At 42.1% G+C, this 72,089-nt stretch overlaps 3 protein-coding genes and 1 pseudogene across 3 annotated transcripts; 1 reads left to right on the top strand and 3 right to left on the bottom strand.

Annotated features, from left to right (window-relative positions):
• LOC120049118 overlaps positions 1 to 19,618 on the bottom strand; it is a 44,025-nt pseudogene extending 24,407 nt beyond the window's left edge.
• A 7,738-nt stretch (positions 19,619 to 27,356) lies between these two features.
• Positions 27,357 to 58,364, top strand: LOC120049117 (protein lin-7 homolog A-like). The gene is made up of 6 exons (XM_038995359.1): positions 27,357 to 27,393; positions 37,422 to 37,540; positions 43,630 to 43,701; positions 46,453 to 46,662; positions 51,915 to 52,130; positions 56,464 to 58,364. The coding sequence occupies exons 1-5, from the start codon at positions 27,357 to 27,359 to the stop codon at positions 52,128 to 52,130; spliced, it is 654 nt and encodes a 217-aa protein (XP_038851287.1). The 3' UTR covers positions 56,464 to 58,364.
• Positions 58,365 to 62,564: 4,200 nt separating this feature from the next.
• LOC120049377 (myogenic factor 5-like) lies at positions 62,565 to 64,866 on the bottom strand. The gene is made up of 3 exons (XM_038995644.1): positions 64,417 to 64,866; positions 63,108 to 63,183; positions 62,565 to 62,758 (listed from the first exon to the last, which is right to left on the bottom strand). Exons 1-3 carry the CDS (start codon positions 64,864 to 64,866, stop codon positions 62,565 to 62,567), a joined length of 720 nt encoding a protein of 239 aa, XP_038851572.1.
• A 5,511-nt stretch (positions 64,867 to 70,377) lies between these two features.
• Positions 70,378 to 71,626, bottom strand: LOC120049376 (myogenic factor 6-like). The gene is made up of 3 exons (XM_038995642.1): positions 71,114 to 71,626; positions 70,822 to 70,915; positions 70,378 to 70,724 (listed from the first exon to the last, which is right to left on the bottom strand). The coding sequence occupies exons 1-3, from the start codon at positions 71,624 to 71,626 to the stop codon at positions 70,615 to 70,617; spliced, it is 717 nt and encodes a 238-aa protein (XP_038851570.1). The 3' UTR covers positions 70,378 to 70,614.
• Between the last annotated feature and the right edge of the window lie 463 nt (positions 71,627 to 72,089).

Genomic DNA, 72,089 nt, shown 5'->3' with positions numbered 1-72,089 from the left:
AATTAAAATGGAATTTACCTTAACTCTGGGGCAAAGCACCATCGATTTCAGGCAAACGATGCACTCCTACAGGTTTCCATATACACTGACTATACAAAACATTAAGAACACCTGCTCTTTCCATGACAGACTGACCAGGTGAATCCAGGTGAAAGCTATGATCCCATATTGATGTCACTTGTTAAATATACTTCAATCAGTGTAGATGAAGGGGAGGAGACAGGTTAAAGAAGGATTTTCAAGCCTTGAGACAATTGAGACATGGATTGTGTATGTGTGCCATTCAGAGGGTGAATGGGCAAGACAAAAGATTTAAGTGCCTTTGAACGGGGTATGGTAGTAGGTGCCAGGTGCACCGGTTTGTGTCAAGAACTGCAACGCTGCTGTTTCTTTCCAGGCTCATCAGTTTCCCGTGTGTATCTAAAATGGTCCATCACTCAAAGGACATCCAGACAACTTGACACAACTGTGGGAAGCATTGGAGTCAACATGGGCCAGCATACCTGTGGAACGCTTTTGACACCTTGTAGAGTCCATGTTCCGAATAATTTAGGCTGTTCTGAGGGCTAAAGGGGGTGCAAATAGGGCTGTTATGGTGACCGTATTAACGCCACACCGGAGTTCACGAATCATGACAGCAGTCAAATTCCATGTGACCGTTTAGTCACGGTAATTAGGCTTTTCCAAGCTCTGATGCTGCTGATGGTCATTAGTATCCCACCAAACTAGCTAACTGCAGCACTCTATTGTCAGCAGTCTATTGTCCCTCTAATCACTCTGACATCAATGCAAATGTGATCGAAAATCATGAGAGCCCATGAGCTCATGTTGCCAATATTTCTATAGGCTATGCAATTGCGTGAGAAAACTGTTTCTTTTAATTTCACCTTTATTTAACCAGGTAGGTCAGTTGAGAACAAGTTCTCATTTACAACTGCGACCTGGCCAAGATAAAGCAAAGCAGTGCGACAAAAACAACAACACAGAGTTACACATGGGATAAACAAACATACAGTCAATAACACAATAGAAAAATCTATATAGAGTGGAGTGATGGCTTCTATTAAAAAGAGGAGGATCCCATCAACTTTCTATAGGCTAGGCCTACTATATTTATTTCTCAACTTTCCTAAAATGAAGCGCTCTTTACAACAGGAGTATAGTCTACCTGACTGGCATGAAAATGAACCACAGGAAAGCGTCCTCCATTTGCTATTTAAGTGCATAGATGACATGTATTTTTTCCCGCTGCCCCTGCTTCGAGACAGTTGCATGATAATGGTCCATTCTAAATCAAAACAAATTTCACACATATGTTATTTAGTATATGTAAAGTGTGAATTAATTATATATTATCACTTGTGAATGATTCCCAGCGTAAGGCAAGAAACAGCACATGTTTTTTTGCGACTTTTTCAAATTATAGTTCCACACCTCATGTACCCTTGCCCATAGGCCTATATGTTTTGATAAGGACTGTATCACAATTAAAGTGGCCAAATAACTTCTTAAAGTGAAGCATGTTAATCTGCTTCACAACAGGTGCAGGGCTTAACTGGCATACATACACAGCACGTGAGTTTCAAGTTTGCGGAATAACATTTTCACTATAAAAATGCACCCTTATAATAAAAGCATTACATGCATAAACACATTTGTGGTCACTTTTGAGAATGTTTCATTAGCGGGAAAATACTATTCGCGCTTATAGCATTACTGCGCTCATAATGTGAAGAAATAGCCTAATAGTTTATCAACATTTTAAGCTGTTGTATCAAGCTCATTGCTTAAAACTGTTTTTTTGATGCTAGTGGTTGTATTAATTTGGCATCTATCGCATCTGTCCCAGTCTATGTTTGGAATATTTATTTCTCGCACAGAATAGAATAGGTCAACTTTTGTACTATGGGGGATAGTAGATTGACATAGTCTAGTGCTTTTGCTGTTCGTTAGGTCTACTCATCTTGTTGGCTGCCGAAAAGTAAATGTGGACAGTTCTTCCAATATCTTCAATATGCGCCTCGTTATTGGATAAGGACGCGCGCTGTTGCGTCCCGATGTGTCTGTCTTCACTTGTAGCAGATGAGAAAGACCTGATCACATTATGGAGAGCCATGTGAGCGAGAGGTGCTTCAGTACGCAGCTGGGAGAAGGGAATTATAATTATTATATTCAGTCCAAGGGCACAATGGCTACTAGCCTCAAAGGGCATGGATTTCTTTTAGGGGGCATTACGGCCACACAAAGGGGATGCAGCCGGGAAATTCGAGGCATTATCAAGTGCTTGTCAAATTGTGAATGAGAGAATGATGAAGTGTGTACAGCCTGCACAAAAAACAAAGCAGAAATCATGCCTTCCATGCAACTTTTTTTAAATCATCATTAGTCGCATCACGCAGCCTTAGAATGTATTAAAAATCAGAACCTATACCACAACATTTGTATCACAACTAAAGTTACATAAATACATAAATAACATATAGGAGTACCTGCTTCTTTGTTAACCGCTCAACACAGAATAGCCGCATGTGCAGACTCCCTCAAATCGTTTGGAGAAAATATCCTTTCTATTTTATTCAGCTTTGTTCAATTGTATTCTTCATACTATAAAATAATGCCATGGAATTCTAAGCAAATCTTGTCTGCTAAATGAACTATTGTAGCTCACAGCCATATGGCATAGCCAGATCAGTATCTAACATAAGGACAACTCAGAATATGCTATTCTGTTCTTCTGAAATAGACTACATTTTCTTCATATCATGTTTCTTTAGACGTGTCTAAAATAAATAATGGATTTACCTTGAAGGTGTCGGCTATATTAAATTGATTTTTTATACTTTTTAAAATGTAGATGTTCCAAAGGTCTGCATCAGTGGCTTGTATGCTATGCGTGGAAGCCAGGAGATGCTAAATGCGTTTATGTCACAGCCTGATCTGTTTCACCTGTCTTTGTGATTGTCTCCACCCCCCTCCAGGTGTGTGTCACCCTTCTTCCCCATTATCCCCAGTGTACTTTTACCTGTGATCTCTGTTTGTCTGTTGCCAGTTCATTTTGTTTGGTCAAGCCTACCAGCGTTTTTTCCCCGTACTCCTGTCTGTCTCTAGTTCCTGTTTTCTAGCTTTCCCGGTTTTTGATCATTCTGCCTGTCGTTCTGTACCTTGTTATACCACCCTGGATTACTGTCGAAACTGTCTGCGTATTGGTCTTCTCCCGAGCCTTGATAATTTATGTTAATTAATGGTCAATTACCGTGAGACCAGCAGTTATTTGCTTGACAATCACCGGTTGACAAAATTTCATGACCGCCACAGCTTAGATGCAACTCAATGTTAGGAAGGTGTTCCTAATGTTTGGTATACTCAGTGTATATATAGGCTTTTGAGAAAACCAAAGCAACATAATGGTCATCTGAAAAGACGAAGGAAGGCTCATACTGTATGTTGTATCAACTGGAGCTGTTGCACTGTGGCACATTGGCTCATGATAACTAACAGTGGATGACTCAGTAAAACAGCAAAAGCCCCGTTTTGCGTGGTAACACCTGTGGGTTACTGCTGCTGAGTTAACAACACCCACTTCCAGGGAGGTCTGGGAGAGAAAGAGCCATCTCCCCAAACATGCTAATCTGGGCTGAGATCCAAGACAGTGTTAGGTGGATTCTCTCTCACTCTCACCCGTACATTCTCAAGGTCCATGTCTATTTTTTTATTCCATATTTAACACAGATGTCTGCTCTTCCACGGTCGATTCTCTGTCAGGCACGCAGAATAATAAATAAAAAAACGTACAAGGAATCCAATGCCTATCTCGTGCCGCCTTGTCTACCACATTTATCACTGTTTTGTGAGACTGGGGGTAAGGGAGAGAGGGACATTCGTATGATGGCTCGCTGCCTGGAACATGGGCTGGAATCACCCACCAAGTGGCTAATAGGGTCTTAGTGACTCTAAAGTCATTAGAATGTGACGGGGAAACAGGGTAAAACAATGCAGTATAGCCCTGCACTCAAGACCCCAATTACACGTCTGACATAGGTCAATTGGGAGGTATTATATACAAAATTAATCACACACTTTCACCAACAAGAAGAACTTCCCCTCCTTATCCATTGTAAAGCTACTAGACCACAGCACATAGTCGATGAATGATGAACTGTGAATTGCTCTGAAAGGACTAGTATTAATGAGGTTAGATTGAGAAGCTGATTAAGTTAATTGGGTGGCTGTGGGAGCGTAGTGAAAGCCTTAGGGCACTCTAGGACCATTGCAGAGCAGCCCCAAATCCTTGTGGGCTAATTCCTCTTCTTAGCACGGCACTTAGTGAAAGAAATGGCCTTTCCTCTAGTGCTCCGTATACAGTATAAGTGCGAAGGATGAATTAAATTGGGAGCATAGTCTATGCACTTAATGCCTGCAGGTGGCTTTCAAGGAAGAGTTATACTGTGGAGATATAGCTATTTGTTACGCCTTCTCAAGGCCGAATTAATGTCAATGGGCTGATAAAATACTACCAAGACTGCAATAACAATTCATTCACATTGACAATTCCCCTAAGATAGACTAAAACTATAATAGATTAACATTCTCAAAAGGTGCTCAGAGAATAGAGTCCTGCATTTATAATTTGTTGCAAGTATTCTTAATTCTGAGCCTTTAAATGAGATATAGGGGAGATGTTGGGTCAGATGTAATACTACAGCCGGTATCAAGAAATCGAACCATCGTCCTAGTGTAACATGTAGTGTCCATTATGATGTTCCAGTAGCAAATGAAAGTATTACCAGTCTGCCACCAGTGGTCCAGTCCAGGCACTCCAAAGCTCCTTTTGGCCCAGTTCAGAGTCTCCACGTCACATAGCTCTCCAGCCAAGATCTGGAGGAGCAGAGAGAACAGTCAGGCTCTATAGGCCAGGACAGTGTAATAGAGTAGTGGCAGATCTATAATGAAGCAATAAGGCCTGAGGGGGTGTGGTATATGGCCAATATACCATGGCTAAGGGCTGTTCTTATGTATGACGCAACACGGTGTGCCTGGATACAGCCCTTAGCCGTGGTATATTGGCCATATACCACAAACCCCCGATGTGCCTTACTGCTAATATAAACTGGTTACCAACATAATTAGAATAGTGAAAATAAATGTTTTTTGATACTCATGGTATACGGTCTACGGCTTCAGCAAATCAGCATTCACAGTTCGAACCACAAAGTTCGTAAAAAACAATTTAACAGCCAAGGAAGGTTACGGCTGTGTTTTCAAGTTATATAAAAGTGAGTTGTGCCAGTAGCAGGGTGAAAAAAGCAATAAGCTGGAGTTTTCCCATTAGACTATAATTGCCTTACGAGTCTCAGACAAACTTGCACAAAAACGTGTACACACAACAGCCCATATTGTTTCTGTTGATCTGAGTAAAAATCCCCCTCTAGCTGTGGTTATATACAGTTGAAGTCGGAAGATTACATACATCTTAGCCAAATACATTTAAACTCAGTTTTTCACAATTTCGTACATTGAATCCTAGTAACAATTCCCTGTTTTAGGTCAGTTAGGATCAACACCTTTTTTTTAAGAATGTGAAATGTCAGAATAATAGTTGAGAGAATGATTTTTTCAGCTTTTATTTCTCAGAAGTTTACATACACTCAATTAGTATTTGGTAGAATTGCCTTTAAAATGTTTAACTTGGGTCAAACGTTTCGGGTAGCCTTCCACAAGCTTCCCACAATAAGTTGGATGAATTTTGGCCCATTCCTCCTGACAGAGCTTTGTAGGCCTCCTTGCTCACGCACGCTATTTCAGTTCTGCCCACAAATGTTCTATAGGAATTGAGGTCAGGGCTTTGTGTCCTTGACTTTGTTGTCCTTAAGACATTTTGCCACAACTTTGGAAGTATGCTTGTCCATTTGGAAGACCCATTTGCGACCAAGCTTTAACTTCCTGACTGATGTCTTGAGATGTTGCTTCAATATATTCACATAATTTCCTGCCTCATGATGCCATCTATTTTGTGAAGTGCACCAGACCCTCCTGCAGCAAAACACCCCCATAACATGATGCTGCCACCCCCGTGCTTCACGGTTGGGATGGTGTTCTTCGGCAAGCAAGCCTCCCCCTTATTCCTCCAAATATAACAATGGTCATTATGGCCAAAAAGCTCTATTTTTGTTTCATCAGACCAGAGGACATTTCTCCAAAAAGTACGATCTTTGTCCCCATGTGCAGTTGCAAACCATAGTCTGGCTTTTTTATGGCGGTTTTGGAGCCGTGGCTTCTTCCTTGCTGAGCGGCCTTTCAGGTGATGTCGATATAGGACTCGTTTTACTGTGGATATAGATACTTTTGTACCTGTTTCCTCCAGCATCATCACTAGGTCCTTTGCTGTTGTTCTGGGATTGATTTGCACTTTTTGCACCAAAGTACGTTCATCTCTAGGAGACAGAACGCGTCTCCTTCCTGAGCGGTATGGTCCCATGGTGTTTATACTTGCTTACTATTGTTTGTACAGATGAACGTGGTACCTTCAGGCGTTTGGAAATTGCTCTCAAGGATGAACCAGACTTGTGGAGGTTTACAATTTTTTTTCTGAGGTCTTGGCTGATTTCTTTTGATTTCCCCATGATGTCAAGCAAAGAGGCACTGAGTTTGAAGGTAGGCCTTGAAATACATCCACTGGTACACCTCCAATTGACTCAAATTATGTCAATTAGCCTATCAGAAGCTTCTAAAGACATGACATCATTTTCTGGAATTTTACAAGCTGTTTAAAGGCACAGTCAACTTAGTGTATGTAAAGTTCTGACCCACTGGAATTGTAATACAGTGAATTACAAGTGAAATAATCTGTCTGTAAACAATTGTTGGAAAAATGACTTGTGTCATGCACAAAGTAGAAGTCCTAACTGACTTGCCAAAACTATAGTTTGTTACCAAGAAATGTGTGGAGTGGTTGAAAAACGAGTTTTAATGACTCCAACCTAAGTGGTATGTAAACTTCCGACTTCAACTGTAGATAAAGCCATGCTAATCTTCACTCAGGGTCCTTGACATGGTCTGATAAAGCAGAGAAGACTTAATTTGCTGCCAAAACGTCTGAGGCCATACAGTTTCCATGGCCTCCTGCCACACATAACAACTCGAGGAATTCTAATTCGAATAGGCCTCAGAGGAGGCTGGTGGGAGGAGCTATAGGAGGACAGGCTCATTGTAATGGCTGGAATGTAATCAGTAGGACGTTATCAAACATATGGAAACCGTTCCATACTGTATATTCTTTTCCGGTCATTACAATGAGCCTGTCCTCCTATAGCTCCTCCCACCATCCTCCTCTGATTGGTCTGTTATCTGGGTCAGGGTGAGGGTCTTGGTGTAATCTGAATGAGAATGGGTAGAAGAAGCAGGGTCACAGAACTCTACAGAACATCCAGAGAATCCCTCTGCTGCTCTTTGCTCCGTATTCTACATAGCACACCATTTAAATGTAAATCTCACCCGTGACACCTTGCCCTGTGTTCCCTGCTCCTACTCTGGAACAATCTGACTACAGATGTTGGGAGGAGGGGAGAGACAGGCAGCCATGGATGGTTGGATCTGTGTGTAATTTATGCAAGTGGGTGGGTGAAGGCCAAGCACATTTCTCCATATCTTCAGAGGCCCAGATTCAGCCTTGGACAGGCAACAATAGTCCCACAGTACTATACCTAACATAGTCGCATTGTACTATACCTAACATAGTCCCACAGTACTATACCTAACATAGTCCCACAGTACTATACCTAACATAGTCCCACAGTACTATACCTAACATAGTCCCACAGTACTATACCTAACATAGTCCCACAGTACTATACCTAACATAGTCCCACAGTACTATACCTAACATAGTCCCACTGTACTATACCTAACATAGTCCCACTCGGGAAGTTTGTGTCTCATTAACAACAATGAGAGAGGAAACATTCACCCCCATAATTGCATTTAGTGTGCATGTGTGTGTGTGTGTGTGTGTGTGTGTGTGTGTGTGTGTGTGTGTGTGTGTGTGTGTGTGTGTGTGTGTGTGTGTGTGTGTGTGTGTGTGTGTGTGTGTGTGTGTGTGTGTGTGTGTGTGTCTGTGTCTGTGTCTGTGTCTGTGTGTCTGTGTATGTGCACCTTGTACGTGTCACCTTGCAATGAGAAGGTATATCAATCGCACATATATTCCTTGAAAGATGGCACATGACATCCCAGATAATGCATGATATAAATCCTGCAAATGTTAAGCAAACAGGCAGAGTGAGTCACAAGCCAAGCTTCCTGGTGCTACAAGCTGGAAAATGTTATTGACAGAAATCATGAACTTTGTCACCCATAAGTAAGTCTGCTCTGCCTGTGAGCGTTGAGTTAGTGCTCCGGGCTATGTTAATAAGGGCTATGAAATGGTGCTTGCTCCATTGTGCTGTGATTGTTTCTCTGAGTGGGTTGAACGGTAGAGCTAGACGCGACTCCTACACCAGAGAGCTCCAAACCCGCTTTTCTATTACTTGTCTGACATCTGTGGTGACGAGTGAAATTGCTCAAGCTCGCTGATAATGCTCCAAGGCCATTACAGTGCAGAGCCATTCCACGGAAGCAACTCATGTGTTGTAATAACAATAGTCATCGTGAAGTACCCAGCGAGAACTAAATACTGGGCTGAAATACTGGGCAATTTTGTGGTTTTGGCATGTCTGCACCTTTCAACACTTGGAAAGTGCTACACAGGCAAATCTGATTTTCTGAAAATCAGCACATAGGAAAGTGCATCTATAATGACTTTGTGGCACTGGAGGAGGCAAGCCCTCTTACCGTGCCCTTCCAGCGCCTTCTTCTTCTTCTTTAAAAGATGTTTGCGAATCGCAACCAACTGACAGGTGCATACACCGCTACCTACTGTACTGGCGTGTGAGGCCGGTCACGACCTATCTATCCTTCCAGCGCCTTTCCGGCACTTTCTCTGTTGGGAGGCTAATGGATAATAAGTCAATCAAGTGTGTGATTGGCTGGACAATCAGCCCCAACAGTTGATTAGGCTGCTGCTGCTCACATTCGAGGGAGAGGACTGGATATACAGTAGCAACAGACAGTTTGGGGCTGAAAGGTTATCTTAAACTGAGAGACTTCATTATTTGAAGTTATACTTTAAGAGTTTTATTTGTAAGCATTTTTGTTGGTAAGTGATGTAATAATGCCTGATTTCTGTTGGTAAGTGATGTAATAATGCCTGATTTCTGTTGGTAAGTGATGTAATAATGCCTGATTTCTGTTGGTAAGTGATGTAATAAAGCCTGATTTCTGTTGGTAAGTGATGTAATAAAGCCTACGTTTGAAGCGTTCACTCTGCCTCACTGACCCCCTCTCCCCAGGCTCTGTCACGGGCGGCAATAGTTGTTATGGGCTCTGTGGTATATTTTAGCACAGGATTTGGTGCAATTAGCTACCCATGTGGCGTAACTGAGCTAGGAGCTGAGAAGAGGCTACTGCAGTGAGCTTATCAGAGAGATCGTGATGAGTATTTCATATGCTATCCACCCACATCATATTACTACCAAAATGTCCATGACCTGCTGATAACGGTGCCATACAATGAGGAGATACCAGCAACAACCCGTTCATAGGAGCAACCATCCACACGTGAACGAAGGCGTTTTAGTGTCTTAATGCTTAATGAAGTGTTCTCAAAACGCTTGCCTTTCAAACTACAAGTTTATAATCAATTCATGAGAAAGAGGGGAAATAGAGTTGACGTTTTAAATGACATGAATTGCTATTGTATTCAACTTTACTGGATTGCGTTCTTTTTACATTCACTGAGAACTTTCAATTTCCTGAGCTGTAAAATAACACGTCTAGTGTCTGCTTCTTGACTGTTAACACTGCTACCGGTTTGGTAGTAGAGGAGGGAGAAGAATACATTTGATGGTTGTCTGTTTTGTCTCCAGGCAAGGAAACAAAGGTCAACCGGATATTCGACTACTGTCTGAGTCTGTCTGGATTCCGGAAACATCTTACATTGCGGTTGTTGTGTTTGTGCATCAATTCTCTCTCAGTGAATTGCTGTAGTCTTTCACTAACCTGCTCCCTCTGGGAGAAAGACAGTCATGGAAAGATGCTGCATGGCACATGACTAAACCAACAACTGAAGCATAGTCCATCATAACAACTAGCAGAAAGAATGTCATGTTATAGTCCAGGGAAAACAATGAATTCGTGTCTCAGGTCTGCCTGGAGCAGTCGAGGCAAAACACTGTTCAGAAACAGCACACAAAATACCTTCAAATTCCCCACATGCAGATTATTCAATGGCAAACTATGACCAAAGATCAAAGCCCCTGCTTTATGACACAGGTATGGAGAAAAATCTAAATAAGTGGAGTTACCACCACTTCCCCTCTATTTTCACATTATACCTGATCGACTGTGATACTGTTTCAAAATATTAAGGAACCAAAACTGTATTTTCCACAGATTTATTATCAATATAAACGATGACATTTCCCATGGGGATAACAATCACTTCAGTCCCTGGAACCAGGCACCATCAAAGATGATATTGCCTGGTGCTCTCTACAGCCCTCAGTGATTCCCTGTGTGTTTAGCAGCGTGGCAACAGCACAGAAAATGTAATAGGAATGAATGACCTGCCGCTGTTTTATCCATCCTGATTAAACCTCAATCAGGTGTAAATGGGAACACAGGTTGTAAGTGATGAGCCTGGCAGGGACACTGCTCCAGCAGATGGACAGAGACTACCAAGAGAGTGGGCAGGCAGCGCCAAAACCTTCAGCCAGTGGGGGGACAACACCGGATATGGCTGAAAGGTACCCAGTCCCTGGACGTTGATAGGACTAAAGGGTAGGCCTACTTCAAGAGGGCAGAAAAGGTACAAAACAGAGCTAGCCAGGACAGTTGTTGAATGGTCCATCTCCACAGTGTTATGTCAATATGTGGGGATTGGGTGGTGAGGGTACCTGGTGAGGGGGTACTGAGTCCCTATGGCGGAATGGGTGTCCTGCTGGCGGATGGCTCGGATGGCAGTGGGTGTGGTGAACATGGAGGACATGCTCTGACAGCACGCGGAAGAGCGCCCCCACATCCGGCGTCCCAACAGGCTTGCCCTGCATAGAGAGAGAGAGAGATCCGTTACAAACCCAAACAGCCTGAGGACATAAGCCTACATGAACACGCCAATTGGGTATTGAAGTGTAGCGGTACATTCAGAGCAAGCTGTTTTTAGAGGCTTGCGGTAGTAATGACTCAGCCAGCCACCTATCAAACAGAAGAACAGTACTAAGGCCATAAAGTTTTGTTACTATTGACGTTCCACAACATTAACACTTCCACTGTGCCGAACAGAATGATTATTCATGGAAAGATCTGTTTGAAATGGAGACAAAATTATATTTGGAGCCCAGACAGATGGGCTGAAACTGATCAATAGAAACAAGATTACTCTATTGAGAAAGTATTGTGCACCAACAAAAGTCGCAGTGAGGAAGAGCCCACGGGAGAGCCGAACCGATATTCATTCTCTAAAGGTTCAGTCGGCGAGGTTGCTCCAAGGAGAGAGGAGAGAGAGAGAGATGAGGCGTGAGAGAGACGAGGCGTGAGAGAGAGAGAGAGGGACAGATTAAAATGAGCTGGGAAATCAACAGCAACAGACTTGAGGGCCTTCATTTCCTCCCAGTGTGAATATCTATGACTGTGAGAGGACATAAGGTCTTGTGTGGAGCAGGGTAGACAGGAGCAGTGCTTTCCACAAGGAAAACGCAGCCACAGACAACAGGCTCTGGATAAAGCCAGGCTGATGAATTCAACACCCAGCTCCAATCCTCCAACAGCCACAGAGACCAAAAGGCTAATGAGGCAGATAGCCTCCATGAGCAGTCCTACCTCCCCACCCCTCTCTCCCAACCCCTGGGGTCATTTGCCCAGGGCCCAAACACAGCAGAATCACCAGCAGCTCTTCATACAAATAACTTCCACAAACCAACCTAACTGGGCCTTTTCGAGCCAGTGAATATTGGTTTAATGAGGCTGGGGTAAATTTGCAATGATGATCATGTGCATGAATATCAAGAGGCCGGTTGTCTGAAACCACATATAATCATGTGTCATTAGGAGTCAATTTTTCTTGCGCTCATTATCTTTAAATAGAGTAATCTGCGAAGCATTTGGAATCACTGAGTGAAAGGGACAAGTCCTTGAGAAAGTTGAGTTTGTGTGTTTTTCTGGAGTTAATTGACCAATAGTGACCCGTTCACAGGTCATTATAATAGGCCTATGTAGGCTACGGTACATACCTCGTATAGAATGGTGGTGTTGCCTAACAGATTGTTAAGGCTGTGTAAGGGAGGCGAGTTCCGCTCCACTGGGCTGAGCTTCTTCGAGAAGAAAGCACAGGGGCGGAGTTTTGGTGGCGTACCCGAGCGCTGTGAGAGCACGGCTTCTATCCCAGCCTTGGACATGTCCACCTCCACTATGAACGCCAAAGAGGGATCCGGATAGGCCAGCACGGGAGCCGAAGTAAACAGAGCTCTTAGCTACCCAAAAGCCCTGTCCACCTCAGCTGACCACTGCAACCTTACCGGACCCCCCTTCAGCAGTGAGGTAATGGGAGCAGCCACCTGGCCAAAACCCTTGATAAATCTCTGGTAGTAATTGGCAAACCCTAAAAATCGCTACACCTCCTTTACCGTGGTGGGAGTCGGCCAATTACGCACGGCTGCAATGCCGTCACTCTCCATCTCAACCCCTGATGTGGAAATGCGATACCCTAGGAAGGAGACGACCTGCTGAAAGAACAAGCATTTCTCGGCCTTGACGTACAGGTCATGCTCCAACAGTCGTCCAAGTACCTTGCGTACCAAGGACACATGCTCGGCGCGTGTAGCGGAGTATATCAGAATGTCATTGATATACACCACTACACCCTGCCCGTGCAGGTCCCTGAAAATCTCATCTACAAAGGATTGGAAAACTGATGGAGCATTCATCAACCCGTACGGCATGACTAAGTACTCATAATGCCCTGAGGCTGTACTAAACGCTGTCTTCCACTCGTCTCCCTCCCGGATACGCACCAGGTTATACGCACTCCTGAGATCCAGTTTTTGTCAAGAAGTGCGCCCCATGCATTGACTCCTCTTATCGCCACGACTGCTCCGGCGGCCAAGGTCCGGAATTCCAGAGCAAATTCCTGGGCGCTCCTCGCCCCCTGCCTCAAATGGAAGAGCCGTTCCCCCGCCGCTCTACCTTTGTTGCGGATGGTCGAAGACGGCCCGGGAAGCGACGGGTGAACTCCTCGAAGTGGTCCAACGCCGCGTCTCCTTCTCCCCACACGGCGTTTGCCCACTCCAGAGCTCTTCCAGAGAGGCATGAGACGAGGGCAGACACTCTCTCCCTTCCCGAGGGAGCTGGGTGCAGAGTGGCCAGGTAGAGGTCCAGTTGTAACAGGAATCCCTGGCACTGTGCTGCCGTCCCATCATACTCCCTGGGAAGGGAGAGACACATCCCACTGGGACTGGTTCCGGACGGGACGGGTAGAGGTAACCCCGGTTGCGCTGGTCGAGGCACTGGGGAGACTTCCTGTCTCTCCCATCAGTCCATAGTCTGGACAACGCGATCCATCATGGCACCAAGATGATGTAACATAGCGGAATGTTCCTGGATGCGCTCCTCGACTCCTCCAACCGGGGTACCTGCTCCTGCTGACTCCATAGTAGGGTGTGTACTTCTGTTAAGGCTGTGTAAGGGAGGCAAAGTCAGGTGCAGGAGAGCAGAGTAGAGTAAACAGGCACACTTTTATTCCGGTCAAAAAATAGGCACAAAATGACATCTAAGTGCCCAAAAACACGGAACAAGAAACAAAAGTATAGCGCGTGAACATACACCATTAACAATAAACAATTACACACAAAGACATGGAGGAGAACGGAGGACTAAAATACATGTAGTGTGATTATGGAATGAAAACCAGGTGTCTATGAAACAAGACAAAACAAATGGCTATATGAGAAATGGAGCGGCGATGGCTAGAAAGCCGGTGACGTCGATCGCCGAACGCCGCCCGAATAAGGAGAGGAGCCGACTTCGGCGGAAGTCGTGACACAGATGAAGGAGTGGCCCACTACCCAGCCCAGGTCAGACGCTGCCCACCATACCTAGTAGAGAGTAGGCAGAGAAAGAAGAGAGAATCCATACTGTACTATGTTTGTGCATGTTTATGGTGTATGTTCTGTAATACAATGATAAAGAACACTGGAGATGTTTCACATGGACTTACTTCACCAGGCTTGAGGCCATAAATGTTTGCCATGGTCCACGTCAACATCACAGCGTACCAAGCAGTATCCCTGACAACGCCCTGAGGGGGACACGTAGAAAGGAGGCGAACGTTGATGCAAGACGAATGCAACAAGCTCTCAACAGGTTTATTTATTTAATTATACATCAAACCCTTGTAAAAATCTTGTTTTTTCAATTCAACTATTTCGTGAGGCCATCTTTGCGATGTATGGTAACATAACCTGTAGGAGTTCAGCTGTTCCCTCCATAGATCTCACTGGTGACTACGAGTCTGATAACAGCAGGCCAGCGGGTGGATATTTCATATTATCTGGGTGCCAACGACAAAGGGAGCTATCAGGAGCTGTGTTTTTCCAATTTAGAGCCACCTCCGGTCAATTTGTCTACCTCCTGCATGGTTCACCTCATATTCAGTATTATCGGTTCTGGTTTAAACATTGTCTCATCTATCTCATTGTCACGCCCTGACCATAGTTATCTTTGTTTTCTTTATTATTTTGGTTAGGTCAGGGTGTGACATGGGGGATGTATGTGTTTTGTCTTGTCTAGGGGTTTTATATGTTTATGGGGTGTTTACTAGTCTAGGTGTTTGTATGTCTATATGTAAGTTGCCTGTGTCTGCGCTTGTTCATACACTGCTCAAAAAAATAAAAGGAACACTTAAACAACACAATGTAACTCCAAGTCAATCACACTTCTGTGAAATCAAACTGTCCACTTAGGAAGCAACACTGATTGACAATAAATTTCACATGCTGTTGTGCAAAGCTGTGGCAAACCTTCTTGCCACAGCTCACATTGATGTGCCATCCTGGTTGAGCTGCACTACCTGAGCCACTTGTGTGGGTTGTAGACTCCGTCTCATGCTACCACTAGAGTGAAAGCACCGCCAGCATTCAAAAGTGACCAAAACATCAGCCAGGAAGCATAGGAACTGAGAAGTGGTCTGTGGTCACCACCTGCAGAACCACTCCTTTATTGGGGGTGTCTTGCTAATTGCCTATAATTTCCACCTTTTGTCTATTCCATTTGCACAACAGCATGTGAAATTTATTGTCAATCAGTGTTGCTTCCTAAGTGGACAGTTGATTTCACAGAAGTGTGATTGACTTGGAGTTACATTGTGTTGTTTAAGTGTTCCCTTTATTTTTTTGAGCAGTGTATATAGCTTCACGTTCGTTTGTTGTTTTGCATAGTTTGTTTAAGTGTTCTTCGTTTTGTTAAATAAATAGAAGAATGTATTCTTATCACGCTGCGCCTTGGTCCTCCTCTCTTCATCCAAACGACGAACGTGTCACTCATGGTGGTAAAGTTTAGAATGACCTTGAATCAAATTTGCAGAGCCTTGGAATGTCTACTGTAGTATGTGATACTCATTACTTGCATTAAACTGTGAAATTGACTGGCTTCCTAATGATAAAAGTCGGCAGACCCCACTGGGCAAAAACTGTTGAATCAACGTTGTTTCCATGTCATTTCAACCAAAAAATGCAATGTGATGACGTTGAATGAAAATGGAAAATGGATTGGATTTGAAAAAAGTAATCAACGTAAGGGAGTTTCTTATGTTTATTCACCCAACTTTTTACCTAAATCCAATGAAATGGTGACATTTTTTGTTGATTTCACATTAGTTGACAACTCAACCAAATGTAAATCAAACCTAGACGTTGAACTGATGTCTGTTCCCAGTGGGACTTTACACCCCTTCCTGTAATGAACGTGTTGTGTCTAGTCAGAGTGCTGTACCTTAGGAGTTCCGGTGGTCCCAGGCGTGTAGAGGACGTATTGAGGATGGCTGGCAGGGAGAGACACACAGTCATGAGGACGTGCAGTGGACATCTCCTCCTCCCAGTCCAGACTGAGGTCAGGGTGCATGGACACCTTCTCCTGTTGCAGACAATCAACCAGGAGAGATGTATTAATTTCCATGACATATTCAAGAGACACACATTCAATCATTTTTACCACGTGGACACGAAAGACAGATTAAAACAGATCCATTAGTTGTGCACAACTCAACACGGCTCATCCGACCACCAATGCCATATTGTTCAAGAAACGTTTTTAATAGTCGTCACAACTTGGGTTTTCAATTGTGCATTTTTCAATAAGTGAGCTTTCATGATACAGAACCAGCGGAATTCAAACTGCCCAAAGGCCAAGGGAAAGGAGAGAAGACCCCCAAAACCTTGAGTTCTTTAAAAATTGTTCTCTCCTCTTCCCAAAGAATAGAATCCAGTAGTAGGACCCTTCTCTGATTAATGAGGGCCTTATGGGTGTGTTTTGAATTCTACTTCTCTGGAACCACTTGCTGCCTTTTCATAGTGATTACTAGAGTGGTTTAACATTCACAAGAGCGGCAATTTACCAACGACTTCAACTACAAAAAAAGGGGGACATCTCATATTCTCCAACAGGGGAGGTATGGTGATTTGCTCAGACAGTTTCCATGACAACATACAACGTATCTCCTTAAAAGTATCCTCCCTGTGTTGCATAATCAAAAATAGCTACTAGGGTAACTGAGCATAAAGGTAACACAGCAGCAATCAGGGTGCAAAACCCCAGACATTGTGATACATTCCAAACATAGATGGTACTAATAAAATAGGTGTGAAAGATTGCCTGAGCAGAATAATTGCAATACTTTGCAAAGCATTTTCAGAATGATTTTCCTGAGCACAGATTTGGCTGTTTTTATGTACGACTTGAGAAGAAACTCATTTCAGTTTGCTGGAGTGCCAACACATTACTGGAAGTGGCTGCTGGCTGTTTTGGGGGAAATTGACTCTCTTTTATTCTACCGGTTCTGCCTGGTTTCACTCTGACCCTGTGCCAGGCTTCCCACCACAGCCTAGGGGCACATCTCAGCGTTGCGTGATTCAGTCCCTCATGCGCACCGTTTCTCTCTCCCACCTTTGTTTCAACAGGCCGTTTAAGAACGACAGATCTGTCGAGCCATCCATAACTTCATACAAGCTCACAGCTGAAATAATCCGATTTATATATACACTGGGACCGTATTCGTGGTCCATTCAGGAAGTAATAGCATTAAGTAACCAATAGAGAGGATAATGTAAAACTATTGCATGTCAGCAGAGTTATTGTCTTTGGGATATGACAGGCATCTCTCTGAGAGAGTTGACGTTAGTGAGTTAGGCCTTACCACAGAATAACATAGAACAATATTCTATCTCTTGGACCTCACCATGCTGGGCCGGTTGTAGATGAGGACCTTGGAGGGACGGTGAAAGCTGAGCTCCAGGGCTTTCTCCACCAGGGGGATGTACTCCACTCTCCTGCCAGGCTCAATGCCAAAGGAGGCCGTCACTATCATCTTGGGCTGGAAGACACAGCATTCACACTGTGTGCCTCTTAAAAGAAACAAGACTTAAGAGATGTGATACAACACAGCTCAACAAATGCATTAGTCTGAAATGGACTTTAGAACATTCTGAAAGGCCATGTTCAGAGGTAATATGAGAGGCAATATGACCGATATTACCTCTCAATTACTATCTGCACACCATGATACCTTCCTCGGGTTACTGATCAAATTTAATAAGGGATCTGAAATTACTGTCTCATTCAACATAGAACGAGTGTCTCTAATTTTTAATTCCTTCCAATACAATATAAAACAGGCTAATCAACTCTACCCAAATGTTTGAGGAGGAATCTTCAGCAATAGTGGAGGTGCTCCTCTCTGAATGTTATATAGGCCTAAAACTTAAAAGGCTTGAAGGTCTGGCTTATATAGCTTAAAAGGATTTCAGTACATGCAATTCAGCATCAGAGTCGCATACTGGCTAATATCCCTGCTGCTTCGATGAAATCCCTCCAACAAAGTGCTTCACTTGGCTTCAGTGAGACCTTTATCTACTGTAATTTTACTATCTCTGTGACTGTGAAAGTGGGCCATCAACTCTTCTATAAACAGTCCTATAAATGTGGCATGTACATTTCACATTTAACCATTCAACCATTAAACAGATCTGACAGTGGAGAAAATACCAAATAGCAAAATATATTTGAGTGCATGGTCCATTTCAAACGAAATTGAGAGAACAAAGGGATGTGTCATCCAGCACATCAAACTAAAGAGACACAATGTGAAGCGATGATGGTCGGCTGACCTTGGCATGGTCGATGCGGACAGACAGCTCCTTGGAGGCGAAATCCCCAAAAATGAGGCTGCGCGGAGCTCCGATCCTGGCACAGGCTAGCATGGTGAACATGGCCTGGGGCACCATGGGCATGTAGATGACCACCAGGTCGCCCTTCCACAACCTGTGTTTCCCCAGGACCCCAGCCAGCCTGGACACCTGGGCAGAGAGGAGGGGAAGGGGTTCAAGCTGCTTAGGAGAGGCAATACTATGTTACAACATATGGGTGAAAATGTATATTTAGAGGGATGTCCTACAGTCTAAATGAATATGTAGAGTGTGAAGAGTTTTGTTAAGATCATTACCCGTTCCTGTAGTTCTCTAAAAGTGGTTGAGATCATTACCTGTTCCTGTAGTTATCTAAAGTGGTTGAGATCATTACCTGTTCCTGTAGTTCTCTAAAAGTGGTGAGATCATTACCTGTTCCTGTAGTTCTCTAAAGTGGTTGAGATCATTACCTGTTCCTGTAGTTCTCTAAAGTGGTTGAGATCATTACCTGTTCCTGTAGTTCTCTAAAAGTGGTTGAGCTCATTACCTGTTCCTGTAGTTCTCTAAAAGTGATTGAGATCATTACCTGTTCCTGTAGTTCTCTAAAAGTGGTTGAGATCATTACCTGTTCCTGTAGTTCTCTAAAGTGGTTGAGATCATTACCTGTTCCTGTAGTTCTCTAAAGTGGTTGAGATCATTACCTGTTCCTGTAGTTCTCTAAAAGTAGTTGAGATCATTACCTGTTCCTGTAGTTCTCTAAAAGTGGTTGAGATCATTACCTGTTCCTGTAGTTCTCTAAAGTGGTTGAGATCATTACCTGTTCCTGTAGTTCTCTAAAAGTGGTTGAGATCATTACCTGTTCCTGTAGTTCTCTAAAGTGGTTGAGATCATGACTTGTTCCTGTAGTTCTCTAAAGTGGTTGAGATCATTACCGTTTCCTGTAGTTCTCTAAAAGTGGTTGAGATCATTACCTGTTCCTGTAGTTCTTTAAAAGTGATGGTCTGCTTAGTTCCAGTCACTGGGCTGTCATAAATGATGGCCGGTTGATCTCCTCGTCCGCTCTCGACATGGCGATCCACCGCATTGTGGCAAACATTCAACTTCCCCCCGGCGAACCTTACAAAGAGAAGACCCCACATTAGAGGCAGCATATTGTCATTAAGAGCCAAAAAATAACTACTTTAATACTTTCACTATAGATCTATCAATGTTATGAAATAACATAAAGATAACAGTAAGCACATTGTAGCTTGGTCTACAATTAGAGAATGTGTATGATAAGATAAGGGCTGAACACAGACAAAAATGACAGTTTTTCCTGCAACGTACAGGATCTATGTACAACCCCAGATCTTCTGATGAAATGGGACTCTCAACTCGTTATGAGCTCTGTTGAGGTACTGAGGTGCTGAGACAAGCAGATGGTGTCTGGATTCCTGTTGTTTTAAATATGCACGCACACAGAAAGATGAGACATCATGCACAGTCGCTCACTAGCCATGCCTTGATTTTAACACTATTACAACACTGAGGTCAATCTAGAGAGCATATGGGATTTTTACCATGCAGAATTAAAGGTTCATCTTGTGAGGTCTGCCATCAAATACTTTGAACAGCTATACATGGTTTAATAATGTGACCTTGGTGCACAAAATGAATTATGACAACCATTACAAAATATGAGACAATTAAGCACACGTGCATGATATTTCACTATTGGATATTCATAGACTACTAACTGTATGTACTGTGTACCTAAATGTATCGTCCACACATCTAATGCTTTCAAGTAGTAGGATAAATTGTATAGCTCCAAAGTAGTAGGTGGCGGTAGTGCACAGATCACGTCATCGAGTCTAAAGGTTGTCTCGCGCCGAACTGGGCATGTGCAGGCCGTCTCAAAGCCACTCCTTCAATATATAGATGTTTTTGACGAAAATGAAAACGTGTCACTTTCACAAGGTCAAATCAAATTTGATTAGTCACATGTGCAGAATACAACAGGTGTAGACCTTACAGTGAAATGCTTACTCATGAGCCCCTAACCGACGGTGCAGTTTAAAAAAATATGGATAAGAATAAGAGATAAAAGTAACAATTAATTGAAGAGGAGCAGTAAAAAATAACAATGAATACATGGGGGTGCCGGTACAGAGTCACTGTGCGGGGGCACCGGTTAGTTGAGGTAGTATGTACATGTAGGTAGAGTTAATTAAAGTGACTATGCATAGATGACAACAGAGAGTGGCAGTGGTGTGGAGGGGGGGGGGGGGGGGGGGGGGGCGAGCAGTTGCCATACTAGGCAGTGATGCAACCAGTCAGGATGGTGGAGCTGTAGAACCTTTTGAGGATCTGAGGACCCATGCCAAATCTTTTCAGTCTCATGAGGGGGAATAGGTTTTGTCGTGCACGCTTCACGACTGTCATGGTGTGCTTGGACCATGTTAGTTTGTTGGTGATGTGGACACCAAGGAACTTCAAGCTCTCAACCTGCTCCACTGCAGCCCCGTCGATGAGAATGGGGGCGTGCTCGGCCCTCTTTTTCCTGTAGTCCAAAATCATCTCCTTTGTCTCGATCACGTGTGTTGAATGTGCTGAATTAGATTGTTTGTTAATAAGAAATTTGTGGAGTGGTTGAAAAACGAGTTTTAATGACTACAACCTAAGTGTATGTAAATTTCCGACTTCAACTTTATGTGAGAATGCTTTTCATTGACTACAGCTCAGCGTTCAACACCATAGTGCCCTCAAAGCTCATCAATAAGCTAAGGACCCTGGGACTAAACACCTCCCTCTACAAATGGATCCTGGACTTCCTGACCGGCCACCCACAGGTGGTAAGGGTAGGTAACAACACATCCGCCACGCTGATCCCCAACACAGTGGCCCCTCAGGGGTGCGTACTCAGCCCCGTCCTGTACTCCCTGTTCACTCATGACTGCACGGCCAGGCATGACTCCAACACCATCATTACATTTGCCGATGACACAACAGTGGTAGGCCTGATCAACGACAACAACGAGGCAGCCTACAAGGAGGTGCCAGGACAACAACCTCTCCCTTGTGATCAGAAAGAAAAATGTGCCGTTTTATAATGGGTTGGGGCCCCGGGGCGCGTGCCCTGAGTTTGACCCTGCATACCTGTTCGTAATCCGGCCCTGGCTATTGTGCAGGAACATCTACAAAGTATAGACCTAATAAGAACATCGGGAGTGGTTGTAAAGTTTTACCCAAGATTTTTATTTGACAGCTTTATCAAAAGTTTCCTCATAGATACTTTAAAGATGCATACTTACATTGTCTTCATAATAAGCAGTTTATAAAATACCTTGAACCATCAAAATAAATTATTTTAGTTCAACTTTAATGTTGTGAAGCCAAGAAGTACATTATTCTATTCTATCGTATGCTGTTCTGATACAAAAGACTTAAGTACATAAACAGGGTGAAGGCATTGGAAATTCATGGAGCATTGGGCACATAAAATATTGTTAATATTAGTCTTATATCCATATAAAATATGAGTTGCTAATGTCGTGTTGCTGAATCCTCAGCTCACCAACAGATCTGAAGAGAATTTGTCTGTGTACAATAGTATAACAAAAAAAAGTTGAATGGTGTTCAGTGAGCAGAGTTTGCTGCATACTGTGTACCCTGCTTCAGGCCCCTTACCAAAATGACCTTGTCTGTTTATTTGAAACACTCGGAAATCCTGAGGTCCTTTAGGGTAAAGTTGATCTTAAATGATCTATTGAGGACTCAGATTAATGGCAAATATTGTAGTTAGCAGCTCCTCAGAAAAGCCCTGAGGGTATTTGTAAAATGGCCATACGAAGTCAAGTCTCGTCTCCTCAAGCGCAAGAGTGAAAACACTTAATGTGCTTTATTATTGATCAAGATTGCTGTCTCACTTCCCATGTCACTTGTAGCCTCTATAAACCTACTAGAGTGAAGAGCAATGCAATGTGGGAAGTCTTGCAAACATGTTGATTGAAGTGCTTGCACAAGACTTGCTTGTGCACACCTTTATCTCGTCACACTGCCGGCGTCGTTCGTTCATTGACTGCTGTCGGCTCAGATGTTTTCCCCCACGGCCCCTGCACTTCATCAATGTCATCAGCCTGTCTCTGGTAATTACCCACAATGCTGCTTACTCCCCAGAAAAATACCTGTCTTGAGTTGACTCTGGTACCTGGAAACAATGATTGAGCAACTCATCAATCTGGCTGGCGTTTGAGTCCAATGTGATTTACAAATGCCCTGACCAATGTTTTCCATGTGGGTTTCTCAGGCATCAGTCAGTGCTAAACACGTAATTCCAAGTAGTGCCATGTAAGAGGATAAATTTGAACGAAACCTTCCATATATATTTGACCATTATAGAAGTGCTCAGAAAGTGACTTTTTGGATCTGAATGTCAAAACATTCAAGAGATAAAGGTGCTCAAAGTTGACACATTTTGCATACTTCACCATATCACGAGACATCCATGTCTTCATCACTGGAAAAGATAACCAACGGTTGAGATTGATATAATTTAAATGCTAACAACAGGGTTGTCAAACTATTTTATAATTTCTCGAAAAAATGTTTTTTTTAGTAAAGATAACGTTTGAACCTTTAATGTCAATTATCCAAAAACGTGTAAACTAAAACAACATATTCACATACAGTATGTTGTAGCTTAGACCCTATTTTACACCATCTAAGGTTTTTGTGTTGTGCCCGACAGCGGTTGAGACACAACATGCTCTTGAATACAGAGTGGGCGTCATGTTGTGGCTGATAAATGTACTAAAATGGGAATAAATATAAATGTTAACATTCAAACATATCAACAATTCCCTCTAGGAAAGTCTGGAGAATATTCCTAAGGATAACCACACAAAATTTGGTGAATGCTGATGCTGTGTGGGAAGAGCCTTGGAGTCTTGGATTTGACCATGGATTTGTACAGGTTTCTGATCAGCCACTGTGATCTGTACCTCGATTGTACCTCTGCTTGCTCGTCATTAATTAATTACTACCATGTCATCAAAAGGGAGATTGTGTTTTCATGTACAGGACAGGAGTCGTTGACTACATTTAAAACCTTGGATCGTCAAAGGCTGTCAATTCTCCCAGTGGTTTAATTTGTCCAACCTGAAGGGCTCTGTAAATCCCAGTACCCAGCAATAAAGCAATACTTCTTCCTATTGTAGAGCACGTGCTGCTAGCAGGATTTGCTTCATTTACATTCTGTGTCTGGCACGGGGCACGGACGTGCAGTGGACACTCAATGATCTCCTGTAAACGGTCTGCACTGGGTTTAACCATAAGGGCTCTTCCATTCACCTCTCTCCCTCTCTGTTAGATATGAGGAGTCAGTGTGAGTTTGTATGGGACCAAAACACACTGTCCACTCACTGACTACACAGGTTGAAGCCTTTGTAAAAGTCTATATAATTCTTATTTTATTGTACTGTGATTGATTTTAAACCCATGTTACAATATGTCAGCATAAAAGTGGATTTATGAGACAATGTTTGTTGTAATTACAGTGATTGTAATTTTATACCCTACTGTGTGACTGGGTTTAATGTAGCAGCGCAGTAGATGTTTAGTTTCATTAATCTAAGTGATTTGTCAGAAGTCATTTTGAAGTAGCTACTTCTGAACCATTTCCTCACAGTTCCAATCACATGACTGACTTGCTGTGACTGCGTTGGATGGTTGCCAGTTTATCTAGAAAAAATGTTGGCTTCTCAGAGATCAGAAATGCAAACTAGTAGGCTACATTTAACATTTTTAAATGTTAGTCATTTAGCAGACGCTCTTGCTCAAGTCTCGCATGTTGGAGCTCGAAGCCTAAGATTTTCTCTGTACGCTGCAATCACACCTTCAACCCTGTACATGACCATTAAACACTCTGAATCTGAATCAAAGCACATCAATCGTTTTTTCACCTAGTCGGCTCTGGGATTCGAACCAATGACCTTTGGTTACTGGCCCAACGATCTTAACCGCTAGTACTAGGTCAAATGTCTGATTTATACTCATTTGACACCTGGACGTGTTACCTGCCTTTTCTGCCGAGACAAGGCTGGTTGAATGAAAGTTATTGAATGCATAAGGTAAATGTCTCGTGTGTCTGTCATAGTACCACTATACAGGATATGTAGATGTCATTTCCCTCCCTCTCCATAGGGAATAGGATATGTTTTCCAGAAGAGCTGACATGCAGTGCCAGCATAACACCCACATGTTGACACTGATTTCCTCACTGCTCTCTTTGATCAGCTGTCAACAGCTGCCTGTTGGATGGATTTGAACAGTCTGGACCACTGCGATGGCAAAGCAGAATGTCAAATCAAATCACATTTTATTTGTCACATGCTCCGAATACAACAGGTGTAGGTAGACCTTACTGTTAAATGCTTACTTACAAGCCCTTAACCAACAATGCAGTTTTAAGAAAAATAAGTTAAGAAAAGATTTCCTAAATAAACTAAAGTAAAAAAAGTTACAATAAAATAACAACAACGAGGCTATATACTACCGTGTACCGCTGTGCCATTTTTCAAGGTTGCATTTCAGCAACCCATTCCATACTGTATCCTTCATCTTAAAGTGCTTTTCGACTTGCACTTGTAATCAACTCCACACAGACCATATGTGCTGGCGCATCACAACCGCACAGCAGCTCCACCCAGCTGCATGCAGATGCAAATTGTATACGGATGGTAAGTGGTGGGATGGAGGGAGGGCTTAAGGCCAGTGAGAAAGAGGACACAGGAAGATTATGTGCTCACATCCATATGGGCTGCTGCGCTAGCGTGTGGAAAACATTTCTGCTTTTAAAAAGAGGAGGGGATTAGACTGCAGTGCTCTTAAGGCCCTGCAACTGAGAGTGAATTGATTACTAAATTGATGATACTTTCTACTTCAGGAGATAGAGTTTGTGTTTGAGAGAGAGAGAGAGAGAGAGAGAGGGAGAGGGAGAGGGAGAGAGAGAGAGAGAGAGAGAGAGGGAGAGAGGGTGGGAGAGATAGAGAGAGGGAGAAAGTGAAAGAGAGAGAGAGATAGAGAGAGAGAGGGAGCGAGAAAGAGAGCACTTAAGGAAGTCAGGAACAAACAAATGCCATTGCTTATGTGTAGACTGCACCATCCAAGAGGTAAAAGGCTCAGGGTTGCAGAGATGATCTGATCAAGCCCCATTTCCAAGGATTGATAAATTGCTATTGGGGTTGTTGAGGTTGAAATCAACAGGTAACAACATCAGTGACAACACAATACACTGAAGCTGGTTGCCAGGATGCCATCCTCCTCCTGCTATAATCTGCAACAGGGAGACGGGGAGAATTGATCCAGTAGATGGATGCATGTATCTCCTGACTCCTGTCCAGACAATAATTTCTTATCTTGTAGTTATTAAAAGCAACAGAGTTATCAATTTGATAAGAGGACACCTTCTAATCTTGTTGCTGTATTCACAAGTATCTGTGACATGTCGCAAACACACAAGCACCAGGGTAACATTGGCCAGCTTGTCAAATAAAACCAGTAGCCTGTATACTACAGTAGCTTTTTTTGTGTGAACTAGCCTACATTGTTTTTGGTCGGCTCTGGCTACGTTTGTGATGGCAAGCGGTACCGGAGCGTCAAGTCTAGGTCCAGAAGACTCCTTAACAGCTTCTACCCCAAGTCATAAGACTGCTGAACAATTCATCAAATGGCTACCCGGACTATTGGCATTGATCCCCCCCCCCTTTTTTTATGCTGCTGCTACTCGCTGTTTATTATCTAAAAATAGTCACTTTACCCCTATGTACATATTACCTCAACTAACCTGTACCCCCGCACATTGACTCGGTACCTCACGGTAGGCTACAGAGTCATATTCTCTTCCATTGTTACACTTTCCCACATTAGAATGGAAATCTACCTGAAAGTGAGGTCATTGATTTTCTAATGTATAAGTAGACTTCGCTGAGAGGAGCCTATACGTAATTAAAAAAGAAATGGAATCATTTGAAACTTAAACACTGTTGTCTAGTTTATAACTGATTGTGCACCCGAAAAGTCAGCCAGCTAAATACATCTTGAAAAATGTCCCTCATTTGCTTTATATCTATAATAGCATTTACAAATGAAAATGTTCAGGCTTATGAAATGTAGCCTGCAGTGTGATATGTCATCTTGTTTAAATCCTGCTTCCTCCATTCTAAAGGATGTACCCATGGGCATGGGAATGAGCACAACCTCTATGGGGAGGGCGGAATTCAATTCTCCTTGGTTTTTGGCCACACTGCTACAGGTCATGCAGTAGATTTGCCACAGCTTTAAGCTGTAGCAGCAACAGGCATTAGTAAAGGCAACAGAGATACAGAGAGAGCCCAGCCCAGAGCCAGTTCCTGTCTATTCATGGGTCTCTTTTCTACAGTACTATAAACATGGGGATTAATCTATAAACCCTTCATCAGCTGCGGTTCCATGCCATCATTGAAATCTGTTTATCACTTTGTGGTTACTGTAGACTACTATATCAGCTTTAGGCTGCAGGACAACAAAAATCCCCTGCCATGAGCACACAGGTTGCCTATGAAATTGTCAGGGAAGAACTCAATATCAAAATGTTCATATCAGCTAGTCAATTGGGCTATAGGTCAATCCAGTTCCATCCACTCTCAATTATTTGCATAAAGATATTAATCCCGCGGTTGTTCGGTTTGACAGGACCATTGGGTCAGTCCGGTGGAGCAGCGGCGCGGGAGGTAATCCCCTCTCCCTTCCAGCCACTCCCACCGACGGGCTCTGTGCTCTCACTAGCCGGTTAAGCTTGAGTTGCTTCTGATGCTGCAGCTACCGTAGTCGCTATATCTCCCCATAACAGCAGCCATGGCGACAGAGGTCCAAACGCTCACTCTGGATCGAGGTAAGACGCACAACCGTCGGATTCGCTTTCTTGTTGAATTATTTCTGGATTCCGAAACTTGAGCGAACGATGCATTGGCGGACCACATTTAAGTTGAAACTACTATAGGCTATTATTTCAGTTTTACATTCGTCAGCTTATATTTCTCTCTCGCTGGATACCGTTATTTGCTGGGAATAAAATGTCTGGACCGTTTGGTGCGCACTCTGCAAAATTGGATAAAACGGCTTAATTAAATAATGCTGTTCAGCAATATTATAACAAATGTGTTATTAACGCACAGTATTACATCCCACTGCATATGAATAGAGTGTATTTATCTCTGTTATGTAACATCCAATAGAATATTATCTCGCTGTATTCTTCACTTCGTGATTGGGAGAAATAATTTATTGGGGGCAGGAATCCAATCACGCTTAAATCCTTACTTCTCTAGACATCAGACAACTTTTGGATGGGTAGGCTTAAGAATATATAACAAACAGCTTTTTTAATTGGTTTATATTTTTCTTGAAACTAATGGTCATTTGGACAGTGAACAAGAAAGGGGTACAGGTCTTCACCTCATAGCATACCCGTTGTCGACAGTGAAAAATTAATTCACCTGCGGCATTATTCTAAAAGGAAGGTTGAGTCCACAATGTAGTCTACCTATAGCCTACGTCATATTTTGAGTAGTAATAGGTCGACTTGCACGCGGACTTCAGGTGATATTGCTTTCCTACAGTAGCCTGCCTGTCCAATGATAACAGATGGATAGCTTCTAATAGCTTCTCCTGACTATTCTTTAATTTTGATATTCGAAACGGGGACATTGGGGAAATCAGATTAAATGTGTAGCCTACGTTTTAGTCTGTAAATGTGTAGCCTATAGAGTGCTTAGAACGAATCCGGTGGTGAAATACATTAGTGTGGCTGCATGGCACAAACGAAAGGGGTGGTGTTAAAAATAGAGAAAGATGATACATCTGGGAAAAGTAATGGGCATGGGCCCACTTTGAATGATTGCCACAACAGTTAGTGACCGTAGGAAAAACTGTACACGCCTTGGAATAAACAACTCACGGGAATGTAGAAGGCAAGAGGATATAAACATCTGTCTAAATTGGAAAATTACAAATGGTGACCTCTCTACGTTGTATTGACCACAGCATTGCGCATGAGTAATCGAGCCTGGATGTTATCATGAAGGATGGAATGGATGTAAACCCGAACGAGGATCATCAGCGAGTGACCTGTCTTTATACCCAAGGAATAACGGATAATATAACGGTTTTAAACATTGGCTCATTTGAATGATTTACAGTCAATTCAATGCTCAGTGGCAATTGGATTCATTATTGCGTGACTGCAGCAACTGATAGGGGTCCTATGTTAGTCAAACGTCTTCACACACTGTATACGAGCTTGAATGGGGAGTGGGTGCAAGGGCAAAAACATGATACAGGGCAAAATGATAAACAAGAAGCTGCGTTATATGACACGTTGGGGAAGAGTTTTTTTCTCCCCAGTTAAACTGAAATATATATGCCAGTATAGGCTACTCAACCCTTTCCATTGGGTTTGCATAGGTAGACTAGTGAGTCAGAGCCCCTATCATTTCAGAGAGAACATTCAGGTGGCTGCTGTATCCACATGTTCTGCACAGTAACATTAAGTGGTCACTGCCCCGCAGCAGTGATCATGTAAGGGATCATAATGATAGCTTTACAAGAGCTGTCATTGTCTTTGCACAGAGTCCTTTGTCGCTGCTGCCACTAGCGAAGAAACACTGTCATTGATATTGAAAAGAAGCCTGTTTTTTTGTTGAAAGCAGGATGTGTTAGGAGTTTGTCACACACACGAAGAGGCGGGAAACTCACATTGTGCTTTGAGGTCATGACTGCACTTCCTGCTATTGTCTCAGGAAATGACTCAAACGCCACTGTCCTGTGGAGAAACAGCCTGTGTTGGAACCTCCCTGCTCATGGCACCAAAGTTCTCCTTCGACGATTGACTCTCATTCAAACACTAACCGGCTCCAGGCATGCCAAGACTATTGAAATTGATAGAGATACTGTGAGAGTTCTCATCAACTGTGTGCCATGAAGTCCTAATAATATCAGTCAGGTTGAGGCTGTACAGTAATCACAGTGAAATGTGTTCTTTCTGCCAGATATTTGCTGATGGAGAGGCATTTGAGGCCTTTGTGAGCAGAATTCCTATCTATTTGCTGATTGAGCGGTGTAGGAAGACACAGATGCTCAAACAGGTTTCTGTGCTGTCTGAAATTACAGTGGATTTACTAAGAGGCCAAAATCGAGGGAGAGCAGAAGCTTGAAATCTGGAAGTCAATAGTTTTTTGATGCTCTCCATGCATGGTTTATTGCCGTAATAAATATAGAACAACCACACATTTCCTTGCAAGTTATCACTGATCCTTTGTTTGAGTCTATTCACAGGGGAGAAAGGGCAACAAACTATAGCCTACTCAGGGCCCTAAGCATGTTGTCTCACCATACTGCAGACAGGCTTTGCTTTGCTTGCAGAGGTCACTGGATTTGTTCATTGTTGCGCAGCAACCTCCCCACTGTACCTTGCTTTGGGTGATAACAGAGAGGAGGGATTACAGGTGAGGTGAACAGCCAGCTCAGCAATTTCATCAACGGAGAGCTGTTTAGAATGGCACAGCTCTGGGTAAGCTCTCATTAGAACCACAGTGAAAGGAAATGTCATTTGTTTGGGATGGACATCTGCCAGGTAATCAGTCAGAGGAAGGGAGACAAAAACAAAGTCCAGTGTTATCTGCCTCTGCCTTAGGCTAATGAGCCCTGATGGGGACCGTCTAAGGAGTGATTCATTTCCCCTCTATAGTCAGGAATGTCACGGCAGGGCCATTTAGTGTTAATTCACTCGGCTTATGGGGGGGGATTGATAAAGTGAGGTGCGTCCATTTAAAAAGCTCTCCTGTTGAGGAGCTGGCCTTGTGTCTGGCAAGCCCCTGCTGGCCTGTTCCTCTACTCATCCAGAGAATGAGCACAGTAGAGGTTTTTGTGTGGTAATTTCAGCGTGGTTGCCAACGGCACAAAGGATACGCGGGTCAAACTGGGAAGTGGCAGATGGCATGGCCTCTCCGGGGCAATTTATTCTGGCATGTGTAAATCAGTCATTCTGGTAGTGCCAGTGTTAGGGCACTGCTCTGGGAAACATTACATGTGGGAGGGAGGAATAGCTCAGACTAGTCTTGAATCAATCAGATATGAAAAGTTTCTCTATTAGGACCTTAGACGTCCCAGTAGAGATGGAGAAGATGCACCTGCGTTACAGCCTCTGTTTTCATCAGCACCATGTCTTAACGAGCCAGCTGAGTTAATTGGACATGTTTATTTACACCGCACAGCATTTTTATTGAAACAACATGCAGATATTGGAAAATATATTCTATTCAGCTATGCCCTCTATTATCAACAGGGCAATTATGTGAGGATATTGGAGCACTGCCCAGTTAAGCAAACAGCTCAAAATCATGTGTAGACTCTTACTCAAGTGTAGAAAGCAGTGAAGCACTCATTGTTTAATAACTGCGGCGACGAAAGGCTTGGACCCCAGGAAGAGTGAAATTAGCCGTGCCTAAACAGGACAGCACAGACCTGGTGTGTTTCAGCACAGCAGCATTGCTAGCTGCTTGTTGTGGTCTTCACATTTATTTATGACACATCCAGAGTGATGGCCGCATTAGTAAATCCAGTCATCAAAGTAGAGCAGAAAGTGAACTCAGTGTACTTGAAAGGCTGACTCATTCTGGAACTGGTGACTGTTTTAGACACCGTGCTGTTTATAGTTTGAACATTGTATTTGATCAACATAATTCCATCATTTCTGTGGTCGTCTGTCATTGATATAATTTCAGGAAATCTCAAGGTAACACACAGCACAGTATTATTATTATAGACTTATCACTAAACGTCTTTACATTGTCAGTCACAGCAACAGATTTATCACTAAACGTCTTTACATTGTCAGTCACAGCAACAGATTTATCACTAAACGTCTTGACATTGTCAGTCACAGAAACAGATTTATCACAAAACGTCTTTACATTGTCAGTCACAGAAACAGATTTATCACTAAACGTCTTGACATTGTCAGTCACAGCAACAGATTTATCACTAAACGTCTTTACATTGTCAGTCACAGCAACAGATTTATCACTAAACGTCTTTAAATTGTCAGTCACAGAAACAGATTTACCACTAAACGTATTTACATTGTCAGTCACAGAAACAGATTTATCACTAAACACATTTACCACAAAATGTCTTTACATTGTCAGTCACAGAAACAGACTATAGTAGACTAATAGCTTATTAGATACGCACTATTAATTAATTGATTCCTCTTGGAAATGGCTCTTTAGTGGACACTGCTTTCAATAACACTTCAACAGCATTTTCAGAATATTTCTCTCCCAAAGTTGGGCACCCTCTAAAACACCTTCATCGTTGCATTAGAACATGAATCAGAATGAGCATAAATCTTTTATTTGTTGGCTGCCTCAAGAATTCTTTCCCACAAAGAATTCAGATATTATTTTTATTGGCCTTTGTTCTATTGCTTTTATTTCTGTCTTTATTACTGTTAGGGACACATACATAGGCCCATTAGGAATGTATTCATACGTACACTGGAGGACGTACAGTATCATTTTGGTTGAAGTTGGCCACAGGATTCCAGTAAACAGTAAGTTTGCTTCCCTCTCTGTTGTAATTGGAGACGGATGATAAACCTTTCAAATAGAGAAATGTGTCATTACCCAGTCAGGAGTGATTGTTGAAATAGAAAATGGTAGATGAGAGCCCTATGTGACCGCCCCAAAGAACACGTCTCGTTACGTTCAGCTCATCCAATCAGGCAATGGTAATGTGTTCTCACTGCTGTGTGGCAAAGAGAAGTTAAACTAGGTCAGATGTTTGGCTCGTAGCATCAATGTTCCTGACTACTCAATGCATAGCAATGTACTGGTGTTTCATACTTTATTTACTTATAGAATACTGAGGCAAGAGACATGCCTCCCCAACTTCACAGATTGAATTCATGTGAATTAGGAGTTGTATGTTTAACTTTGAACAACCATTGTTTTGTATCCCATCTCTTGCTCCCATCCTTAATTACACCTCCAATAAGAGCAGCAGTATCACCTTGACACCTTTGTCTTCCCTTGAAAATATGTGTCAAATGAAACAGGATCTTTTTTTTATATTGCAAACGGTGCTCATGCCTTGCAGAGGTTCTAATGGCAACATCGATTTGCAGTTGTGTCAGCGTTAAAGCTGAACATACAGTAACTGCTCTTTAAATATTTTCATTTTGCGGCGGAGGGAGGAAGGGTGAGTCCCACAGATGTTGCGGACATCTGGACCCCCTGAGTCCATTTCTAGAGTTGGTGAAGCGCTTAGGGGGCTGAAGTCTCATTGGAGTGTGGAGAAGAGGAACGACGAGGAGAATGCTAATGGTTTAGTGGTTGAGTGAATCCATCTCAGTGAAGTGAGAACAGTGGAGTGAGGACAGTGGAGTGAGGACAGTGGAGTGAGAACAGTGGAGTGAAAACAGTGGAGTGAGGACAGTGGAGTGAGGACAGTGGAGTGAGGAAATCCAAAGAGAGGAGCTCTGTAGAGGACTACAGGACTGGTATCCTGGGGATTCACTGAGACACGGTCTTTTAATGAAGTTGAATAGAGAGAGAGAGAGGGCCAGATCCATGCATACTCTCAAGTTCCTCTCTCAGATGGGTTGGAGTGTTAGTTAGTAAGGCAGGCCAGGATCGTGTTGGCTGACTGTGTGTTACCCTCCAGATGTACTGTAGTTATTCATGGAGTGGCTCCGGCTTGGTAACGGGCCACACCATGTGGGCGGTGAGGGTATTCTTAGTGGTGTGTAGAGCTACTCTTTCAAAGCGGTTTGCCTTTGTATTAGTATTGTAGGCTGAGGGACTTGCTTTTGGTGGTGTAGCTCAATATTACAATGTTTTTACTGGTCTGTGTGTGTCTACATAGCCAACTATAATAAGGACTTAAGTTCTCAGCTGGTCTCCTAGGTGATGTGGCTGAATGCACGTGGGCGGTGAGGGTATTCTTAGTGGTGTGTAGAGCTACTCTTTCAAAGCGGTTTGCCTTTGTATTAGTATTGTAGGCTGAGGGACTTGCTGTTGGTGGTGTAGCTCAATATTACCATGTTTTTACTGGTCTGTGTGTGTCTACATAGCCAACTATAATAAGGACGTAAGTTCTCAGCTGGTCTCCTAGGTGATGTGGCTGAATGCACCACGCAGGGATTTGATGTGATGCGTCATTGTAACGTGTCTTATTTGGGAGTCGTTGCAGACTAAGCTATTTGGATGTGACATAACTCTGTGCCTGGATTCCCATAGTCATTGAAACTGCAAATCACCCTGGGCTGCCAAGCAAATCTTATACCCTGTGGGTTTATACCCCTTAGATCACACACAAAGGAAACCATTTGATGTCTCACTCCTCAGTCCTCACACCGTAGACAAAATACAGGATTCCAGCAGAAATGCCTGACGTAGACAGCTCCTCACAGGAATGGATGGTGTTCTATTACTGCTGCATGTTCTACAACAATTATCACACAACACTATCCACGGTCTGTCCAAGACATTCTGTCCACAAATAGCCATCTACTTATTGAAACAAATTGACACGACAGTGCTTGCAGAGGGGATGAGCTAGCAGACCAAGGGAGACAGTGTGGATGATGGGCATGATAAGTGTCACGATGCAGCAAATGAAATGCAACTGCTGGAGAGGGGAGGCTTTTATGACCTATGACCTGTAATAACTCTAGGAGCAGGAGAGCCTCTGCTGTAGTCTAGCCCTCATCACTGGTCTAGGGGGATTACAACTGTCACATCTGGTAACAAGAGGTCCTATTTACTGCTGGTGTGTTGGCTGACTGGGCTCAGACACTGGACAGTCTGAATAGGGGAGATGGGGCATGACATTTATGGCGTCGTTACAGTATTTTCGATTTTTTTGTTATTCAAACAGGGGTCTAAAATACTGCCTTTGACTGCTTGTAGCCTAAGACTTTTCCGGACTGCTTTCTCCTTTCAAACAACTTGATACCCGAAATCCTTCCCTTTAGCAATCAAACACGGTTAGCTTTACTTTTACAAAATAGCTTCTTAGCCTATAACCCAGTTTATTTCAAAGAATGTATTTATTTAATTCTCCAGACAGAAGTTGAAAGCCAAACTACTTGAAAGTGGTGCTGAACAGGTGGAGAATCACAACTATTGCTTTTGATCAGTGTAGCGTCAAAGTACAAAAACTGACCTTCCGAAAAATCCCATCTATAAACAAAAAATGCTTTAGAAATCTTAATCTTTGAAGTGTTGCTCGATGTCGGAGGCCTCGTCAGAGACCTTGACGTGGATGAAGAAATTGCCGCTAATGAGCAAATGAGAGCAGGCAAAAGCGCTCCTGATCTGGCTCTGACCTCGCTATAATGAGAAATAAATGGTCATAAACTACCCAGGCTGCTTGGAATAATACCTGCAGATTACTGGCCACTCATTAGTACAAAGATAACTTTGTTTTTTACAGGTATGGTACAGAATGTTGTACAACCTCATTCACCTTACTTAAGGACTCATTGGATGCTTATTCAATCTGATGGAAATTCTGTACATTAGCTACATTACCATTGTAGGGGTAATGTAAAGTAGTAATGAATACTGTTAGATCCCTCCGTTCACACTCACAGGTTCAGAGAAAAGTGTCCCCTTTCCTGTGCCCGACTCTCTATGGACCAGCTCTAATTCCGCTCTCGTCTCCCCAAAGCTTAGGGTTCTTACCAGAACAAGCTGCCTCTAGGGTAGACTATACCACCCACGCCTAGACTTAGAGCGTTGGGCCAGTAACTGAAAGGTCGCTGGTTCGAATACCCGAGCCGACAAGCTGGGAAAAATCAGCCGATGTGCCCTTGAGCAAGGCACTTAACTTAAGCTCCAGGGGCGCCGTACTACTATGAATGAACCTGTAAAAAAAATACATTTCACTGCACCTATCCGGTGTATGTGACAATAAAACATATATTTTTTGTACATCCTTTAGAACGTCCTATGCGATAATATCTGTGCTATACAACACCATCATTACAGAAGATGCTGAGTGGAGTCGTGGAGTTAGGGTGATGAATGCCCTGTAAAGATCTCCCTGACAACACTTTGTGGCTTGCAGTAACCAATCCTGATGGAAATCGACCCCACCATTTCTTCTGGTTTAATGTAATCCACGCTGGTACTCTGGGTATCATGTTCTTTGTCCATGTATACTTGTGTACTAACAGTAAATGTTGTGCCCTTGTATGTCTGTTTGACTGCCTAATACAGGCACAAAACAAACCTGCCTAAACAACCACAGTTCTATGTATCCAGTTCTCCCTCCTCTTACCTAGTTCGCCCTAGGTCTGTAAACGGTAATAGCTTTTCTGTCTCCTCTCTGCCTCACCGGGTTACACTAGATTGTCTTCCGTCTCAGTCCAGCCTCCCTGGGTTCGGCGTGATGTTTATAAACATCGTCGGGTGTTTACCTCTCTCTGTTGGTGTGGTGCAGAACGTGGCGCTAGTTCAACACCAGGGTAATAGTGTTTAAGATGATTGTTTAGAATCCTTGCACTTAGCCTCAGTATACACTTGCTATTCCAATGCAGTTGGATATTTCTTGGATTAATAAAGTAGACTCACTTAACGACGTTTCATTTGTCACAGCTAAGCTATATTATCGACTCCAATACATCATCTTGCAATTTCCCTCCTGGGTGGCACTGTGTCACTGTATTCGACATCAACCTAGGTAGGAAAAATATAACATCTGTAGCTGATTACAAGTGGTTTGATCACTTTGGAGCGACTCGCTGGTCTTTGCACATGCTCAAGGGATAAAGGGTGACAGATGCACATTATCCACCAACTGCTTTTTATTTAGTTTCTTCTAAAACAACTGACCCAATGTAACGATCTTCGTATTCATCTTCTGATGAGGAATATGAAGGATCGGACCAAAATGCAGCGTTGTAAGTGTCCATGATAATTTATAATATCAGAACACGAAAATACAAAATAACAAAGTGAATGAAAGAAATTAAAATCGAAACAGTTCTGTATGGTGAAAACACAGACACAGAAAACAACCACCCACAAACAAAAGTGGGAAAACAGGCTACCTAAGTATGGTTCTCAATCAGAGACAACGATTGACAGCTGCCTCTGATTGGGAACCATACCAGGCCAAACACAGAAATTCAAAACATAGAACAAAACATAGAATGCCCACCCCAACTCACGCCCTGACCAAACCAAAATAGAGACATAAAAAAGGAACTAAGGTCAGAACGTGACACCCAACGATTAGGCTGAGCACCAAACCCCTCCTCTCCCCTTCACGCATGTACTCTCATTTCTTTCATTTTCCCTGTTTGTCTCTAAGAGTGTGAAAAAAATCTGCTTTACTCTGGATTTCTTCAGGGGATGATAATTAGAAGTGGAGAGTTTACTAGACACAGGAGTCAAAGTCTTTAACTCAGGGCATCATGGGTTTGTTTTAAAGGATCTAATGCTCGTGGTGCCTGCTCCAGCCAGGAATCGCTCGCTTTGAACGGAACAATTCCCTCCCTCGAAGTCCGCCCCCCATTTCCTCATGCATGGAGTAGGCCTAATGCAAACTACGCTGGGATTGCTTTCTCTCTCTCTCTCTCTTGTTCCCCTTGGCCTTGACTCAGTTTCTTTCCATTATCCTCTCTATCGATTCGCTCCGGACTTCTTTTTCAAGGCTCTGAGGTTAATGTAATTCAATGGGGCATTTTTTCCCTTCTTGTCATTTCTCTCTTTCACTCTCTCTCTCTCTCTCTGACCTTCTCCACCTCTCTCTACCTTCCTCTCTCTCCTTCTCTTTGCCTCTCCCTCTCTCTCCTCCCTCTCTCTGCCTCTCCCTCTCTCCTCTCTGTCTTTCTTTCTCTCTCTCTGTCAGATGTGGCCAGGGCAATTGAGCTGCTGGAGAAGCTACAGGAGTCCGGGGACGTCCCGGGTCACAAGCTGCAGTCCCTGAAGTTGGTGTTGCAGAGTGAGTTCTGCACAGCCATTAGAGAGGTGAGTCGATTCCCCTGCACCACGGTCCCACGGCCCCAGGGTCCTTTTGCTCCTGCCAACACAGGGAAATTGACCACAGGTGACTGATGGTTATTTTAATTAATAAATGTGGCTACACAACAATGTAGACTTTTAGGTGTGTTTTCCCAGACACGGTCAGCTCAGACACACAGACGGAAGAGTAAGAGGGCCATCAATACTCAGACTGAGGTCATCTAGTAGGAAATTTAATCCACTAGAGGAAATGTCAGAGAGGCTGGCCCTTTCATTGGACAGCAGGATGAGAGAAGCCTGGCCTGGGAGTCAGGCAGAGACACTGGAGCCTGGTGCTGCCTGGTGGTGGGGGAGGCTTCATGTCTCTGCCAGGAGTAGCAGCTAGGCAGCACCCTACAGACTAGCTTACAACAGCTGGCCATTGAGAGGGAAAGAGCGAGAGAAACACTTCAACCACCAACAACACATCCAGTCACCAGGGAAACTAGAGAGGATCAGCTTGGATTGGTTGCAGAGGCTGACCGGCCATAGTTTCTAGTCAATGACGTCCTTGTGTGAGCTGACACTTTGCCACGGTGCAGAATGGCTCTGTCTCGTAGAGGTCTGACTGCTAGAGGAGCTGGAGAGTGAAGATGAGTGGTCGTGGCCATGAGGATGATTGCTGTTATTACAGAGATCGTTATCAGCACATGCTGTTATGCTGCAACATTCAACAGCTGTGGCGTTCACGTCAGTGGTTATTGGATTAACAGCCTCCCAAGACAATACATGCTCCCATGTCTCTATGGAAGAGCAGAGAACATGGCGTTTATGTGAATTGAGCAATACCTTGTCATACGTGCCGTGTCGCATGTGTTTACAATCCAGCATGCTGTCACAACCCCTGTATTCACTTTTATAGCACATGCACATTTTTCCACGCAAATTTTTCCCAGACTATGGATAGTGACGAGCATCGTAAAACACTTCCCAGCGGCTCGCTCTTAATACCCTGACATAGCAGGACTAGACTGCTGAGCCTCTTTGAGCTACATTGGTGAGTTAATCGTAATGTAGTCACATTTGATCTCATCTGACCCCTGTTCTGTGCTGTAATATGTCTGCAGATGGGAAATCTTTGTAGTTGAGAGAGCTACGTCGCGGGGATTCTAACCAAAAGGAGAGAGACTGTATCCTTCAAAACATCTTTATTATAAGATTTGCAAAATTGAAGCAATCAAAACAACCACTCAACATTGTCACCGTTGTCCGTTCAAGCCTGCATGTTTCCACACGTCTAAGTTCCTGTAGATTGTTAAAACAGAATGTCACATACTGCAGTCACACCTACACGGTTCTTATCTGTACGCCCAGACAAATGACTAAGTCACACAAGACAAGCCTGTATCAGCAAAATACTAACATATAACAATGGACAATTCTCCAAAATAAAAACAGCATAGTATGTTCAATTAAACAACATAGTAGGTCATTAAATCATTTCCTCCACAGCTATTACAGGAAGATTAAGGGTTGCGGTATTGGGATTCACCTGCATGTCATTTCATTAATGCAGATGACCTATACTGCATTAAGCTGGGGCCACCAGGTATTATAATTGAGCGATTTGATTTGTTCCCCTCGTCTCATATCTGCTTGTGAAGCTCATTTCATGGTCTGATGAGCAGACACAGAATCCCACAGACCAGGGTAGCTTGATCATGTCTCTACTGTAGAAGTCACAGAGGTGATCCGGCTGAAAACCTTCTTCACAGTGTCAATAGAATTTACAGCCACATGAATCAGCCTAGCTATGGGTGAAGGGGTTAACTGGCTAACTGTTGATAGGGGAAATTGATGTGGGAGGGAAATGCCTGCTAAGGTGAAAGACCCCCAATTACAGAGAGATGGAGTGAGGAGGTGCGTTGCTCTTCCCAACCATGTCTATCAATGACATCTCGGAGCTCGGGGAAAGTGAGTCGTCAGAGTCAATCTGCTTTGCAAATGGAAAGGGAAGGACACCAGGGAAGACGACTGGGAGCGCTAACCAGCTGGAAATGATGGAGTTTATGATGATTTCCAGCCACTCTGTTAGCTTGACTTAAAGCCTTATGCATATCAAGAACTGGTCCTGATGAAAGTCATCCGAGAGGCCCGAGCAAACGATTCAACCACACATGAAATCGAATCATGAATTTCATTAGTCACAAAACAATGCAGGTCATTTTTCCTTGCAAAAAAAAGCATAGTCTGTTCCAATGAACTGAATCAATTATGTGATCATAGAGTTGTAGTAGCCTGATGATAATGGAATAGTGCAGATGAATACGGGTCTCACTTTGAATTCATATAAAGGAAAGGATTTGTGTGCCACTCCGTTGAGGGCAGACCTTAGTCTCTTACTACATTTACTGTGAGCTGAAGGCTGAAAGCCTCTTCATTTAATTATCTCTGTGTGTTTAATATTCTCTTTTTGTGACATGCTGACAGAGCGAGGGAGGTCTGTGAATGAACAGTTATTAAATGCCATTTCGCTTCTACCAAATGACCCCTTTCAACTCTGTCAGCTAGAGAGAGGAGAAGGAGAGCTCTTCAAGCTCTCTCTCTGTCTCATCCTTCCCCATTTTGCTCTCCACTCCTCATCTCAGTAAAGAGAGGGAGACGGTCGGGGAGCCATGGTTACACGCGTCATGCCAGCCACCCTCTGGGCAGCTCTCTCCACTATCAGGCATTGTGGCGTCTTCGTAAGGCTGACGGTAGACTGGTAGCCCCCAGCCCATCAAGCACAATGAGCCGTGGTAAACGCCCAGTGAACCGGAGAGTCAGGAGAGAGAGGGAAGAGAGAGAGAGAGTATATTCACGAGGGACAGGAAGAAAGTAGAGTTCGGAGGTAAAGATGGATGCATAGTAACAGGAGGGGGAATGAGGTAGAAATTATGCCTTCAGGAGTGCAAGTCTTTCAAATCTCACTCTCTCTCTCTTTCTCTCTCTCGCGCTCTTTCTACCTGTATGTATCTGTATGTTCCCTGGAGCTTCACAACATCAACTGACGGCAAAAAGAACACAGCAATTTGTTCCATGTTGTGACTGTTTTCTTTATGTTATTGGAGATTATTTTCCCCCAATGAATTATCAGAACAGAAGTTTAAGTTCATTCATTAACAGTGTTGTCAGACTGACTTCAACTGGGTTCATTAAGGTCAACCTAAAAAGCTCCAATATCTTATTTTTGTAAGTGATCTACTTGCTCAGAACAAAATACAATTGATTTATTTGGTTGTTGGGAATTGTGAGCTTGAGGTTATTATTTTATTTTCATATCAACAATGGACTTTGTTTTTCATCAGTCAGATATACCAAGGCTTCACGAAACCACTTGTTTTATTGTTGAAACAGATGAAGCACTTTGAAGTCGCAAAGAGGCAAGGCCTTTGTTTTGCTCCAGCTCGTCATACAGAAACATTGAACGATGGTTGAGCCCAGAAAACACATGCTCTCCTTTGTAGAGAGTAGAGACATACCGAGGTGTGAGCTGATGAGTAAAAACCCTATTAGTTTCCATTCCAGAGAAAAACAATACAATGAAAAAGCTTTCAATTCACTGCACAGGATAAAAACTAAGTCACTGTTGTTCTTCAAGAAGGGTTTGAGACGTTACAATTTAATTTGGTTTGCTCGTTGAATAATTCAGCAGTAGTTAGTGGTAAATCCAATTTGCACTTCAACTAGTGGATGTTTGTGCATATAGTTAAGCAAATTACAGATTGAAATAGCTTGACCTTTATTGTTATTCATGTGTTTCCGAGACACAATTCTCCTGAGTCATGGCAAGGGATCCACTGAGACCTTGAAGACACAACAGTCCATACATCTTAAGTGTATTTCAATCAGGCTCACAATGATGGATGGATGCTGTATCTTACTATGAAGAACGATGCACTGAAAATGTTTATAGAATGGACCAGCCGCAAGACTCTTGGCTAAAACACACAAAGGATGTGGGCTAATATGAGTCACATCAAACAATTACATGACCCCGTATGGGGAATGTTAGGCCAATGTCTCATGTAATGTTCAGCAATGCAACACTAATCAGAGCATTCATAATGTTTCTAGTTGTTTCTGTTGGATTACCAGAGGAAGGTGTCATTTTTTAAAATGTATTTATTGTACCTTTATTTAACTAGGCAAGTCAGTTAAGAACACATTCTTATTTTCAATGATAATGTCATACTGTACACTGGGGGTGCTATTGTAAATGGTGTCGATACAGTATGTCATATTCTGTATAGAAACGACTCAAAATAGCTCTTTTACACCTGAAATCTTTCCATTGGCACATAATGCTGACTCCTCTTTAGAGGAGGTTAGAACACACTGTAGATGTGGAAGAGGTGTTCTGGAATAAGGTCCCAAGATGGTGTTCAACATTGGAAATCAAAGAGTCGCTCAGCTGAAAAACAAAGAACTGCTTTTTGACTGTAACACCAGAGTTCCACTAGTGTATACACCCTTAAGTTATACTAGGGACATACTGAGGACTTGTGAAGAGCGGAGTCAACAACCTCTACATAATCAAAACAGTTGCTTTGTAAGGTGTTAAACATCATTCACAGTTAGCCATTGTTATGTATTACTGAACAAAAATATAAACGCAACATATAAAGTGTTGGTCCCATGTTTCATGAGCTGAAATAAAAGATCCTAGAAATGTTCCATACGCACAAAAAGTTTATTTCTCTCAACTTTTGTGAACAAATTTGTTTAAATCCCTGTTAGTGAGCATTTCTCCTTTGCCAAGATAATCCATCCACCTGACATGTTTGGCATATCAAGAAGCTGATTAAACAGCATGATCAGTACACAGGTACACCTTGTGCTGTGGACAATAAAAGGCCACTCTAAAATGTGCAGTTTTGTCACAACACAATGCCACAGAGGACTGAAGGAGCATGCAATTGGCATGCTGACTGCTGGAATGTCCACCAGAACTGTTGCCAGAAAATGTAATGTTCATTTCTCTACCATAAGCCACCTCCAATGTTGTTTTAGAGAATTTGGCTGTACGTCTCACACCGCAGACCATGTGTAACCCAGGACCTCCACATCCGGCTTCTTCACTCGTGGGATCATCTGAGACCAGCCACCTGGACAGCTGATGAAAATGAGGAGTATTTATGTCTGTAATAAAGCCCTTTTGTGGGAAAAGCTAATTCTGATTGGCAGGTCCTGTCTCCCCAGTGGGTGGGCCTGGCTCCAAGTGCCCTCCCAGGTCCACCCATGGCTGCACCCCTGCCCAGTCATGTGAAAGCCATAGATTAGGACCTAATGAATTTATTTAAATTGACTGATTTCGTTATATGAACTGTAACTCAGTAATATCGTTGAAATTGTTGCATGTTGCGTTTATATTTTTGTTCAGTATATAAATGATGCCCGAAATGCCCCAGTGGCCTTGCCTTGGCCCCAAGTCAGGTCAGGTCCACTGAGCCATGGCCCAGTGAGTACCAGGAGCTGGGCCATGGAGCTGGAAACAGACAGGTCTGAGGCTTTTTGGTAGAACACCGGGGTACATCCTCAGTGGAAATTCACCTACAGTACCAAGAGTCTTAGCTCCACTCGCTACTCTGTTCCGAACTCCACTCTCTTCAGTTTATTTACTCAGTGCCATGTGTTACCCACATGAGAGAAAACCAAAAGGGGTAGTTGCGCCACACCACAGTGTGCTATGAGTATTTTGTACTTACTGATGCACCACAGTTTGCTTATGCTAATTGTCGTAGGGACCAGATGTTTGAGCAGCCTTAAGGGCAGTATGTAGCAGGAGGCAGCAGGATCAGGCGCCAAATAGTGTGCAGTTGATTAACAGTGAAAGGTGGTTCCAGGTGGATGAAGAAATCCAATGAATATCTACATAATCTTCGAAGGTATTTGCAAAATAAACACTCTCAAAATACAGGTTTGAATTGAAATCAAAAACCTAACCCTACCAACTACCAAGGCTGGTAGCCTACGACATGGATTGAACATGCAAGAGACTTGGAGAAATGTAGCAGAAAATTCAAAAGTACTGAGAAAATACACTCATGGTTTGTCCATTTTTCTCTCTCTTTCAGGTGTACCAGTACATGCATGAAACAATCACAGTCAATGGCTGTCCGGAGTACCAGGCACGGGCTACAGCGAAGGTGAGCAACATACTCTAATCTCAGACTGGCTTAGCTGTATTGACCAAACTTGAGGCTGAAAGATACTGTACAACGTAGCCTAGATACACAAACACCCATCATGTATCCTTCAGATGATCAAAGAATGGAGCAGGTTTGGTGTACAATGAATTACTCATTAGCAGACTTTGGATGTAAACACTTGAGAGGTTCTACCAATGAGTCCCTCCGCCACCGCTCATTCATATTCCTTCTGAGGAGATCTTCTTTTGTGGAGGAGAATAAATCAAGCAGACATCTAACAGTGAAAGGGGGACAGGAAAAGAGGGAGGGTGAGATGAGAGAGAGGAGTGCATCTCAGTCCTCTCTCCCAGTGTTAACAAAACATCAGAGAGGGAGTGAAGAAGAGATGGGGCAACATAGGGAGGTACGCACACTGACTGATTCAATTGGATGCTCCTTCCAGAGACTGGGCACATAGAGGAGTAGGACAGATTGATTGACAACACTGGGCAAGCAGAATGAATAGATAACTAGGCCCGGTGTGGAGTACAATTCCAAAGGGCTCTTTTTTTGTCAGCGAAACGTCGTCTCTTCAATCGCAAATGGTTTGCAAAACTTTGACTATGGTTCAGTCCCTTTCTCAAGGAGTAGTAAACGGGGTAACCTTTTTTACGACTTTAATCAGACTGTGGATTGTGTTGTGAATTTCCACCTTGGATGAAAGGTGTGCAAAGACATAGCTTAGGCCTATTGAAGGACACCACTGTATCTGATGTTGATGGAATATCAAAATACTCTTTCTAGCCTGCTCAGATCAAATGGTTTTGAGGTTGATGATATGCTGCTGTTACCGCGACGTGTCCTTTTCATTTCCCTTCGAATATCCATAATTAGTTGAAAATTCAAGGTCCCTGTTCAACATTATAAAGTACATCTTCATTAACACATCATTTTATTTTCATAGCATATTCAAAGGCTGTTTTGAAAGAGAGAATGTAGATAGTCAAATCAAACTACTTTACAATTCATGAAAGAGGCCTTGGGGCTTGTACTTAACAGTGTTAAAGTAAGCCAGATTGTCCATATGACACTGTTTACACAGGAAAGCAATGACAACAGCATGAAGTGCCTTTCAACTTTGTCCTTGTCCATCACCAGTCTTTTCAAAAGCATATTAAAAACAGCCACCAGCGGAGCAGCAATTAACATAGAGCAAACTCCGTTGACTGGCTTCCACGCCCATGGGAGTGATTTCAATCGATGACATCGAAATGAGATGGTGCGCTGCTTTTGAAAGTGCCGCCCTCCTGAGAGTTTCCGTTTAGCTGAGCCGGTGCTTGTTTCATCAGCCTCGTCTCCAAGTACATCTCAAGTACATCACTGACCAAAGACCTGGAGGGCAGCACTCAGCACATTTCACATGAATCACTTTAAGTAGGACATCGGGGGCCTAAAAACGTGTTATAGTCCTATGGAAAACCAGGGATCCCTTGATACACCAGCAATCTTGAGGCATTAGCAGGGTAGATGCTATTTTAGATGCCTTTGCTGCAGTGTTGCTGGTGAGCGTTTACCAATTAAAATGTGTTCCACCTGAGAACATGAGCACTTGATTCAGTTTATTACCCAGTTAATTGAATCAATTCCAGACTGTAATTCCTGGCCTGAAGATTTTATCTTTTATCTTCCAGAAATGGGAGACCACTTAGTCTATGGTGCTCCAGAGAAAAGACTGAGCTGAACTGATGGCTGATGATAATAACATTTTATGAAATTAAGTAATTTCCATACGGTACTGTGACATTACTTTGGCAATTTCCCAGTAAGCTGTCATTTTTGTTTGGTTCGCCCCAGACACTTTTTGCATTTGGAGGAGGCAGCCATATGCCATCTAGTTTCTTCCTCCCAGGAAGGGAGATAAACTTGTGAAGGTCGATTTGCCGTTAGCCAGAGAGGGGATGGTGGCATACTGAACACAGTGCTTCTTTACCTCACAGTGGGAGAGAGAGATGGAGAGAGAGATGGAAAGGGGGGGACGAAGAAGTGGAGGATCTCAGGGCTTTCACCTGCTAGGGGAAACTTTGGATCCACATACACCAAGCTTTGAAACAGAGGCCTTTTCCCCCTGCAGTTTCCTGAGAAAGTATTGCTTAATAATAATAATGAGACAGACTTGACAGAGCGGCACCTGTGGCAATGTACATCTGCTGTTCTTTTTCCAGGCTGGGATAACAAGCTCCTGCACACTTTGTTTCAGACGACAAGGTGAGAAGAAGATTCCTCTAGAACTTGAAAGCCATCCCAAGCCAGTGGAATTTAATGAAGCAGGCTCACAGAGATTTAGTTCGTGGGGGTGGAAGTTATCTCGCGTCTTCTTCTCCAGCTGCGACAGATATGTGCTAATTCATGTTCTCACAGAGCCAGAAAACATCTCACATGGCTATACAATACATCACCATCATCGCCTTGGTTCTCACTTTGTTATTCTCAGCTCTACTGGACGTCTCTAAGCCCCATTTAGAGAGAGAAGTCAGAAGGTCCCACCCACAGAGTGAATTTAAGTCTGTACACTTTGCTTCTACATTGCTCTTGGGTATGGGAAAGTTTATTTGGCTGTTGGGAAATGCAATCCCAGTTCATGCACTTAGTATCGTCATTATCTAATCTATTTGTGTGGTAGACAAAATAGGGTGGTATAGGGCTTGGAGTTAGTGCTGAACACACCAATAATGGTCTGATCGTTATCCTCTCGCCTGTCTCTCTCTGCAGGCCACAGTTGCAGCCTTTGCGGCCAGCGAGGGTCACTCTCACCCCCGAGTGGTAGAGCTGCCCAAGACGGAGGAGGGGCTGGGCTTCAACGTGATGGGCGGCAAGGAGCAGAACTCTCCCATCTATATCTCCCGCATCATCCCAGGGGGCTTGGCTGAGAGGCACGGGGGCCTAAAACGGGGGGACCAGCTCCTGTCTGTCAATGGTGTGGTATGTATTGCTTATTTATGATTACCGCTAGGTCTGGTTACATGGTCAGATTTTCTTGACCACGTGAACCGACCAGGAAAAACTCTGTACCCTGTTTATGATATTCGGTGAATTTGCGTCTTCTACTTTACGAATCCCAATCACAGTTGTGTGCTGTTGTTAATATTTCAAGGTATTCATTTTCTCGTCTTGCTTGAGATTTCTTCTGACAAACCACATCCGAGCAGGGAAGCATTCTGTCTAAACCTTGAGTCAAACTTTCACAATATTGATAGGGTCAAGCAGAGTGATTGGTTTTCTGAAGCCTAAATTAAAAGAGGCTTATAGTGAGCCAGCGTCCAAGATATAGGAGAGCTATCTACGACTAAATGACTAAAGCAACGGGCAACAACAAACGCTATATCAAAGCGACAGTTTTTTAGAAGAAGCAAATGTCACCATGAGCAAAGTGTTCCAAACTTCACACGGCTTAGCAGTTTGGCCTTTCAAAGTCACTCCTTGCCGAATCCTATTCCATAACTCTCCATTTACACCATCAAATGAAAACCAATTTACATGGTGAAGTCAGGATGTGTTTGGACTTAAAAGTGCCTTCTTCAGACAAATACTAATCAAACGTGTGCTTTAAAAAGCGTGTGCTTTAAAAAGAAAATATACAGTACCAGTCAAAAGTTTGAACACACCTACTCATTCAAGGGTTTTTCTTTATTTGTACTATTTTCTACATTGTAGAATAATTGTGAAGACATCAAAACTATGAAATAACATATGGAATCATGTAGTAACCAAAAAAGTGTTCAACATATCAGAATATCTTTTATATTTTAGATTCTTCAAAGTAGTCACCCTTTGCCTTGATGACAGCTTTGCACACGCTTGGCAATCTCTCAACCAGCTTCACCTGGAATGCTTTTTCAATAGTCTTGAAGGAGTTCCAACATATGCTGAGCACTCGTTGACTGCTTTTCCTTCACTCTGCGGTCAATCCCAAACCATCTCAATTGGGTTGAGATCGGGTGATTGCAGAGGCCAGGTCATCTGATGCAGCACACCATCACTTTCTTTCTTGGTCAAATAGCCCTTACACAATCTGGAGGTGTGTTGGGTCATTGTCCCGTTGAAAAACAAATGATAGTCCCACTAAGCACAAACCAGATTGGATGGCGTATCACTGCAGAATGATGTTGTAGCCATGCTGGTTAAGTGTGCTTTGAATTCTAAATAAATCACTTGCAGTGTCACCAGCAAAGCTCCCTCACACCATCACACCTCCTCCTCCATGCTTCACGGTGGGAACCACACATGCAGAGATCATCCCTTCCCCTACTCTGCGTCTCACAAAGACATGGCGGTTGGATCCAAAAATTTCAAATTTGGACTCATCAGACCAAAGGACAGATTTACACCAGTCTAATGTTCATTGCTTATGTTTCTTGGCCCAAGCAAGTTTCTTCTTATTGGTGTCCTTAAGTAATAGTGTCTTTGCAGCAATTCAACTATGAAGGCCTGATTCACGCAGTCTCCTCTGAACAGTTGATGTTGAGATGTGTCTGTTACTTGAACTCTGTGAAGAATTTATTTGGTCTGCAATCTGAGATGCAGTTAACTCTAATGAATTTATCCTCTGCAGCAGAGGTAACTCTGGGTCTTCCTTTCCTGTGGCGGTCCTCATGAGAGCCAGTTTCATTGTAGTGCTTAACTTCTTTGGGACTGGGGGGCAGTATTGAGTAGCTTGGATAAAAAGGTGCCCAGAGTAAACTGCCTGCTACTCAGTCCTAAAAGCTAGAATATACATATAATTAGTAGATTTGGATAGAAAAGACTCTGAAGTTTCTAAAACTGTTTGAATGATGTCTGTGAGTATAACAGAACTCATATGGCAGGCAAAAACCTGAGAATAAATCCAACCAGGAAGTGGGAAATCTGAGGTTTGTAGTTTTTCAAGTCATTGTCTATCGAATATGCAGTGTCTATGGGGTCATATTGCACTTCCTAAGGCTTCCACTAGATGTCAACATTCTTTAGAACCTTGTTTGATGCTTCTACTGTGAAGGAGGGGGGAATGAGAGCTGATTGAGTCAGGGGTCTGGCAGAGTGCCACGAGCTCAGTCTCGTGCGCTCCCGTGAGAGTTAGCTGCGTTCCATTGCATTTCTACAGAGAAAGGAATTCTCCGGTTGAAACATTATTGAAGATTTATGATAAAAACATCCTAAAGATTGATTATATACTTCATTTGACATGTTTCTACGAGCTGTAATATGACTTTTCGTCTGAACTTTCACCTGGACTTGCCCGCGCCTCCTGAGTTTGGATTTGTGTACCAAACGTGTGAACAAAAAGGAGGTATTTGGTCATAAATGATGGACTTTATCGAACAAAACAAACATTTATTGTGGAACTGGGATTCCTGGGAGTGCATTCTGATGAAGATCATCAAAGGTAAGTGAATATTTATAATGCTATTTCTGTCTTCTGTTGACTCCACAACATGGCGGGTATCTGTATGGCTTGTTTTTGTGTCTGAGCGCCGTACTCAGATTATTGCATAGTGTGCTTTTTCCGATTTTTAAAAAAAAAATCTGACACAGCGGTTGCATTAAGGAGAGGTTTATCTATAATTCCATGCATAACAATTGTATCTTTTAGCAATGTTTATTATGAGTATTTCTGTAAATTGATGTGGCTCTCTGCAAAATCACCGGATGTTTTGGAGGCAAAACATTACTGAACATAACGCGCCAATGTAAACTAAGATTTTTGGATATAAATATGAACTTTATCGAACAAAACATACATGTATTGTGTAACATGAAGTTCTATGTGTCACGATCGTCGTAACTTTGAAGAGAGGAGGACCAAGGCGCAGCGTGATATAAATACATTCTTCTATTTATTATAACGTAACGAAAAATACTTAAAGACTTACAACCGTGAAGCTATACTACGACAAGTGCAGACACAGGCAACTTACGTAATGACATAGACAATCACCCACGACATACCCAATGAATATGGCTGCCTAAATATGGTTCCCAATCAGAGACAATGATAAACAGCTGCCTCTAATTGAGAACCAATCTAGGCAGCCATAGACATACAAACCCCATAAACATACAAAACCCCTAGACATGACAAAAACACCTACATCCCCCATGTCACACCCTGACCTAACTAAAATAATAAAGAAAACAAAGATAACTAAGGCCAGGGCGTGACACTATGAGTGTCATCTGATGAAGATCATCAAAGGTTAGTGATTAATTTTATCTCTATTTCTGCTTTTTGTGACTCCTCTCTTTGGCTGGAAAAATGGCTGTGTTTTTCTGTGACTAGGTGCTGACCTAACATAATCGTTTGTGGTGCTTTCGTCGTAAAGCCTTTTTGAAATCGGACACTGTGGCTGGATTTACAACAAGTTTATCTTTAAAATGGTGTAAAATACTTGTATGTTTGAGGAATTTTAATTATGAGAAAATGGTCTAAGGACAACAAAGTTAAGGTATTGGAGTGACCATCACAAAGCCCTGACCTCAATCCCATAGAAAATTTGTGAGCAGAGCTGAAAAAGCGTGTGCGAGCAAAGAGGCCTAGAAACCTGACTCAGTTACACCAGCTCTGTCAGGAGGAATGGGCCAAAATTCACCCAAATCATTATGGGAAGCTTGTGGAAGGCTACCCGAAACATTTGACCCAAGTTAAACAATTTAAAGGCAATGCTACCAAATACTAATTGAGTGTATGGAAACTTCTGACCCACTGGGAATGTGATGAAAGAAATTAAAGCTGAAATAAATCATTCTCTCTACTATTATTCTGACATTTCACATTCTTAAAATAAAGTGGTGATCCTAACTGACCTAACACAGGGAATTTTTACTTGGATGAAATGTCAGGAATTGTGAAAAACAGAGTTTAAATATATTTGGCTACGGTGTATGTAAACTTCCGACTTCAACTGTATTACCCACCACTGCGACCTGTATGCTCTCGTTGGCTGGCCCTCACTACATATCCATCTCCAAATCCACTGGCTTCTGGTCATCTATAAGTCTTTTCTAGGTACGCCCCGCTTTATCTCAGCTCACTGGTCACCATAGCAACACCTACCCGTAGTACACGCTCCAGCAGGTATATTGCACCGGTCATCCCCAAAGTCAATACTTACTTTGGCCGCCTTTCCTTCCAGTTCTCTGCTGCCAATGACTGGAACGAATTGCAAAAATCTCTGAAGCTGGAGTCTTATATCTCCCTCTCTAACTTTAAACATCAGCTGTCAGAGCAGCTTTCCGATCACTGTACCCGTACACAGCCAATCTGTAAATAGCACACCTGACTACCTGATCCCCATATTATTACTTACCCTCTTGCTCTTTTGCTCCCCAGTATCTCTACTTGCACATCGTCATCTGCACATCTATATCACATCCACAGTATTAATGCTAAATTGTAATTATTTTTGCCTCTATGGTCTATTTATTGCCTTCCTCCCTACACTTCTACATTGGCACACACTGTGCATAGATTTTTATTTTGTGTTATTAACTGTACGTTTGTTTATGTGTAACTCTATGTTTTTGTTTTTGTCGCACTGCTTTGCTTTATCTTGGCCAGGTCGCAGTTGTAAATGAGAACTTGTTCTTAACTGGCCGACCTGGTTAAATAATAATAATTTTTTAAATACAAAATTGAAATGCATTCCAAGTGACTACCTCATGAGGCTGGTTGAGAGAATGCCAAAGTTGTCATCAAGGCAAAGGGTGGCTACTTTGAAGAATCTCAAATATAAAATAGTTTTAATTTATTTAACACTTTTTTGATTCCATATGTGTTATTTCATAGTTTGATGTCTTTATTATTTTTGGGAAAATAGTAAAAATAAAGTAAAACCCTTGAATGAGTAGGTGTGTCGAAAATGTTGCTTGGTACTGTATATTACTCTGGGCTTGAGGAGGAATTACTAATTATACCAAATATGCAATGCTTGTTGAACTAAGTAGAAATACATTTGACTTCCATTTCAAACCTAATTGGTTGTAACCATTTAGAAACTGAAGCTGCTGCTGTGTAACTGTGTCATTGTTGCTTACATAAAAGTCTTGGCAAAGTTTCTTTATTTCTCTGTCCATGCCAATTAAGAAACTGAGGCAGACTTCAGAGACCATATCACTACAACACTAACACATTGCCACCACATTTCTTAAATGTGCTGAGTCTCTTCTCTCTCTCATTCTCTTTCACTGTATCTCCCCAGAGTGTGGAGGGGGAGCACCACGAGAAGGCGGTGGAGCTTCTGAAGGCAGCCAAGGACAGTGTGAAGCTGGTGGTACGCTACACGCCCAAGGTCCTGGAGGAGATGGAGGCGCGCTTCGAGAAGCTCCGCACGGCCCGCCGCCGCCAGCAGCAGCAGCTCCTCATGCAGGCTCAGCAGCAGCAGAACCTCACTACCCAGCAGAACCATATGTCGTAGGTGAGGCTTTTCATTGCTTTAAGGGTGGGGGACCGTAGCCTGGTGCCAGATCTATTTGTATTGTCTTGCCAACTCCTATGGGCATTGTCACACCAAAAATGACTATAGGTGTTGGCAAGACAGCACAAACAAATCTGGGACCAGGCTAGGGGGCCACCAAGGAGAAGGAGTTGGACCACACAGATGAAGATAACAGCTGGTACAGTAAGAATAACAGTCCTCTAAACTGGCTATATATTCATCAAACTATGATTTGATTTAGATTCATACTGTTTTAAGGATCTGACAGGGATTTTTCATTTCAGTCATTTAGCAGACGCACTTATCCAGAGCATACATTTTCTCACTTGTCCCCCTTGAGAATCGAACCTACTACCAACTGAGCCGCACGGGACTCTTTAGCACCTCAAAGGTTTTTGGGGAATAGGGTGAACTGACGGAGGCTGGCATTGTCTGGAGATACACATTGCACATTCGAAACAGCAACAACATTTAAAACTTCTTATGGCTGCAGGGCGGTGTCGGTACACTTATGACAACAGCCCGTCTAAGTGCATGGCGCGAAATTCAAAAGATATTTTTTAGAAATATTTAACTTTCACACATTAACAAGTCCAATACAGCAAATGAAAGGTACACATCTTGTGAATCCAGCCAACATGTCCGATTTTTAAAATGTTTTACAGCGAAAACAGCACGTATATTTATGTTAGCTCACCACCAAATACAAAAAAGCACTAACATTTTTCACAGCACAGGTAGCATGCACAAAACCAACCAAACTAACCAAGAACCAACCAAACTAACCAACAAACAACTTCATCAGATGACAGTCTTATAACATGTTATTCAATAAATCTATGTTTTGTTCGAAAAATGTGCATATTTCAGGTATAAATCCTAGTTTACATTGCAGCTACAATCAGAAATTGCACCGAAAGCAGCCAGAATAATTATAGAGACCAACGTGAAATACCTAAATACTCATCATAAAACATTTCTGAAAAATACATAGTGTACAGCAAATGAAAGACAAGCATCTTGTGAATCCAGCCAATATTTTCGATTTCTTAAGTGTTTTACAGCGAAAACACAATATAGCGTTATATTAGCTTACCACAAGCCATTTACCCGCAGCAAAAGTTAGCGATTGTAACAAACCAGCAAAATATATATAATTTTTGACTAACCTTGATAAGCTTCATCAGATGACAGTCCTATAACATCAGGTTATACAATACACTTCTTTTTTGTTCAAAAATGTGCATATTTAGAGCTGAAATACGTGGTTATACATTGTGCTAACGTAGCATCTTTTTCCTAGAATGTCCGGATATTTTTATGACACTCACCTATTCTGACCAAATAACTATTCATATACTTTACTAAAAAATACATGTTGTATAGGAAATGATAGATACATTAGTTCTTAATGAAATCGCCGTGTTAGAATTCTAAAAATAACTTCATTACCACATCCAGCTTACGTTATAACGAGAGAGAGACCAATATCTGGGCGCAAAATAATTGTCAACATATTCCGACAGATATATGAAATCTCATCATAAAATGGGTCCTACTTTTGATGATCTTCCATCAGAATGTTGTACAAGGGTGTCCTTTGTCCAGAACAATCGTTGTTTGGTTTTAGAACGGCCTTCTTCCCTCTCGAATTAGCAAGCTAACTAGCCAAGTGGCGCGAAGCTCTCCATCTTCACCATACCCAGAGAACGCAAGACGCCTAAACTCCCGAAAATATTTCAATAATCTGATGAAACTATATTGAAAAAACATACTTTACGATGATATGATCACATTTATCAAATAAAATCAAAGCCGGGGATATAACACGTCTATAACGATTGCTTTTCAGAAGCCATTACCGGTGACCTCTATGCGCTTCCTGGACAGAGGAATTCTGGGGTCATGTCATTCCAAGAGCTCTCTTTTCACCATAGAAACACCTAGAAACCCCATTTCACCTCTCACAGCCTATGGGACATCTAGTGGAAGGCGTATGAAGTGCATGTATACTCATACATATCAAGCACATTTATAGGCAGGTCCTAGAACAGAGCATCGATTTCAGATTTTTCACTTTCTGACAGGAAGTTTGCTGCAAAAGGAGTCCTGTTTTTCTCACAGATATAATTCAAACGGTTTTAGAAACTAGAGAGTGTTTTCTATCCAATAGTAATAATAATATGCATATTGTACGAGCAAGAATTGAGTACGAGGCCGTTTGAAATGGGCACCTTTTATCCGGCTACTCAATACTGCCCCTGCAGCCATAAGAAGGCAACGAAACGCAACGAATGCCTTTGAAAACTGCCTATGTGGCATCGATATGAGTCAGAAACAGTTATTCTAGTGTCCAAATTGACTACAAAGTGTTTGGAACATTTGTGTGTCACGACGGGTAAATGAAAGATGGGTATTGATTAGATGAAGTACATTTGCCCATTAACATGGGGTGAACAGCTGCAGTGATTGCTCTCTATTCAATAGCATACAGTGAGACAGACCTGCCCAGCAGCCTGACTTTGTTTACATAAGACAACATGTTACACATTTTTTTAACTTGAGAAATACTGCAACAAACACCTTAGTCAGATGTAAAATTGCGCAACCACAACATGAAGTAGGCTTCTGCGTCTACAGTGTCTCATGGGGGACAAACATCATTAACCAAGCGTGGAATCGGTCCGGAAACAAACCTCCAAGACTGAAATCTTGTTTTTCTAATGAGCAACAGAAAAAACAGAAGTGCCAATCGGCATTTTCAGTGGTTCTTTAAAACCCATTGTGCTCTTTATACCCAGAGAGAGTACCAGAGAGGCTCCTGTCAGAGAGGCTCCTACTGCACAATGATACCAGGCCTTGTCCTTTGGGTAAAAGTTACAGAGGATTACATCAAGCTTTTCATTTTTTCATTAAACATATGCTTGCAGCACACATTAAGTTCCTGGAATGAGCGCTTAATCTATTTCAGGGTGTTTGTTAACGAAGCAGTTGCAATCCCCTGTATAGTCATAACCGTCTATGTTGTGTCAGTAATTCAGCCGCGTGGCTTGTGAATTATTTGAGATATGGCTGAGCAAATAAGAGCTCACACTCATGGGATGCTACATGTTTTATAACACATACCACAGAGCAACGTTGAGGCAGACTTATAGTGTACAAATATACCCCGTCATTGCTTAGATTGCTGGAGGTGATAAAGCAAATATAACGACAACTCTGAAAATAGGTAGTAGAAATATTAAGCCTGTCTGGGCCTCAGATGAAGCTATAACACGTTGATGTGGCTAATTCAGCTGAGCATTCTTTAAAGTGTACCCTTGACATACCTCCACGAGGCACATCACAAAAGACTTAACACCACTCGCAGGCTAAGGGATCCTCAGTGGCACTGATCGTTTGATAGTAACCCTCCTCATGTAGCCCTCGTTTAGCTCGGGGAGGTATGTGAGAGCTTGTAGACCTGTGCAGTAGAGGCATGAGGTGTGGGGACTGAGCAGGGATCATGTTGTATCAACCCTGGCATGCTGACTAAAGGGCTTTGCCACAGTGGCCAAGAGGCCGGTGGCCAAGCAAGCGACATGCGCGGCGAACAGGCTGCTAGGTGGCAAGCACCATGGGATTGCATGGAATCTGTACGTCATGTAGCCTTCCTCTCTGACACGATGCCCGGCCATTCTGTCTCCTCTCGCATACCTGGCCAAGGTTGACCAAGGCCGAGGACACAATAGGCTCTGCTATATCTCTGTTCTCAGTAGTAGTGGGAAAGCCACAGACATGTAGCCATTTCCTGCTGTCAAATGACCTAGTGGCCTCATGGGTGGAATGTTATTAATATTTTTCATAATTTCATAATTAATCAACATTATTTCTAAAACCCGACCGGAAATCCTGTTTTTATGTCAGACGGTTTTGTTATATAAAGTGTAATATTGGGATGCAAACTCAAAATTGTATACGTTTAAACTCTATATCTGACATGGTACAGGTGTCTTCTTTTTTTAAAGTCCATAACCATCTGTGTGAGGTGTACACTTTTGTTTCAAAGTAGATTTGTTTAAGACTACCAAGAAACACTGTGTGACCCTGATTTAGCCCACTGCAGTAAAAGGTTAATTCACAATCATTTTTAATTGGCTTTTCACAGTTCAATGGGCTTTTCGCAATTCACAGCAGAGTACACTACACTTTTCTGTAACTAATTCTACCAGAATATGACATTAGCATCCCACTTTACTGACCTTTCAAAGTACTGACTTGTCAAATGGTTTCAAGCATTGCTCTCAGCTTTTCTTACACCTATCCCTCACAGGCTGTTCCAAAAGAAGAAGAAGTGAAGGACACTGAAAGGAAGGTTCTAAGTCCATCTCTCTGTGCGGAGGATCCCAAAGGAACCACCTGGTAGAGGAGAATATGATACTGTTAAGCAGTGAAGACTCTCTCTCCCCCTTCAATGTACTACCAACAGAGTGAAGAAAAACTGAAAGATATGTGTTCTGAAATGTAAACAATGGTGCTTGTGACTTGAGACATTGGAGGCTAGCACTGAAACCCATCCTTTTAACTTTTATTTTGTTTGTGTTCATTTTAAGTTTTTCTCTAACAGTTGAAACTTGTGACCCTCCTCAATGTTCCTTCTTGTCATTTGTGATAGTTTATTTATTTTTGTTATCTGTTTTGAATTCATTTCACTTGTTTCCTGACTTTGGTTTTGCTATAGCTTTGTACAGTGATATTGTTTCTTCTATGGGAGCTTGTGTCTGTGTGTGAATGAACGTTGCTTTTTTGTGTCAAACTTGTCCTACTTTGGATAAATGTGAACTCTTTTTTACCTTATATATTGCAGTGAGAAAATATTTTGTATGGAAACTTAGCAATAACAGACTTTCGTTGGTTTTACATTTCACATAAGAGTAATGATTAGAGATATACAGTATGTGGTAAAGATACAGAAGTTAACAATGTAATACTAGGTCAACTGTATCTTATGCACTGTGTGTCATAAGGCAGCTTCTGCCATTAAAATCAAATGGCTGTTAAAAGAGGGGTATATAAAGTGGATGAATACACAGAGATAATTGTATTCATACAATTGAATAGGCAAGTACAATTATCGTGCAATTTCATAACTGGACTTTCAGCTCTCAAGTCAGCCATTTAATGATTGTTAGTCGTTTACTCCCATCAAATGAATATATACAGAGAGTATATAGAGTAATCATATAAAATATAATCTACGTATATAATTTGAACATTTGCTATATCATTTATATGAGGAATGTCAAACACATTAATATGTATATTAATGACCTGGAGGGTTAATCATATGGTACAATTGTCTTTATTTTTAAATCAATCTATTTTATTGTTTATAATCTGAGTTTTGCATAAAGTAATTTCATTAAGGTATGTGTGTGTTTGTTAACATTCAGATTATTATTTAAAAGATTGAATTGTATAAGACCTATAGCCCAGTGTATAATTCGTACCGGAATAGTATGGTTAATGGACTCATTCTCCTGGATCTGCGTCGTCAACTTTACATTTTGACAATCATTGTGAGTAAGAGACTGTGGAATGTTCTAGTCGTCTTATCAATAAGGGACATCTGTTATAAACTCTCTCTTTCAACCCTCTACCTATAGTCTGGCGTAGTATTCTCATGACAAGTAACCATATTTAAGTATAACAAGTTGCACTGTGGAGTCATTGAAAGCTATTAGAAAACCAGTTGATGATCGACACTGATCAAAAGGAGTCTTGTATCTGTAGTACTGTCAGACAAACATTACATTGGATGGTTTTCCTAGTAGCAAACTCTAGTATGTATGTACGTTCTATATAGGCCTAGTTCCTTTGTAGGTGGGTATTGAAGTAGTGCAAGATCATTTAACATCCATACTGTGTGCAATGTGCCATCCTGATAGTCCAACCAGATTGGGCTGTGAACGTGTTTTGTCCCTCAACTTTTGAACAGTTCATCTTGCCTCTGACAGATCCCTTTTGTACATTTACTTATTCTCTTTCTTATTGACGACTTGCATTTTTTTAGGCTGGACGTACTGTACTTCCTGACTGGACGTACTGTACTTCATGAATCGACGTACTGTACTTCCTGATTCGATCTACTGTACTTCCTGATTCGACGTATTGTACTTCCTGATTTGACGTACTGTACTTCCTGATTGTACAGAAAAAAAAGACAACACCAGGTGATATGCAATTGTTATACATATTATATTTGTATAAATAAATATATGTGTGTGTGTACAATGACGACTTTATTGACCCCAAACTGCTTCTTCTTCTACTGTGTCGATTGTGCTTGTCTGAAATCTGGGGTAAGGGGACTAACTCGTGACCCCTGTCTGTTTGAGCTGTGAACGGGAGTTATAGGGCAGCAGTGTAGCACTCTTCAAAAGCAATTAAGGTCTCTCTGTGATGGGGTCACTGGTTCTGACACTGCCTTCCACTGACAGGTACTGAGATGAAGTGCCTGTGGTTGACGCTTTTACATTATAATTCCCCCTTGAATTTAAGCAGCTGAATATAAACCCAATCGCCAATGGCACGTCAATACAGAAGGCAGACACTGAAAGTAATGCCGGAGCTCAGTGGTCCTTGTAAGATTGCGGAAGGAAACTCAAGCTGAGGATGTGGATTTGCTTGCGCCAGCTACACTGACTATATAGAACATAGTGTGTATCAGCCTACTGTTGTGTTTGTCCAAGGGAACACCACTAGACAAACCAGGCTGCGTGTGCTATTATAAACTGGGTGGTTCGAGCCCTGAATGCTGATTGGCTGAAGCTGTAGACCGTATACCACGATTATGACAAAACATTTATTTTTACTGCTCTAATTACATTGGTAACCAGTTTATAATAGCAACAAGGCACCTCAGGGGTTTGTGATATATGGCCAGTATACCACGACTAAGGGTTGTGTCCAGGCTCTCCACGTTGCATTGTGAGCAAGTACAGCCCTTAGCCGTGGTATATTGGCCATATACCACACCTCCTCGGGCCTTATTTCTTAAATATATTCCCCTCAGATAGAATCAAAGGAATATTTCCATCAGGAATGTCTAATTCATAAACAGCGACTCATCCTCGCAATCCATCTATCTATTTAATCACCTCTTTTCTCATTCAACAGCGCTAATGAACTGAGTAGTGAGGATGGAAACGCAAACTCGTAATTAGGCATCACTGATGAGAGATCAGTGAAATATGTTAATATCTGTCATTCTTATTCTGTAAAACGAATAGATCTCAGCTTGAATTAATCGTTCAGTTGGCTACACACTACAGAGACCTTCATATAGTCTAGAGGGCTTGTGCACAAGCTACAGAGACTGGGCCATGTCGTGGTTACTGACATTTGAGCCCTCAGGAATGACATTGCATTATATGCATCTAATCTCATATGAATCCTGGCTACAAGTCATTTCCATGATCACAACCTTTAAATTCATCTGAATGATCTGATGAGTCTAATGCAAATTAAGAACAGCATAGCTGGCATATGCATTCACTGTATAACACTGTAAGAAATTCACACTTATATGGCTGGTGTGAATTGATGTGTTTCTATGTAATGCTGGAACACAACACTTACTTTATAGCTAGGTGAAATCACATCTTCTCTGTCTCTGTGACAACATACTTCCAGATGCAGGGGGGGGGGGGGGGGGGGGGGGGGGGGTCAGACTTTGCTCTGTAGGGTGGGTGCATTGCATGCATGTGATGTGATGTGATGCCCTGTTGGTCTGCCGTGGCAACCTAGAGGTAGAAAACGTTGCTTTTGTACCACAGACATTTGGAAGCAGGTGATAAGACAATACTTTATATGATTCCACATGGAAGCCAATGAAGAAGGAAAGGATAGACTACAGAGGTTATGTTAACATAAATGATGATACAGTCTACTATACAGAGGAAACGCATGGAAGATTAGACTGAAGCTTTTAGTATAGTAGTCTGTCTGGCACCAGGTCTGGAAGTCTTCCAGTCACACCTCGCTGTGTAGTCACGTGGGTCGCGCGTCAGCCAGGCTAATAGTATAAACCAAATAAATTGTATAGACCCAACAACAACAAAAAAATACACATCTTAAATTTAGGCAAGTTAGCTGGCTAACTCATTGATCCTGCTTTGTGGTATATCCCTCCGGTGTCCCAGGTTTAAATCAGTCCCTGAATAGAGGGGACTTTTTTATGGTTTGAGGTCCAGATTTGAATTTGAGGGGTGTATACTATTATTAACTAGACAACTAGCTATAGCCTAAAATCCTACTGGGTACACACTGGATGAATCAACGTTGGTTAACCAACGTAGAATAGACATCTGTGCCCAGTGGGATAAATCAACATGGTGTCTAGATTACTCACTCAAAGGTATGTCCTCAATGAAAGGGCAATAGTTAGCCATCATAATGACAAAATTGTTTGAATTGTATTGAATTGATGCGATTATAAATCAGTTTTGATGTAGCCTACAGAGCAATTGAATTGTTAACTGTCTTCCTTTCATCCCAACCTGTCCCGTTAGAAGAGCACTATGTCTGTCAAAGACCTACAGATGTAGGATCTTAATTTGATCACCCTGTTGCTGGAGCGCTTTCCTGCAATCCAGGAAATGTAAAACGTGTAGTTTTTTTTAGGTTTAAAATGGCTTCTGAAGTTTGTCATTTCCACTATGAAATCTCAGACTTGATTTTCCCTTACGACAAATGTATCAACCCCTATAAAATGTCCATTAATTATAATCCACATAATAATTCACATTTCCTGTTGCTGCAGAATAATTTCCCTGCTGTAGTAAACTGGCTCAAATTAAGATCCTACATCTGTATCAAATTGTCAGGTAGTTATTGTTTAACTGGAATATGACGCAAACAATATCACAACCTACTTATTAGATAAGCAATTTTAAAAAGCTATGGAGTCATGAGAGCATGAGAAGTGACACCTCATAGTCAAGTATTAGAAACACCTCCCTCTTGTGGTAATAGTGTATACTCAGTACTGCAAATAAGGGCTTTGGCTATTGTGAGAAATGCCAGAGTACTTCACATTAGAGTGATTTGTGTCAGGCTACTTTTAGTCCTTACATTGTCCAGGTTGGAAGACGAATTAAATTGAAATAGATTAATGATATCATAATAATGAAGTACTCGATGCAAATTCCCCCCGTTTGTAACCTTGGGTCAAACTATCTGTTGATGTGGAAAAAAATATTATATATCTTGTCATCTCATGACGTCACATGCCTGGTGCATGAGTGATTTATGAATATATCCAAGGTTCAGCCATGGAAAATTACTTCAATGCGTGGGGAGCTTCGTAGCCAGCGATTTGGCTTACTGAAATAGAAGCCCTCGCTGGTATGCCTGCTATGCCACAGAGCCGTCTAGCATCGTGCCACAGAGGCAGAGCCAGTGTTTAACTACCAGTATGGCCCACTCGCCACTGAGTCTCTCCCTCTGGTGTCACAACAGGAAAGTGCTTGTCATAAATATGAAGACTTAAGTGTCTCTCGAAGGTTGTGTCACGACGAGACAGGTTTCTATGTTTTCACATGTTCGTGACTGTGTGCTGTGCTGCCATAGGGCAAGTGATACAAGAGCTACATCACCTGTTGGTTGCTCTCAAACCCAAGTCAAAAAACATTTGATTTCACTGTCTTCTTCTATTATAAATGTGCTATAAATGTGAGGGGAAATCCTTTTAGCCTAATGGGGTCACAATACAACAGGAAAAAGACTGCAACTCTTTGATTTTATGAGCTATAGGCTTTGATGACACACAACATATGATACTAGTAACCCCTTCCCCTCCCTTACACACAATTTCAAGTGTTACGTTCAGGCCATTTGTTCAAAACCATAGTGTTTAGGGTGTAGTTAGGGGTGTTAACAATGAGAAACATCTGTTACTAAAGAAGAAACAGGTACACAAACCCTCTCTCCTCCCCTTCCTATCTCCACCCACCACACCAACACTATGACCAGGAATGGAATGCAAGCTACTCTCTCTTTGGTAGTCACTCTATTTGATAGAATAAACAGCATTTACACCAACAGATGTGGGAACTCTAGAATTGTTGAAACGTTTATTGATCATGAGAAACATGAAGCTAACAAAGACAATAGCTTAAATACAACTTGTTTGAATGATGCATAGGCCTATATTAGGACAGACACATGAAAAGGATCTATTAAATATGTTACATTTGGTATAATATTGTTTCAAATAAATGAACATTTACAGTACATATTTACAATCTTATTTACAATACAAAGGTTGGCAGGTGTTGATCGATCTTAGCCATCACCGAAATAGGAAGTAAAAGTGGTATGTGGTTGAAGATCAGAGCCATCAGATTATTTATATTCTAATGCAGGTTTTCTTCACAACACGTGGTACACAGGTCTGGTCCCGGGGCTTTCTGGAGTGCAAGGCTGGGAGTCGGTGCTGGAGGGCGAGAAGGTAAGCATATCTCTGAGCCCTGCTGGGGCACTGGCATCCACCGAGGAGAGGCGATCTACTATGCTAGACAGGCAGGCCAGGCTGGAGGCACCAGCACCTCTCTCTCCAGAGCTCACTAGACAGGACAAACAGGGGAAGGACAAGGTCAGTCAAGACAATGGAGATAGCTCATCTTATGGATGAGATCAGTTAACTACCATGTCTCGTCTCATTTAGTCAATTTATGGTTATGGTGAACTTAAATGGAAAGGAAGAATTATTCACGTAACTTGGAACACCATTTGTGTCTTTATAGTACGAATCAAAACTAATGAAAGTTAACCTGGCAAGTTTTACAATACTCAACATACACAGGTGGTAACCAGACCATAGCCTTACATAAGCCCATTACGTGTATTCATTAGACTCTGTCTATACGTTTACATGACATAACAAAAAAAAACATATTCATCAATGTGTCTTACCATTCTTAGTATAGCTGTAGTTGTTGCCATAGCTTGTGTTCATCTGAGGCCACACAACAGGACTGTTACAGTCAACCTACAAGGAAACAAACAGAGCAAACTGACGTTAGCACAGCAGTCATGACAAAGCACGTGATACTATTCCCCTTTCTACGTTTCAGACATTTTGAAGTGTCAAGTGCATTTTCCTCAACTGAGGTTTGTAAATGTTGCACAACAAGGAAATCTACTAAAATAAGAACATACATATATTAAAAAAGATTAAAATATGGGTATATAATGTAATCCTTGGTCATCTTGCCAGACTGATAAATCCACAGTGTTCCTGCCTGTCTGGCTAGGGTTCTTTATTTCACAGCCACCTCAGGGCCAAAGTTGCAGGCTACTCCCATGATCTGCCCGGCTCTAGCCGTGGCGAATCGATTGTATCAGTGGAAGCAACACCAGTTTGTGCAAGATGACACTTTCTCCCAGTAAATCTGCAGAAAATCCTGGCAGCGGCGGAGAACATGCAGTCAGGATGGAATGCAGAAAAGCACAGTCTTTCCTGCCAGACTTCAGTAAGGTGGATTTAGCAGGGTTTATTAGGCTATAACGTGTCCAGCGGTGGGAAAGCCATTACTCCATCCACCATCATAAAGATCCATTCTATTATTTAGCATTGCATCACCTTTTAACCACTGTTTTATAGAGCTGATTCTAATCTTGACTGGCCAACTGAGAAGGTATCATGCATGCACTGGGGTAATGTACATGCACCAAACACACCAATAAAAAAAGGGATAGCATTTCCAGGTGAAACATAAAGCATCATGCATATATAACACTGCAAAAGAGCTGTTTGCATTAATGATGCAGCCAAAGAAGATGAAATGCACAAGGGAACATTGTAATTGGGATCCCCCAACAGCACAATCAGTGCAAGTCTATTCAATAAACATTCTACATTTGAAGTGAGCCTGTTCCCCTTCAGATCCAGGGAGATACTCTAAATGCAAATTAGATATGGCATTGTAATATCACATTATTACAATATGCATGCTCAGAGACATCGGAAATTAAGCTACTAAGCTAGAGTCCCAAACAAAAGCTTTTTAACTCAAGATCTTGGGAGATGCAACAAGACAGAGGCTAACAGCAATGTGATCCATCATGCAAATAGAGTACTCTGAATTAGTCCAAAGAGGGAAAGCGTTTCAGCAGACACTGAACTAGCAGGACCTGATAAAACCTCTGTGTGCTGCACAGAGATGAGGAGACAGTGAGAAAAGCTGTATATGAGTCCGTGTGTGTCTGGTCTCAGTCTCACCATGCTGTCGGAGCAGCTGGACGAGGGGCTCCCAGGCTCTGAGCTGCTCTCCCCAGGAAGGCCGTAGTAGTTCTCCACATGCTCATGGAGCAGCTCCTGGAGGCTCTCGATGTACTGGATGGCGTTGCGCAGGATCTCCACCTTAGGCAGCCTCTGGCTGGGGTTGGCTGAGGTGCAGCGCCTCAGAGCCTCGAAGCCGTGGTTCACCTTTTTCAGCCGGCGTCGTTCCCTCATGGTGGCAGCCCGCCGCCGGTCCACTGTGCTGGACTTACGCTTGCAGGCCTTGCAGGCCCACTGAAGGCAGTGACCCGCCTGGTGAGGAGTCCCAGGGACCCGGACGTGCTCGTCCTCCTCTGAACTGTCCAGTTCCCCGGGGCCGAAGTCCAGGTCCTCTGGCGAGGAGGCACAGGCGCTGTCATAGAAGACCTGGGATGGGGAGAAGACATCCATGGCTGGACTGTTGTTATGGTTGAAGAAAGGAAGGAAATAACTCTCTGCTTTGGGAGAGCAGTGGGGTGAGAAAGGAGACCTCTGAGTGATATGAGGGGGCTGCTGCCATGGGGCCCCCCTTATATGCCCCCAGTCCAGAGCCCAAGGCCCACATTGGCCAGATCTAATTACCATGCCCCATTGGCCCAGGCAGGCTGGGGTTAGCTCAGCTCTCCGCCCCACCCGCTCCCTCACCCCCAATACCCTGCAGAGTTCCCCACATCTGCACTCCCTGGTGTTTTCCCACTCATTACACCACTACATTAACCTTTTCTGTAAGAAACAGACCTATTCTGAGTAAAGGTAATGGTTGGTGAACACCAATAGTTGAACAGGTAAATAGGGGAATAACTTTACCTCTCAGATCCGACAAAATAGTACTTTTTCTATACCAATTTTTAAATATATACTACTAATATTGCAATGAGCCAACACTCAAAATCTTACACATATGTAAGTGTGATAATAATGGAGATTAGTTTTGTTTTCTAGAACTGAGCAATAGCAACGAGGTGAACCATGTACAAGAGTTCGCAGGCCAATTTTATGCTTGAGACAAATAGCAGCGTTACAGATGCAGCCCAGCTGCAAAGGGAGGTGTAACATTTCAAATCCCGATCATTCACATTGCAGCGGTAACTCCTCTAACCGGTCCTAACTCATCATTGAAGGTGTCATACACGGGGTGTCCGTGTTTGTTAAAGCTCATTAAAATAGGTAATTGAGCAATTAACACGAGGGCTTCAATTCGTGAATAATTTGCAAGACATAGCTTACTGTCATAGCCAAACATACACTATTAAAACCTAATTATGTCAAATTATATTCAAAACAGATAGGCCTATACATTTAAACATGTACATATAATTGTTGCACCTAGAAAGGTCTCATAATGTCTAATAATGTATAGTTTTGAGGCCCCTCTTAAAATACCTGTATCGCATTCTGTCTTTGATTAATTTTACTCAATAAAATTAGAAATCTGGCATTACAATTGTGTTCATTTTTAAAACATTCGGCCTGTAATACATGTTAATAAGCATGCTATATTCATTATTTAAGCTGCATCTCGAAAGAGGCCGCTGGCGCCCGAACCACATGTGCATAGCCTAATTACGCATGAGAGACTAGCTAGAACAAACACTGATGAATAGCCATGATGAGCTGCCTGTTTCAGTCGTCGGAGTAATTATTCGAGCTTTGTGTTTGTTGACACCCTACAAGGATACAATGTGGATATTTCTCACAACGTGTCAAAACGTTTGTCCTCTTCTATCTCTGGGAACCGCGCACACCTAAGAAAACACCCGAGTACCTGCCACGGAATTCCCGTCCGAGTTTGTATTGCGCACAGCTGAAGAAGACATTGGCATGAGCCTGGCCCTCGATGCTGCCGATGAGATCAAAGGCTATATTGACTGTGAACAACCCCAACAATATGGACAACGAGAAAACCTGGCAACAACCGACAGCTAATTGAGCCTATAGGATACGATTGCACCAGCATATGGTGTTAGTGGCGATACATCTAGCAGAGGCCTATGCGCTGCTCCAGTCGTTGTACACACTCACTCTGGCTCTGTGATCTGAAGTGCTAGTGGTGTCTCTTGGGAACTAGGGGGTTTGTTTTTTATCGCCTCTATTCCGGAGTTGTTGTCAGGGGTCAGAGGCAGAGTTAAGTGTAGGGCATTAGCTGGGATTTAATGTCCCTTTTCCCTCACGTGTGAAACCCGTATTTCTTCTAAACTGCTTAAACTTTGATTTCATGTGATGTTGTGCCCCTCTTATCCGGTCTCCATAGGTGTCATATATCAAATGTTCCATAAAGGTTTATTTACCACAGATTATATATGCCATTGATGGAAACGTATTTTTGTTATATTTCTGAAAGATGTAGAGTATGGTGACAAATCATCTCAATTTTGTCTGATGAACAACATGTTTCAGACTGATACAATAATTTAAATCACACTTGTGACGCATTATAATCCTTCATGTATAGTATTTCTCTTTTCCAGTTAACTAATGTTTGTTTTTATAAATAGGGGGCAGCCCATTTCTTAAAGTAACTTTCTAGTGTTTCCATATTTCTATGAAATATGACCAACAGTTAGTTACAATATGAGTGGAATAGTTTTCCTTCCAAAAAGTGTAATTAAGTATGTTAAAAAGCAGCTTTACCATGTTGGAATTGTGTGGGTGTACCTCAGCAACAGAATGTTGTGGGTATATACCGGTCATTAAAAATATTAATGTGACTAGACCGCTGATTGGCCAGCTCATCCTCCTTTAGACCACTGATTGGCCAGCTCATCCTCCTCAGGAATCAGACATCATACTCTATGAGGAAATAGCAAGCATTTTTTAAATGGTCTGTTTGAGATAGAAGTTTGAGGTGGGGTTTTTGAAGTGTTTTTTTGTCCAATTTAAGCTTTGGCCACAAATGCGAGTATTGGATGAGTCAACAAGATTATTCGGGTATGAGTAAGATTATTTGGGTATGAGTTAACAGAATATGAACTTTTAAAAGTGAGACTTTCACTGGACAGTTACTTTATTGAGTGCATTAGATCATATCACATGACAGGGGTTTTTGATTGGCAACACCACTTGTCTGGCAGGGAGCTGCAGTGTGCTGCCAACTACAATGTTGCAGGGAATCATTTCGTAGCAGGATATTCTAGGAAAGCCAGATAAATCAAGGCATTTCTCCCAAAGGCTGATCCTCTCCTATAAAATCTCCCCTTTCATCGGCCTTGACTTTTTAAACACATCCTCCACAGCAAAATCCATTTCGATCGCATCATAAGTGACAAGGAAATCTCTGTAAAATTGCAGGCCGATGTTGTCTACTAACAAGTCAAATGGTGATAATACAACATACTGTAGTTATCCTCCATTTGAAACACCCAGAGAGAGGATTAAATAATTGAATCTATAACACCTAACTTATAAAGACTGTATTATACATAAATCAGACAGTAATCATAGACATTAGTATAGGAATCACATCTATTAAACCCCAGACTGATCAATTTGCATCTAAATCTTAAAATAACAGGTCCCAATGAAATTACGTCCCTCAACATAAAGGTGGTAATTGCTATTTTCCCAAGGTTTAGGTCTCAATGTTGAGCAGGTGGTAGATTTTGGTAAAACACATCAATGATATTATCCAAAAACAAACAGTAGATTGACAAAGTCATTTAGGGGGATCTAGGAGAGCCTTAGAACTCATTTGGAAGGAAGACGCTGGACACTTCTCATGGACACTGGGAAACAGGCCCACAAACTCACTGTGAGAAAGCTGCTTCGATCCCATTAAAATAACATTACTGTTGGGGCTATCTAGTTTCAGTTTGGTTCAGTGAGAGAATCAGAAGTAAAAGGAAAGATGTGAAGGGACTTTGAAATACAGGCCCTATATCCTTTGATAGTACTTACTGTATCAGGCATCACTGAAGTGCTCATTAAATCTATTTTTAATCGCACTAGAAATAGGAGCATGGGTGCTTTGACATTGTGTTTTGGATAAATGTTGGTACATTGGATATGCAATCTGCTGTTTTGAGAAATCACCCAAAACATACCCTACCCTAAAGCCTTTTACACCTTTATACAAAGACTGTAAGGTTAATCAATTTGAATGTACTCAGCGGCAATACAAAAACAACACAGCACAGAGACCCTAGTGCACCTCTACTATGGCCTCTTTTTCAAATGACTGTTGGATGAGTCACTAATAAATTGTGTGTGTGCTTGGGGGTCATGAGTCAGTGTGTGTGTGTGTGTGTGTGTGTGTGTGTGTGTGTGTGTGTGTGTGTGTGTGTGTGTGTGTGTGTGTGTGTGTGTGTGTGTGTGTGTGTGTGTGTGTGTGTGTGTGTGTGTGTGTGTGTGTGTGTATGCTTACATTTGTGTGAGGGCTGAGGGAAAGGCAGACAAAATAACCTGGAATCAGGGGTGGACGTAACATAGTAAACAAAAATCTGGGAAGCTGAAATTATGATGATATTTTACGTTTCGCATGACATGTATTAATTTCTGGATGTTCATCATCCATTTCTTATTATATGTTACAAATTACAATTCGTATGATATTTTACGAATTACATTTCGTATGATATGTTACAAATTGCAATTCGTACAATATGTTTTGAATTTACAATTCTTATGATATGTTACAAATTCCAATTTGTTGTGGCAAACATTATGTTATGACTAGTCTATGACACCAGGCTGGACACACAGGGGTCAGCAGGGTCAGTGTGTCAGCCACAGAGATCTGAGAGGGAGAGGAGCAGTGCTCACTGTGATGCAGGGATAGGTCAGCACAGCAATGCACTGTGGGATCATAAACAAGTAGCACTCCCCAAGTCAACACATGTAGGAGAAAGAGATCATCCTATTAAACATACATTCAGGGAGTCCCTTATAAACTATGTGTAAACATTGTGCTAATGTGCATGATCAAACAAGTGATCATGAATTAGGACCTAATAGCTGGCTGCACCATTGCCTCCTGACCAAGTTTCCATGTCGAAGCATATCTGAGTTTAGAGGTGACAAAATAATGATAATAATAGTAATAATATTTAATAATATATATTTTTAAAAATACATTATTTTCCGATCACCTAGCTATCCTAAAATGAGCACAATAATTGTAATTCGCTCTGGATAAGAGCGTCTGCTAAATGACTAAAACGTAAATGTAACGCTACTGAAGTGGACCAGGCTAGCTCTCTGCCAGCTGGAATAAAGAAAGGAGCCCAGGCTATTTCAGGTCCCGTTGGATTTTATGGTCTTCTAATAACCATGAATACTGGGGGAACTTGTGGCTGATGCTTGCATGTACAGTGTCATATCTCTATTCAAATTCCACATGATCAATTGGGTTAGTGGGGACATTAGGGATATCCTCGGATATCATTATGAGACCTGAAAGCTATTGATGAAAGTTTGTCACATAATAAGAATGAAATGACCTGCAAATAGGTTGAACACAGTATGACCTACATTAAGTACCCATACAAACATACATTAAACTATAGTATTTGGAGTGAGTCTAGTCTAATTAAAAAACTGGTACAACATAGGATAATTCAAAAATTAATACCTGAGGTTTTAAATGCATGGTTTTCATGATACTATATTATACTATATGTGTCAAGGATATATATTGTATAAAATGTCATTTGTAATTATATCAAAATGTGTAAAAACTGAATTTTTCTTGAAATACCTGACAAGTATTTAAAATATATAATGAAGTGCATAGTTAGTGATGAACAAAACAAAACGTGTAGATCCCGTGTAAGATACAATGCTTACAATTTATTTGTTGGTCAGTTCATATAGAAATACTCAAATACAACAATGAATCTCTTGAGGTTGTGTTTCTGCCTTTTATATGTAAAATAAATTAAGTTGTTAATATATTATAAAATATTTACAATTATCAAATGTCCATTTGGAAATAAAAGATTATAGTTCTATTGTTGTCATACTTTAGAAATAAAATATTGACCATTCATACAATTTAAAAGAAAACAGTGACTACAAAATGCCCGTTAATTTGTACAAATGAATATAAGTAAATGGAAACTAAAACATATGAATAAAGAAGTGAACATAATTTCGAAATAGACAATGGAAATATGAAATGCTGACGTCGCTTATACAGGCTACAAAATTCCAATAAATCAAGCATTATTTTTCTGAGACTTCTTCGTTGCAAGTCGGTTTCTCTTCACTTGAGATACTGTCAACGATTGATGACAGGCGAAGAAGGCTGGTGGACGCTGAAGACTCCGTGAAGCCTGAAATACAGAAATCAAATATATAAGATGTACAATCAGTTGACGAGTTGCAAAATAGCAATTTAGATCTAATTTACTATTCATAATTGGCACCAACCTTCTCTCTGATTCGTCATTGGTGCATTGGAATGATCAGCTGAGGTCTGCCAGTTTTGACAGTTCTTCTTCCAATGGTACTCCTTATTGGACGCCTTCATGTACACACACATGTATTAGCTTAAGTGTCTACTAACACACGTGTTATTATACAAAGTAGTAAGCCTACAAGTATAATGCACAGTAAGATATTTCTCATTATGGCAATTTTCCCTTTAAGTGTAAAGCCAATTATTGTACGCATAAAGTGACATAAAAAATGCAGATACAAATATTTCTCAAATGAAGCTTACACGGTGTTCTTTCACGTTATAGTTATATGAGCCATTTTGGGGCGTTTTTTCTTGCTCATCCAGTGTATGCAACAGGTCCTGCAATTGCTCGATGTAGTTTATGGCGCTGCGTAAAATCTCCACTTTGGGCAGCCGCTGGTTTGGATTGGGCACGGTCTTTTTCTTCAACGCATCGAATGCTTCATTGATCTTCTTGAGCCGCCTTCTTTCCCTGAGAGTGGCCGCTTTGCGCCTGTCGGTTGGTGCAGACTTTCTTTTACAAACCTTACAAGCCCAGATGAGGCACTGTCCCTCGCAGTGTGGCTGAAGACCTGGGGGTGCGAGGACATGCTCCTCTCCGCTGCTGTCACATCCAGTCTCGGACGGATCCCCCCCAGGTGACAACGGGCTGTCATTCCCGTGGTACAAAGGGGACACCCCCGCCATGTCCAAGTGCTGCAATGGTCCATGATCTCCCTCGAGATAGCGCAGATCGTTGAAGAAATAAGTGTTGGTCTCAAAGAGTTCCACCATACTGTTGTACCCTCGCACGGCCTATGTTTTGACAGTGGGACACTGCATGGCATTTAAATAGCCCAGTGACACAAGTCACCAGGCTTATATATAGAATGTGAAACTCTATCCAACGCTTAGCTGTCGCAGTGCATCAACCTTTTTTTCTCAATGGGGTTTTTTACTACCAAGCGAGTTTGTGTAGAAAATAAATAAGCGTTAACACCTCTCAATGAAAGTTAAAACGTCACTTCAAACTTATGACAGGTGTTTTCAATATCTGTTTCACAGTGAAATGGTAACATACTGTACCGGTGCCCATCTCAACTTTTCGAACTGCAAGATAAATGTCAATGTAATGTTCAGGCCCTCCCCAAGAAGTTGGCTCCCCTAAGCGGGAAACAAATATTGGCCCTCAACTGACTTGCAAAGTTCCAAAAACGTTATGTTCTTAATGTATAGTAATAATAAAGTATATTTGTTC

This window comes from Salvelinus namaycush, chromosome 6, assembly GCF_016432855.1.
Source record: "Salvelinus namaycush isolate Seneca chromosome 6, SaNama_1.0, whole genome shotgun sequence".
NCBI lineage: Eukaryota > Metazoa > Chordata > Actinopteri > Salmoniformes > Salmonidae > Salvelinus > Salvelinus namaycush.
The sequence above is the reverse complement of the archived record's forward strand: the minus strand, read 5'-3'. Positions and strand labels throughout refer to the sequence as shown.

What these genes read in the sequence shown, in the direction of transcription:
- LOC120049117 (XM_038995359.1), top strand. Translation starts at nt 27,357, where the DNA reads ATGGCGACAGAGGTCCAAACGCTCACTCTGGATCGAG. An exon ending in AACGCTCACTCTGGATCGAG is followed by an intron (nt 27,394 to 37,421) that starts GTAAGACGCACA and finishes TCTCTCTGTCAG; the next exon opens with ATGTGGCCAGGGCAATTGAG. An exon ending in AGGCACGGGCTACAGCGAAG is followed by an intron (nt 43,702 to 46,452) that starts GTGAGCAACATA and finishes CTCTCTCTGCAG; the next exon opens with GCCACAGTTGCAGCCTTTGC.
- LOC120049377 (XM_038995644.1), bottom strand. Translation starts at nt 64,866, where the DNA reads ATGGATGTCTTCTCCCCATCCCAGGTCTTCTATGACAGCGCCTGTGCC. An exon ending in CCAGCTGCTCCGACAGCATG is followed by an intron (nt 63,184 to 64,416) that starts GTGAGACTGAGA and finishes GTTTCCTTGTAG; the next exon opens with GTTGACTGTAACAGTCCTGT. An exon ending in CTACAGCTATACTAAGAATG is followed by an intron (nt 62,759 to 63,107) that starts GTAAGACACATT and finishes TGTCCTGTCTAG; the next exon opens with TGAGCTCTGGAGAGAGAGGT.
- LOC120049376 (XM_038995642.1), bottom strand. Translation starts at nt 71,626, where the DNA reads ATGGTGGAACTCTTTGAGACCAACACTTATTTCTTCAACGATCTGCGC. An exon ending in ATAACGTGAAAGAACACCGT is followed by an intron (nt 70,916 to 71,113) that starts GTAAGCTTCATT and finishes GTGTACATGAAG; the next exon opens with GCGTCCAATAAGGAGTACCA. An exon ending in AATGACGAATCAGAGAGAAG is followed by an intron (nt 70,725 to 70,821) that starts GTTGGTGCCAAT and finishes TCTGTATTTCAG; the next exon opens with GCTTCACGGAGTCTTCAGCG.